The following is a 69,918-nucleotide window of genomic DNA, read 5'->3' on the forward strand; positions in this document are numbered from 1 at the left end:
TGATTTAATGTATGGTATTGCATTTTGTTTCTTTCTTTCAATTTATTGAACCGCTTAATCTTATGCCGAAAAAAGAGTACTAATAAAATATTAAAAATTTAAACGTATAAGATATTAAAAGTTTGTTAAATAATTATTAATTTATAAATATGATATGATAGATTCAGTCATTCAGATTGAATATAAATTATGGGTTACATTCACATATTTTCCGCCTACATTCCGTTGAAAAATATAATTTTGTGCCAAAATCTTCGAGATTTACACTCACCAAATCGTCACAATACTTGTTCGAAAGAGTAGTTGGCTCATGAGCCGATCATTGTATGAAACTCTACCCGGTTTCATTTTTAAGCTAAAAATATTGCTATATAAACCTCAGTTGATGGAAACCACAGACTGATAGTTAAACTGCATGTATTTGTTTGCTTCATTTTATGTATTCAGATATAGGAGGAAACTTGTACCTCAGCAGAAGTATTATGTCATTTTATGTATTCAGATATAAGAGGAAACTTGTGCGTGTTGGTTCACCAGAAGTATTATGCCCCTGTTTTACAAAATCTAAACATGTTTACCATCAATACGAGAAACAAGTTAGTATTAAACTATGAGTTCATTATCAGGATAAACACGGTAGTATTAGACAATGGGTTCATCAAACAATGTTTCCCAATTAACAAACTTTATTCACTATGTTGAAAAAAATATTGTAAGAAACTTATCATTACAAAGCTACAAATAATAATGCAGAAGACTCTAGCTGTTAAAGCTCCAGCATTTCTTCCAAATTAATCCATCTCTCTTTGTTCTTAATCTAGAAATTAACTATTATTATGAAAGTGAGTTTTCACCTTTGAGTGTTTGACATAAAAAATCTACTTTCTTTAAATCAAAGGCACAATAAAGAAATGCTGTCACCTTCCAAGTCATACCATCTCCTCATGGGCCTCACCTATTTTAATTACCAAAATACCAAACCCCCACCGACACTTCCATTCCACCAATATTTGTATTCATTCAATAAAATTAATATTTACATAAAGCACCCCCATTCCCATTTCTCCATACATTACAAAACACCAGACATGTAGATTATAATGTGTGCAAATGACTCACAATGCACAGACAATTGTTTATCAAAAAAGCAAAAAGAACACACAAATTATGTTCTTTGAGTATTTTTATATTTGTGCAGGCAAAACAAACTTAAATACAGCAAAAAATGAAAAAGTAATTACAGTATATATGACCAGAGAAAGTTGTGTTTCAGCTAAGGTTTACTTGAATGCAAGCAAATCTGACCCTTTATTACTACTCAACCAGGGTCTTTCTACAACTGCGATATAACATTCCAGAACAAGAACACTGAGCCTGAGAAACAGAGGCAGCGTACGACGACGTTTAGTATCGGGAATTCGATGCATATAGTTACCTTGCTGCATTGTTGTGCTTGATTATTGTTGCTTTGAGGGTTTTTACTTGAGTCTGAATTATGAGTGGCAGCTAGTGAAACGATGATCCTGTCGTAATGCCCCCAGCATACTACATGTGACTTCCATCAACTTGCCTGTTGAAAGCACATACAACAAAAACGTTGCTGTTAGTCGGTCAGCCAGGATAAATTATTAGTCACAAGAATCAGCAGTCTGTGTAATAATAAAGCAATAATCGCTTTACTAATTGATACGGCCAAAATAATTTATTCTTTCAAGTAAACTTCAAATTGAGCAAAGACAAAGAGTCTGTATATAATAATATCCAGCTATGATAAGTGAATCAAGAATCACTACCGAATTTTTACCCAGGTATGACGTTAGCGAATGACAGCTGAGCTCACCAGGCTCAATAGGAAAACTGATCAGCTTAAACAAACAGATGGTGTCCAAGAAGGGAATTCTTTGTGAAAATGTTCTTAATAAAGAAAAGGACTATTCTACGAGTGAAACGTTTGCAAAAAAGATGCTTAAGTTTAAGTTTTGAGGACCGAAAGAGGCTACATGAATCACACACTGGCCTTATCTGGACCAGCTGTATTTCCCCCCATGAAACTATTATCTAAATGCAGGAAATTCCTAAGAGCTCCTATTGTAGTTTGAGCAAAATCCGTGAATGTGACTTAACCAGAGGGACTATCTTGCTGGTTTTGATCACGGTACGTGACTTAACCAAACCGAGTGTCAAAACAAAATCAAACATTTTGAGTATATTCCGCTCAGACCATAAGCGGACCTTAAACAGCAGAGGGACTATGTCTACTGTGCAAGTATGGCCTAATCAAAGATCAATTCCCAGCCCTACAAATCAATCAGCATGCATAGAATTGGTCCAGCCTATAATCCTTGGATACTAAACTAAAACAAAGTCAAACATGCAAAAAAGAACTCTAATAAAACAATCAATAGAAACAAGCCACCCAACGCACAGATAACCTTAGTTTTCCACAACATGTGTGATAAGCAAGATTTGATTGGCTTTTACCCTTAACAAATAATCATGTACAACCAGGCAAAGCTAGTGTTTATATGCAAAGTAATACTAAAATCAAGTGGTAGGAATTGAATGCACTGTGCACAACTTCATTCAACTTAATATAGTCCCACTTGACCCATCACCTATATCTTTCAACATCACATCTGCTGCAACCCAGCTATGACTCTTAAATCGGATCACCGACACTTTTTTTTGCCAAGATTTCCCCCCGAGAACTTGTCCTAAAAATGTCGATTTTGTCACAATATTCACCAGAAATAAGGTCAATTCCCCTCCACAATTCCTAACAAATTTGTAGTTTATCGTTTTTCCTAAAACCATAAATTGATAGCATATAAAACTAAACGGATCACAATAAATGACAAAATCATGTACAATTCATCAATATTTATGTAATACCATAACAAAATTGCAATTTACTGAAACAAACCTCTTCTTGATTTAGCAGCAACTTTACTTGCAGCAGGCACAATTTTCTTAACCGGCTTCGTCTCCTCTTCCGCTGGAAACAAAACCCCGTCAATCCCCTGAACCGAAATTCTTCCATCAGTATATATATCCGGATCAAACAAATAAGCCGAACCCTCCCCCTGTCCGAATTTAACCGAGCCATCAGCCTCCTCAGCAACAACCTTATGAGGCAATCTCAAAGTATCATAATTCACTTTCCCGAATCTCCTGACAGAGCCATACATACTTTCCTCCGTTTGATACTCCGGTATCAAATGATAATACATTATCTGTTCGGGCGCGCCAGGCTCACTCAGCTGATCAGTAGTCAATTTCGCCATCGCCTCATCATTCGGCGCCAACACTGTCAACACATAACCCTCAGAGACCAATCTTCCCATTTCCGAAGCTAATGATGTTAAATTCACCAGAATATCTGCCAATTCATTGTATCCACCGTAATGCAGCAGTGTCTGAATAAAATCCTTCACTTGACTCTCGCCGTCAAAATGATGCTTCGGGCCACCAGGCCCGGGCGCTGGCGCCGGGGCTATAGACGGTCCCGGCGCCAGAGCATCATAAACCGGTAAAACCGGGGGAGCTCCCACGGGAACCGGAACAGGCTTTTTGAGCCTGTTCGTCCTCGGGTCAACTTCCGGAGCTCCCTCGGGTAAAACCGCGGAGATCGATCTTAAACTTCTCCGAGCATTAAATTCTTCTTCTACCGATTTAGGAATGAGCAGCCGCTCAATCCCGTGTATGACCCCGTCGGGTCGGGTTATGTCATCGGGTCGGGTCACTTTCGCCTCACCGACAAAATGTTCACTCTTTAAATGATTATATTTCAGGTTCAAATGAGGACCCGAGAGCGTTGCATGCTTTGCATGAAGCCAATGATACGACTCTATCCTCTTCGGAATAATATGAAACAACAGAAGACTCTGCAGAGACTTGAGATTTCTCGGCTCCAGAAGAAACCGCTTAAACTCGGCATCAATATTTTGCTGCAGAGCCTCATTCTGCGGCGCAAAAATAGTAATATTATGCCTCGTCACCGCCTGTTCTAAAGTCTGCAGAAGTAACGCTTTCTCGATAAGCTCCGAGAGCTCGGTGAAGCGCGAGTCCAGCAGTGCAACCAGCACGGAATTTGAGTTGATCTGAGACGAAGTTGCGGGCAATGCATAAGCGGAGAGGAAGAGAAGAGAGAGAACAAGGAGAGAGAGATCACGCGTGGCGCCATAGATATGAGAATCCATGGCGCTGAGGCTGGAGAGATTTGAGGAGAGACTTGGAGATGAGGAGAGGAACAAGTTGTTGTTGTGTTGTTGTGATGCCTTGATTAGTAGTACTGCTGTTTTTTTCGCTCTCTGTGTTGTTGTTGTGTGAGTTTCTCTCACTACATGTGAATAAAATGAGTAATAATAAATAGAGTCCAACAAACTACACAGAGTTTCTGATTCACTTGTTTTCACTTTATATCTATTTTTCTAACTTTTTGAATTTTGTTTGTTAATTGTAAAATGTATTTGTTGTATGTACTACTTTCTCAGCTGTCCATATTTGGAAGGGAGAGCCCGATACGTAAATTAAAATTTTTATAAAAATAATTTTGTAAAATAATTTAAATTTTTATTTAGAATCAAAATATTTAAAAATAAAATATAAAATTATAATCTAAAATATAGATTAAAAAATCATATATAATTGAGGGGGAATAAATGTATTTTATACTCCCTCCGTTTCATAATACATGTCCACTTTTAAACAAATTACGCATATTAAGAAATACTAACTTTTGTAGAAATTTTTCATTTATTATTGTATTTATTGCATTGACCAAGTATAATATGTGGCATATATTTGATCTAGGAAATATAATTTAGTAAGGTGTGGTATAAAACTCATATTAGAAATACAAAAATTGATTACACTTCATTGAGAGTTGAAATGAACAAATAATTTGAAACAATTTTTTGTTCCCAACAATGGATATGTAATATGAAACAAAGTGAGTAATATATATAAATATTTTATACTTAAGGTGCTGTTTGGGTGTTACATTTGAGTTCGGTTTTAAGTTGGCTGTGGGTCCGGTTTAGTTACCAAGGGTTCGAGTCGGCTTGGTTTTAGACAGCGTCCTCCTTTAGCTGCAAGCTGCTACAAGTGAACCTCGACCAGATGGCTTAGCTTTGAATGCACCTGAGTCTTCCTGCGTGGACAAGTGTACATCTTTGCTTTTAAATTTGGAACCATTATTCCTTAAATGTTTTTATCTTTTTACCGTGGTTGTTCGGAGCAACGTTGTGATTGTCACCTTTTACTGTGTGCATAACTTTTACTCTTGAAATTATCACCCGTATAACAAAATGTAATGACACTGTTGAGGGAATTAATTCCATTAGTGCTCTTTTGTTCTTATGAAACAACACATATTTTGAGCTTTACTGTTGCCCAAATAGAAAAATTGTTTCATACATGATAACTTTTGCTTCACAAGAATTTAGGTGTAATTTACATATTTTATGTATTGTTTTAAAGTCAATATTAATCATCAATTAATTCATACTCCCTCCGTCCCCTCAATTGTTTACATTGGAGGGGGACACGGAGACCAAGACAAAGTATGAAAAATGAGTAAAGTTAGATGAAAAGTGGGTAAAATGGTGGGACCTACCATTATTTAATAATAAATTTGAGATAGTGGAGGAAAGTAGTGGGTGTAATAGTAGTTTTTATTGTTAAATATGAAATAGTAGGGGAAGATAGTGGGGGTAATGGTAAGAAAAACTTACTATTTATAATAACGTAAAGAAATGATAGGGACATCCCAAAATAGTAACCGTAAAGAAATGAAAGGGACAGATGAAGTATTTCGTAATTTACTGATTAAATTTTGAATTATTCAGTTAATCATCTGATCAATATCCGATTAATCAATTAATCTTGTTCCGTTTTGTCTTTATCCATTCGGTCCGACTTCCGCTTTTTATCGAGGCCGATTCCATGCGATAAAAATCCAAATCTAACATTCCTTAATATGTTTATAATTATTTATCATTATACATACCACCTTGAGAACGTGTTTTAACTTTTGGACAAAAAGTACACGAATTAATTACGACTCAAGGCAACGCACAAAATAAATCAGAAAGCAAAACGTAAAAAAGAAAAATCGAAATATTGAGACTGTCGGCAAGCTAAGCTGAAGAATCAAGTCAATATAAGAACAATTTGTTCCATCTCAATTATATTTGTTCCATCTCAATTATACTAGCACGACTACTATTTGACTCCTTTAAAGTGGATCTCGATTAATCTAAAGCAAATGCTAATAATTCATCAATAATCTTGCTTCGCATTTGCCTCCAGCAATGCTCATTTGCCACACCGCTACACATTTTCTTTTACACAGGTCTTAACTACTCGGTTGAAAATTGCTTCAAATGAAAATCACTGATACGAATAATATAAAATACTATTAAGTTAATCCTGCGGCAAAGGCAAGCAAGTGCAAGGCTGTAAAACAACCTATCTAAACAAAGAACTTATTATAAATTTTTTCAATAAATAGAAGATTTTGAGTCGAATCAGAGAGTATAATTCGACTCTTTGATCCGAGTATCCAACTCAAAAATCTCCTATTTATTGAAAAAATTTATAGTAAATTTTCTAAATCATGAAGTCAATCAATTAATTCCGATTTATGAATTTTAATTATAATTCACGGGAGTACTTTTAAAAATCTGTACTGATATGACAATACAAGTAAGCATTACCACAAGCATAGTAGTATATGATGGGAGCCGGACAGCTAACTCTTAAAGGACCTGTTAACAACCTTGCGACTTGCGAGCCATTGTTTAAACCAAGCCCAACGTGTGCATTACACAACAAGTATCTTCAAGTTTGTATTTTGTGCGAAAGATACATGTAGGAGCATATAGTTGAACTGGACCCATGTGTTAATTGAAAAGTAAAGGCATATCAAAGTGGTTGGAAGACAGTGAAGGAGCCGCGAGCGGCAAGGAAGCTTCGGTAAATATATGCTTGGAAGCATCACACACCAAACACAAAGTTGACATTCTTAGAGCAAGTCCAACAGCTGCCTCAAATGATGTCCTAAGTCATAATTTGAGGCATTTGATTGAAAACATTGCTCCAACAGTGTCCTAGTGATGCCTTAAATCACTAGGACAACTTACTTCAGCCCTATTTTTAGGGCTCACCTACTTGTGCCTCATTTCACTTTTAATAATAAAATATTATCATTCTCTCTCTCCCCACTACTTTTCCCTCTACTTTTTCATTCAAAATATTAATATTTTAATAATAGGGCTTGTGGATAAGGCTTTTTGTTGGAGTGAATTTATAAAAGTGATGTCCTAAACTACTAGGACATTATATTTTATTATTTATATAGGGCATCCTCTAAGACACTCTTGGACTTGCTCTTAGAGTACTATAATACTATCAATGTATGGGGCAAGTTAACAATAGGGTGTGTTGGGGAGGTTAGGGAGTAACTCTCGTATTTATGTACGTATTAAAACGACAATTACCATAATAAAAATAACTTTTCTTAAGAAATTCAAACATTTTAAGAGCATCTTCAACGGCGTTATCCATAATCGTTGGCTAAATTGGACCTGTAACACATTATGCAAAATTTGCTAAACCTATAAGACATTGTACCTCAATGGTATTGGCTAAATTGGTTGGCTATAATTTAAAAATAGTATGTTATTAATATTTTAGATTGTTAAAATAGAATATATCAGTTCAATATGGTAATAAATGATGTGCAATCTTCTTACAGATTTCTTACAGACCTGTAGAAGTTCGATAAATTTAGCCATGCATAGATTCATGTGGTTGGAGTGTGAATTTTTTAAGAGGTTGGCTAAATTTTTTATATATAATATGCCAACTCACTTTTTACCTAAAGGTTTTGTACGGTTGGAGATGCTCTAAGTTGATGTGTTGTTGAGGTTAGGAGTAGCATACTACTGTATTTGTAAATTTCCTTTTGTAGTGATTTTTTATTTTATTTTTTTACGATTGTGTATACGAAAGACTCATATATCATAAAATCACTGATTTTATATTTCAATTACAAGTATTTTTTTTTCACTAAATATATGTAACTGATACTTAAGTATTCTATGTTCACAGTCTACCTAATTATTTACTCCATATGCTCCCAACTAGTTTACATTGGGGATCGAGTATGACACACATTTAAAATTTGTATAAAATATAATTTTATAATTATTAAAAAATTCCTAAATAAAAATTTAAGTTTACATAATTATAAAAAATATTAAAATTAAATTATGAAACAATTTTTATGTATATCTTAAAATACATGTCAAACAGACCGTAAAAGAGAGGGAAGGAGCGAGTACATATTTGCACAATCTCCACATTTTACCTTCAAAATTGTAGATTTTTTTTTAATATATTTTTTATTTCTATCGCAATCCTGAATTATGTATCTTTTCTCGGAATATTGAAAGCACAATCTCTGGATCCTACAAATGTTTAAGAAACTAGCTGAGAAGCCGCGCGTTGCGACGGTTTATAAAAATTATATTAATGATTCAATATTAATATTTGTAGAGTACGATAATTTTGTGACTATCTATAAAAAGTATATTAATGATTAAAAATTAATATTTGTAGGATAAAATAAATTTTATATTATAAAAATCTTGATATAATACCAATACTAATATATAAAATTGTAAAATTGGACTATAATTCATGGTGAAAAAATGAAAATAAATTTCTACACGCAATTAACAATTTAAAGGACGACGAATCTTAATTTTATATGTGTGTTTTTTTTTTAAAGTAATAATGTTCTTACATCATCACCTTCCTCCAATTTTTCTGAATTGATTGTGCACAAAAACATCTAAATTAAATCCGTGAGATAGCGGTCTATAGCTACCCTTGCGTGTAACAACCTTTATTTTTTAATACTGTATAAACAGCCTTCACTTAAAAGTTGCTTGAACGGAGCAAACAGATAATGCGTGAATAATATTTTCCTGTATACAAAGTAAATCATATAAAAATTAACAATAACAAACATGTCCGATAAACAAAACAAATATTATAAAAAGAATAACCAACAAATATACATCACTAATAGTTAATTTATTGATATCAACCAAGATTATATTTTTCTCCCGTGTTTGGATTTCTCGACTCCCACATAGCGGTTTATAACTACCTTTGCACGCCTTCACTTATCGTTGTAGAAAAACGACACCATCGAGTTAGAAATCGAGTAATAGAACTATCACCAGATAGAGAGAGGTAGGGTTGTGGTATTGAGAGAGAGTAGGTTGCGACCTATAGGGGTATTTATAGGTGTAGAAAGACCTGTGTGCTACTCTTTCCCATAATTAAATAATCTGAAACAAAATCAGATTAAAACTTTCAACATGCTATATTCCATAAATAATCTGAAACTAAATCAGATTCTGAAACTTACTTATAATATATCTGAAACTAAAAAAGGTAGTTCTAATTTGTGATATTTTTCATCCAAAAATTCCAGAAAATTAGAAAAATAGAACGTAGCGATGTGAGAGGCGCCACCTACACGACCCTCGCTTCTCCTTTATATAAGTATATTGATGATACTAGTACTTAACTAATAATGCTCTCTCAACAAGAACAAGCTAGGGAAGATTTGATATGTTATCTTAACCACGGAAAGATGCATTTCATCTTTCAGATTAAGAGTCATTGATTTGCACTAAAACGTCTTTCTGTTTAAAACATACTAGCCTTTAACCCGTGCAAAGCACGGGCGCTTATATAACTCGTAATTTATTAATTATAATTTAAATCTTAACACCATTTTATTAGTATTTTAGTATTAATAATTTGGATTTTAGTTAAATTATATTAACCACTGATTATATCTTCTAACGAAAATTTAACTTTCACAATTTATTATCTATCTATAATTATTTTCTGATATTAATATGTGATAGTTTATTATTCAATTAATTTTAAATCAAAATTTTCATATTTCATATATCTTCATATTTTACGTAATGGTTCGTGTTTGTAATGAAATAGAACACGTCAGAGTTAAATTTCGAGTAGAATACGTTATGATTAAAAAGTAGCGTCTCTAATTATTTATATGTATTTTAGACAAAAGATATTCAAAATTGTATATTTATAATTAGTTATACATTTATCTATAAATTTTTTTTAATATTAATATATGTTATTAACAGTAGTTTCATCTTTTTCAACTAATTATAAACTATATTTAAAAAGATATTAATATACATAAGGAGTGTTTTTAGTATATGAAACTGTTTAATAGCTATCTACATGTTGTAGACTTTTAGTTTTAGAGGAGAGTACCAAACCAAAATTTTGTACGACTACAAATTATACCTATGTTGGCTTTTTATAGTATAGTATAGAATAGCTATCTACATGTTGTAGACTTTTAGTTTTAGAGGAGAGTACCAAACCAAAATTTTGTACGACTACAAATTATACCTATGTTGGCTTTTTATAGTATAGTATAGATTGTCGGGCCGAATAATTAATTAGAAAGTGAGTTGGAATTAATTATACGACTGAATCAGAAATAGAATCCGTACAAATCTTAAATGGTCAATAATAAGCTATTGTTGAAGTGTCGCATTTATTGTTTATTAATTTAATTATTGCGTGCATATATTATTCATGCATTCATACATCTGAACAGTGTTACAGAAATCGGGAATCGGACTTAATCGGTTGAGTTACCGATTCGGGGATTAATTGGAAATCGGGGATTAATCGAAAGGATTAATCGGAATGAAAATCGGATTTATTTTAATATTAAAAAATTATTTAATATTTAATTATTATTATATTAGCTATTTAGTAACTAATATATTTAATATATTCATAAACTCTATAATTGTTCATATTTAAAGTAATATAGTATTTTAATTTTAATAATTTATCATATATACTTCGATTATAAAAGATATATATAACGATTAATCGGATTTCAAAAATCGGATCGATGGCCGACCTTGCAGGGGATTAATCGGGGATTAATCGGTTAAATCGGAGATTTTTAGAACACTGCATCTGAATCTCAAATTATAATTATTTCTTTATATACCCCTGTGTTTATATTTTATTATATACTTAGTTAAAACAATTTTTTCCTGAAATAAAATCAAAAAAAATACTTCGATTATTCTTGCTCATGTTTATTCTCTTATTTTTGTGAAACGAATAATATTACAAGACTAATGGGTGCATTTTTCACGGGTGACAACTGACAATTACAGTCTTATAAACTAAGGGGAACGTGTTACAGAATATTTTAACCGACTTGACTAACTTATTTTATTTTTTAAATTCTCTTACAAGTTGCAAGATGTTATTTAATCAGATTTAGTAAAATATTCTGATATTAGAAACAGGTAATATGGAACTCTACAATTATTAAAAAACAAAAAAAACTCTACAATTAATCAAATCCCATGCATTCTCAGATTTTTTAATTGTATGTTGATAATATAACAACTATTTCACTTGCCTAATTACAATCATATATTTCCTGCTGTATAAAATAAATTACTTGAAAATTTTGAAATTCTTGAGATATCCTATATCACTTTTATATACCAGATGGGATCGTAAGGTTTCTTTGTTTAGTATATTTTTATTTAGGTTTTAAAAAATTTGGAAAATCATTTAAAAATGTGACTTTTACAAAAAAAATATTTAAAATAAACAATTCTAAAAACAGAGGCCAGACGCGGCTTTGCAAGCTTGATATTGAGAAGCCGAGCCGAGGAGTGATGTGGGCATTGATATTGACAGCCGGAAGACGAGCTGTGTTTGTCACACGGATAGTTACCTCCTCAGGTATTTTACTGACGCTAGGTGAAATGGTAAGCGCTGAGCTGGTGACCAATTTCATGTCCCGCCAATTTTCAATACAATTTCGGTATAAATTTAATATTCTCTGCAGCGTTGTTTTTATTTTTTATACGTAATTTAATATTACAAAATATATTTTTATGTTTTATTTTAATTTTTTTTTCTGAAAAATATAGTACATGATAAATTTTATTCATTAATTTTTTCATATATATTGTTTACATCTTAAATTACGTGTAAAAAAATAGAATAATCATATTTTGGTCACATTTTTGGACATAGGGAGTTTAATTTTTAATTGATCGATTGAAAAAAAATTATCCCAAAATTTTAGGTAAAAAATTATCACATTCATTTTATTATTATTTTATATTTTTAATTGTATATTATATAATTTGAATTACTTCTACGGGCCTAAAAACATATACGACCTTATTTATACCGGTAATAAAGAGACAAATATGTCAAATTTTAACTACCAATGGGGACCATATGTCCATCTTTAGGGCAACACAGGTGAATTAAAAACCTAAAACACAATATCTCCATTGTTGTAAATGGGAGATATTCCTCCAACCACAAAATGTTAAGAACACCTCGTTGTTAGCAGTGTTCAAAAGTGAGGGCTATAAATGGTTATGAAATTTCCAGGCCCGGTAAGAACACATTGACGTATCAATTTTTTTGTTTTTTCTTAAATGAGAATTAGAATTGTACATATCATACTAAAACTAGATTGAAATTGTTATTTGAGATATTATTTTTTGCGCATAAATGTTTTTTAACAAGAAGAAGCTGCAATTGATCCAAGAGCGACGTAAAACCACGTTGAAGTCCATCAAGGTACAAGAATCCTTCACCAGTCACCAGTATCTAATTATGAGATAGGGGGAAGTTAAACATTTTTGCAATAAGAAGAGAGGTAATTATCCTCGAGAGTCGAGACCAAACCCACGGCTCCGAATAGTTTTAGAGTAGTGCTAGGTGCACATAATTGTGTACAGAAAATTTGTACATAATGATGTGGCAAGTGATGTGGTGGGTTTTAATTGGGGTGGTTGGTGTTTGGTGTAAATGCAAGGGGACCATCCAATTAAAATCTGTCACATATCATTATGTACATGTTTTTGTACACAATTATGTGCACCAAACATTTTTCAGAACTCGGTAACAATATGAACTGACAACAAGAAATAATATGGAGGGTGGGGGTGGGCTTGTTTCTGTCGGTGCTAGACTCATTGTTACCTGTTTGTTCACAAGCCTAATGTAAGTCTATGTGAGAGCGTTTTCGACTGTGAATGATTGCTAAAATGATACTATTTTCGTTTTTCTTAATCGTTTACATTCTTTTCATATTTTTTAAATATATATTTTAAGATGTATATAAAATATAATTTTATAATTTATTTTTTTAAATTTTCTTACAAATATTGATTTCTTAAAACAATTCTAATTTTCTTGCGGCCATAATTTTTTTTATGGCCACAAGGACCTTCCCGACATTCATTTAATCCGGGGGTCTTTAATTTGTTTCGGGAGTCGTATACAAAAATAGACTTCATTTTTTGTTTTTGGACTAGTGTAATGAACTATGCTACATCATTTCTGAGACGACTTCATCTTAAATTTATTAGTTACTTGGCAGACCTATTCGGGCCAAAAACCTTTTTTTCTCCTTTCTTAAATTTTTAGGCCCGGCCCAAACTGGGTTCGGGTAATCCAAATTTCAACCTGAGTTTTGTCTGAGTAATTCGATTCAAGGTGGAGTTTGATCATTCAAGTACAAATGGAAATATTTGCAATCTTTTAAAACTTAAATTCTAAGACCAGAAATTGATGAAAATCGATGTGAGCACAATCATAATTGTATCATAACACATCAGTTTGATGAAGTGTATAATATCGCAAGTGTACTTGGAATGTTATCGTAATAAACACAGGAAGAATAGAGAGACGAAAATATATTTAATTTCTGAGTTTATTGCGTTTTGCATCCCACTGGTTTTGACCAAAATCACTTTATTACCTATACTTTCTATAATTGCACTATGCATCCCTTTACTATTTATGGCGCATCACTTTGCACCCTTTCCGTTAAAAATTCAGGGGTAGTTTGGGCAATATAAAAAAAATTAATTATAGATAGATTTTTATTTAATTTTTTTGACCCTCTAAACGATATTTTTTGAAAATTCTTAAAGAACGAAAAGTTCTTTTTAAAACAATAAAATTCAAAATTATTGAAATTTTTTTTGTAATTTTTTAATAGATTACAAAAACTAGAGATCTTGTAAAAATTCGTAATAAATTCAATGAATTTCGGATTTCAATGATTTTTGATGATTCGGAAAACACTTTCAATCGGCTATAACTTTCGTTCATGTTGTATCCTCATATCATGATCCGAAATATTTTTGAAAATTGAATTTTAAACTAAAAAAATGAGTGGTAAATACTTTTTATTATTTCAAAAATATTTCGAAACATGATGTGAGGAGACAACATGAACGAAAGTTATAAGCAATTGAAAGTGTTTTCCGAATCATCCAAAATCATCGAAATCTGAAATTAATTGAATTCATTACGAATTTTTACAAGATCTTTATTTTTTGTAATCTATTAAAAAATTACAAAAAAGATTTCAATAATTTTGAATTTTATTGTTTGAAGAGACTCTTTTCGTTCTCTACAACTTTCGTTCTTTAAGAAATTTCAAAAAATATCGTTTAGAGGGTAAAAAAAATTAAATAAAGGTCTATCTATCATTAATTTTTTAATATTGCCCAAACTACCCCTGAACTTTTAACGGAAAAAGTGCAAAGTGATGCGCCAAAAATAATAAAGGGATGCATAGTGCAATTATAGAAAGTATAGGTAATAAAGTGATTTTGGCCAAAACCAGTGGGGTGCAAAATGCAATAAACTCTTAATTTCTCTATAAAAAGTTCATACAACTGCCTAGTCTATATGTACATCTCAGTCTATTTGTAACTGCAATATACAACTATAAATCGAACCCTTTCCTTCTACAATTCTTCGATAATTTCTTGCTATTCATTGAGCATTTTTGCTGCATATATCAGACTCAATACATAACTCTACTTGGTTAGATTTTTCCTTTCTGTGTTTGATGTTCTATATTTAGCCTGCCATTGAATATGCCTGATGCAAACCACTAAATCAGTAACAATCTGCCAGCAGCTACATATCTAATAGATGTGCCACGCAATGCCGCAAATCAAGTACAACTCTTGAATGCATCTTTTAACGCAATGCTTGCACTGGTCTAGAGCGCCTTCTTGTCAAATTCAGTGTTTAGCATAATGGCAACGAATTCATTACAATCAACGCGCCCAGCCTGATTAAGATGTCTTGAAGGCATCCTTAAACGCAGTGCTAGAACTGCTTTGGAGTGCCTTCTTGCTAAATTCAGTGTTTTGCATCATGGCCACGAATTCATTGTAATCAATGCGCCCATCCTGATTAAGATGTCCCAAAACAACAGTCAATATTTTATCTTGGTAAAAATATTGGCATGAATGTGAGATATTAAAGATATGGCATTTGTAAGGGATAATGATTACCCTGTCCTGATCAACTTCGTTCATAATTTCTTCCAGATGTACATCTCCAAATCCAAACTGCTCGCAGACCTGTTGAAGCTCATCCGGAGTGATGTATCCACTTCCATCTTTGTCAAAATATGAGAAAGCAGCAAAGATATGATCCTCCTTCAGGGTTTTGCTTTGATTTAGCATTGCAGCAACAAATTCGGTATAATCAATTGTACCACTATTGTCCAAATCTGCCTGCAGAGCCCATTTACACAACGTCAAATAAACATATCTAAATTACTAAAAACATATCTGAGGAGGCAGACGAGCAACATAATGAACACACAGAGGGCAGACTTCATGCAGACACAATGTTAGATGCAGCATCACATACTCAACAACACATAATCACGCTTAGGCAAGTTTATACACAAACTGGATGGATCCCAAACAAGACATAATCAAGTGAACATATTATCTAATTATCTGGTGAGTTGGGATGAATATAGGATTTAGCCAACATGACAGAACAATACCACATCATTCACAATGACTAACGGAGAATTGCAGGTCAAAACTATATATTTTATTTTATATGTGTCGGTAGCTTCACAGTGGCTGATTGCTTATTCTTATCTAAAATAAGGTCTCAACATCAATAAATATATACATATAGTCATAATATCTCTCAAGTTATTATTAGACCCTTTAACCTTTATAATTTATTTTTAATGGTTGTGGTCTTAAATTTTCTTGTCTAGGATATCTTCATCAATCAGTGGTCACAAATTTGTACTAAAGTTTTTCTTAAAAGTTGGAACTGCTAGTTCACCTGATCAATTGAGTTCCTATAATTCCACTAATCACAGACAAATTTGGTCAGTGCAATCAACATAAAAATTTGGTCAGTTGAGACAGATCACCAGAACAAAATACAGTGTGTTCTGAAAAGGAATATCAAGAAACAAATTTTTTTAATGGATAACACTAAGATTTTGTTTGTCATTCTGTGTTTTATTCTGAAAGACTACAAAAATATTTTATACACTAACCTAAGAGGTCAAGTATTCAAGTCTCAGTAGAGGCTCAGGGGTTCAGGGTAACTGCCCATGTCACAACCCTGCTTGGTTTCCAAATTAAAACTATAATAGACATACTATCTGAATGTAACTTTACCATGCTATGCTATCTACATATGAGGATTAACAATAATATTTAGCCAGCACTTACAGCTTTCATTAATTGTTTGATCTCTGACTCCATTAGATTGGCACCGACTCTTTCCAAACCAGTCGTCAGTTCTTCAAGAGTGATATGTCCACTATTATCAACATCTATCATTTTAAACATTTCTTTCAGTCCTGCAATTTCATCTTCAGACATTTGCTCAGCAATTATCTGTAAACAACAAAGATATGCATGTTGGAAAATAATTTTAAGAAATATAAATATATAACTGTAAATAAAAATTTGACTCCTACACGACTTCATGAAAAGCTCATGCTAAGTATAGGCATTCACATTAATCTTTAATACTTAAATGGACAAGATGTTTTACCAATTTATCTTCTCTGGCTGTTTGTTACATAACAAAAAAAGTGAGTCCATATTACAAGGGTATGGACACTCCGACATTTGATACTCGGACATGGGTATGGACACTCCGACATTTATTTTAGGCCAAAACAAGTAAAATTTTTAATATAGTTTCAAGCACTCAGATGCATATCCATGTTGGATACTTTTAGCCGAGTCCAGGTAACATAGATCTTCCCTGATACATATCACCGTTAAAATACACGTGGTTGAATTATACAATATCCAAACTTAAGAGTTAAACCCTATATTCATTTCCTTAAATGGTCAATATGTTGATAACCATGCCCTTGCAATATCATGAAAATGAAAACCCTGAATAGTTCACTTGTCCAAAACTAAAAATTGCTCCAGATATACATGACTAAAGGGGTGATTTTGGATTTTTGAATGACTGCTAGACCCTCATTTCTCTACTTTGTAGTAAGATAGAGTAAGTATTATAAATAAACTTACCTTCACGAATCAAGAGAATTAAATTTAGATAATAAATGATAATAGTGATATCATTTAAATGCCAGCATCCCTACAATAGAAGTTAAAATTTGACAGGTCATGTTTATCCTTACTCTGATGGCTATCTTCTTGAGCTTATGCATTGCAGAGAATTGCTTCAAACGACTTAAAACAGCGGAATCAAGAGGTTTGTCTGGAGCAACGCCATGAACCTTCACCCAAGGATGGCCTGGAAGGGACAAAGATATAATTGGATAGCACGATGTAAGTAATTGAAGCACTTCAACATGAAGAGTTTTTCACTATAAATTATTAGTTGTTAATTAGCCAAAGATTTCAGGAAAGTCAGAAGAAATTACTTTAAAGATAACATGTTTATCGAGGAAGGATAATGCAGTTTGACATATTAAAATTTTACTATATCATAGTTGTGAAGAACATTAGATGTTGCATCTTACATTATTTAGCCATATTTGCTGTATAAAAGGTAATAAAAATGCCAACTGAAGTGATTACTAATTGCTAATATATACAAATAGTTGATATATATAATGCAGCACATATACTTACTAAGAACCTCAGGAGCTGTCAATCGCTTTTTAGGATCTCTTACAAGCATTCGTTTTACCAAATCCTTAGCATCTTCCGATATATCAGGCCATGGTTCTGATTCCAAATCAAGTTCACCTCTCAAAACCTGCTCAAATATTCCATGCTCATTTTCTGAACCAAGCATACCAAAACAACATGGTTAGACAATAAGTTAATGATAGTATCAAACAACAGATCCAGAAAGCAGGAGAATGTTAAGTTCCTCACCATCCCAAAATGGAGGGACTCCACAAAGCAATATATAAATAATAACTCCGGCACTCCAAACATCACATTCTTGACCATAAAACTTCCGCAACACCTCTGGGGCCACATAATAAGGGCTCCCAACCACATCGGTAAATGTATCACCTGAAAAGGTGACATTGGCTCTAGATCATATCGCAATCTTAAAAAACAAAGCATTTAAAAACTTTGTATACCCACAACTCAAAGAAATCATTTCCAAAAGTTTTTGGTTTCAAGTTATCACATTAATATAGCCTAATCCATTCAGCGATGCTCTATAACATGATACAGAGCATGTAAGCTCGTAATATCTGCAAGAAATACCTGGCTTAAAGAAAACTGAGAGTCCGAAATCAATTGTTTTCAGTGGAGCATCCTCTTCCTCATTGACAAAAAGAAAATTCTCAGGCTTTAAATCTCGATGCATAACCCCTAAGGAGTGACAAGCTTCTACAACCCCCACAATTACCCTAGTAAGTTCAGCTGCCTTCCGCTCTGAGTAATGCCCTCTCTGTACAATCCTATCGAAAAGTTCCCCACCTGCACAAAGCTCCATAACCATATATACCGCAACAGCATCCTCATAAGCAGCTACAATAGATATAACATTTGGATGTCCGGCTAAATGGTGCATTATCTGAATTTCCCTTCTGACATCCTCAACATCTTCCCTTGTAATCAACTTCCTCTTTGCAATAGATTTGCAAGCAACCTCTTTTCCTGTCTTTTTATCTAAACAAAAATGTGTTGTCCCAAACTGCCCTTCTCCTAGTTTCCTCCCTATAGTATAATCATCCTTCAAATTACCGGATTTCCTCTGTAAAACTGAATCCACTTGAAGCCCCATACTAGATAATCGCCTCATATGTTTCTTACTCTTTGAATGCCCTGCTGCAGCAGGCTTACTCTCCTCTTGTTTAGCATCTATCTTAACTTGCTTAACCTCGCCCTCTGGCTTGCGAGGCTTACTTTCCTCATGTTTATCCTCCGGCTTAGCAGGCTTACTTTCCTCATGCCTAACCTCTGACTTGGCATTCTTACTTTCCTCTTGCCCAGACTCCGGCTTGGCAGGCTTACTTTCTTCTTGCTTAACCTCCGGCTTGGCAGCCTTAGGAATACTGTCCCCTTTCTTAACCTCTGGTTTAGCAGGTTTACTTTCCTCAAACCTAACCTCCCCCTTACTAGGCTTACTTTCCTCATGCTTAACCTCCGTCTTAGCAGGCTTACTTTCCTCTTGCTTAACACCGGCCTTAGCAGCCTTATTTTCCTCTGGCTTACTATCCTCATGCTTAACCTTTGCCTTATCTGTCTTAATTTCTTCATGCTTAACCTCCGGCTTAGGAGACTTACTTTCCTCCTGCTTAACCTTCGTCTTACCACGTTCTTTCGTAGACTCCCCATCTTCTATTTTAACTTGCGGAGGGGGTGCAGTTTGTACTGAATCATCCGGCTCCAAAGCCTTATCTTTTGTCGATTTTCTCCTAAACCTGAATATATTAGGCGAATTCCCCGGCTTTGGCGATTTCTCAGGATTGCTACCACTACTACTATTCTCCGGCTTTGGCGATTTCGCATCAGAATTATTCCCATCTGAATGCGGCGGAGGAAGAGTCTTTGTTCCAAAAATCACATTTGAAACAGATTGCATAAATCCATTCTGGCCCGCAATACAAGAATTCCCCATCAAGTAAAAATCTCAAACGCACCCAAATCAGGCTTACACCTTTTCATCACGTTGATATCAAATTAAATATGAGGCATGCAATTAAAATTTGATCATACAACAACAAACCCTGTTCTAAAATTTTATTCTCACTCAAAAGATTATGGCTGTTCAACAGATTGACGATATCATCACATATATTAATACCCAATATGATGATACTCATAAATCTCAGAGCAAAAAATGGTGATCAAGAAAAACCTGATTTTGGGCAACCAAGAAGCTGAAGGGACACGACAGCGAGAAAAAATGTGCCAGTTTATTAATGCATTACAATTTATTGGGTCTTTTTATTTATTTTAAATTGTTTATTTATTTATAGTTATAATATTTTCTGTTTATTTTAGATTAAGAAATGTTTTATATTATTTTAAAGTTATTAAAAATATGAAATATATAATAATTAAAGAATATCAAAAAATAAAATATGTATAAGTATCATTTAGCATATGAGCGACGTTGTTCGCCTGCTTATTATTAATATTTTAGATTGTTACAATAGAATATATCAGTTCAATATGATAACAAATGATGTGTAATCTTTCAACAGATTTCTTATTATAGGCATGTAGAGGTTCAACAAATATAATCATTTGGCTAGGGTGGGGGGAGTGTGATTTTTTCAAGAGATTAAATATATTTTTCATTTTTGGTATGACAACTCACTTTTTAGCAGGATTTTCTATAGTTGGAGATGTTTTAAGAACCATTACATTAGATTCATTGAAAACTCATATTAGTTTGTAATTTATAATTTAGGTCTTTTTTAAAAGTTAGAGGTTTTGAGTAAAATTAGAGGTTTGAGGTGTTTTAGAGGTTTGATGAATAGAATCCCTTAATATTAGTGTTTGGTAGTTAGCGGATTGAAATAGAGATTTGGATTTAAAAAGCTAATTTTCAAAAGCTACTTTTAGAAAATTTTAGGTTAGAGATTTTGGCTTGTGTCAAAAAGAGCTAATCATTCCATTATTTATCAAACAGTTTTATAAAAAACTGTTAATTTAATCCACTAATCAAAACATCTACTTCGGTTCACTAACAACTAACCGCTAATTCCAAAATAGAACCTTAGTCTAGGTTTGTATTTGAACACTTATCTATATATGTATAACTATGATATCATATAACACAAATTTAGGAGATGTAGATAGCTGAGTGATTAGAATGTCGTCTCCACCTACATTAAGTCAAGTCAAGTTATAAGTCATAATTTTAAATTTTTAGCTTATTACATGAGGTTACATTAAGTAATAACTCATCATAATTTTAAATAATTTTAAGATGAGTCAAACGGGCTCTTGTTGCACAACATAACATGATTCTTTTCAACTTTTATCATTCCTTTGAGACAGATTCGATGTCAATCAATGTAACTTATGACTCATAATCAAATTTACCGTAAACATGAAATTACACGATATGAAAAACATTCGAAATTACAACAAAAATATAAGGAATATTATAAATGGTCTTGATCCAGTTGAGGGACTAATTTTTACATGCAAATGCAGTACAAAGAAAAATGATACAACATGCGGCGGCGGCAGCAGCACCGCAAGCAGTGTGAGCAGTTGTATTAGCAAAATTAAGATGCTGAAGAAAAAGCAAACTAAGAGGCTGTTTGGGTTAGCTTAAAAGAAGTAAATAAGTTAAAAAGTGTTTGAAAAAGAAGTAGAAACTCTGAGAGAATGATAGTATTCTCAACTTCTTAAAAATACTTCTACTTATTTACATAAACGGGCCAGGAAAAGTAGAAGCAGAAGTTGCTTCTACAAACCAAACAGGCCCTAAATACAAGGCGTGGATAGCTTCCTGTACTGCAACATTCCTTTGTACAAAGCCTGCCAATTCCTAGGCATTGAACCCTCCTCCATGAGCCCATGCTTACTATAATCCTTCACCACCCTTGAGCCACCACAGCTACTACACGACACCGTTTTCGCGTTCTTTATCTGGTAAAATTCTCCCTTTCTGTTCTTCATCTGCAGGGGGGAAGTGCTTACCCTCTTCTTTGTTTCATCTTTTCCAGACCCTGCAAAAAAAAAAATCAAAAATATTTCGTTACACAGAAAGTTTAAGATAGTTCTCGTTAGAGCCAAATGATAAAATACAATATGATCTTAATAAGCTTTCCTCTCAATATCTTGAGGTTTTGGGAGCACAGATCACTTAACATGATATCAGAGCGGTTTAGGGAGAACTCTGCACGTAACATAAATAACGAACCTAGTTCAAATTCAATCTTGTGCATGAAGTCAGAGAGGAGGCGTTTATGAACTTGAAGAGAGAGAAAAACTATGCTTCCAGAGACTGCAATAACAGCCATCAATCCAGCTCCCATAGAATCATCCATCTCTCTCTCTTCCCTTTCAAATCTCTCACTCTGTCTTTCCTTATTACTTGTATTTATTTATTTCTGCGAATATTAATGTATGGTCTGATCAAAAATTCTTAAGGTGAACATCTTATTAAGGTCTGAAGATGATCACAACAGCGACATCAAATTAAAGAACGGGATGAGAAAAGCTGTTGTTTCAAGAATGATTCATGTCAGGATATAATGCGATATTCTAATTGGTTTGTATTTCTCACAACTGAGGTTTTGGCGGGGACTCCAATCATATTGTTCTCTGTTTTTGTATACAGATACCATCAATCTTATCCGTTTGACTTTCTTATTGACCTCAGATTCCTGGCTAATACATATATACACAATTACACATGGAGTATCAAAACTAGAAATAGCATTTAAAATAAAAATCGATGACCATTAATTTTTTATGATGCTATATAAAGATTGTGATCAATATTTTCGTAAATATAGGATATAAATTTATGAAACACTAGATAATGCACTTTTTTATAATGTTAGAGCATCTCCAATAACGTGGATATAATCTTTGACTAAATTGGACCTGTAAAACATCGTGTAAAAGTTGTTATTAATATTTTAGATTGTTAAAATAGAATATATCAAGTCAATACGATAATAAATGACGTGCAATTTTTCTACAAATTTCTTGCACTAAAAATTTGACAAATGTTGACTAATATATATGATTGGAGTGTGTGTTTTTCAAAAGACCAGCTATATTTTTTATTTTTAATATAACAACTCACATTTTAGCTAAGGGATTTCTATTGTTGGAGATGCTCTTATACAAAGAGCATGTCATCAATTTTTTTAATAACTCATATTTACAAGTTCATTTAATTATAGTTAATTCATATTAAAACATTAAAATTAAGAAAAAAAAACTATACCTATTTATTTTTAAAAGAAATTATATAAATTAAATCGAGTGTAACTAAATGTGTGTAAAGATTGAAATGAAATAAATTATTATCGGTGATTCAGTGAAATAATTGTGTTGGCCGATAATTAACCTTAATTATTTCTTTAATTCCATGATATAAATTTAACTTATATGGCTATTTCGAGTTAACAGTCACCTATAAAATAAAAAAAAGGGGTTTTTTCTTAAATATATAGGAAAAAGTAAATTTTTGCAAATTTACTTTTCTCAAGAATAGCTATTTGCAGTTTTACTACACTAAGTTTCTAAATTGCAAAAATACTACCCCTCCATTCTGCAACTGAATGCAACCACATGCAACTGAATGCCTGATTTCAAGTTCCAGTTCTCGAATGTCATTTTCGACCTCATCCTTGGAATCCATATATATATATATATATATATATATATATATATATATATATATATATATATATATATAGGGTTGCACTCCACACAGAACACCTTAACAAAAGAACAACACAGAACATTATCATAACACTTCATTTTTCATAAAAAAATGATTTGTTAAGGTTATAATTACATAGAGTTAAGTTCTATGGAGTACATAAAAACATTGGAGTATTGGAGTACAAATCATATTTTTTTAGTTTGATCCTATATAATATCTTTGATCATCCAAATTTTGATATAATCTATCATTTATAAGTTGTCTTGCACATAATTGTCAATTAATCATTAATATCTTTCAACCTTAACAAGTATTAAGATTATTGTTCTGCTTATTAGTTATATTGCAGAACATAGAGTCCTATGATTTATAAAAGTAATTATTCTACCATTTGATCACGATGTTTATGTTGCAGAACATATAATGTGCAGGTTGTCAAATATTTACAAATATTATTGGACAAAAAAAATTGAAATTTAGATGACTAGATTACATTTTATCAAACTTTGTACTCCAATACTCCAATTTTTTTTGTACTCCATAGAACTTAACTCTAATTACATATTTAATTAGTAATTAAACTTGATATATGAATTCTAACATCCAAACTCATCCAAATTATTAATATGAAATATTATAGAATCCAGATTAGAATCAAGAATAGAATCCAGAATAGAATCATATAGATATATCTTTTGCACGATTATTTTACATAGAATCATGTTATTTTTAATTTATATTTATTGTTAAACATGATGGATACTGTTTTTATTCATAATAAAACGTTAATCACCTTAAAATTTGAATTTAATTCAAGTTTTTAATGAGATTCTAAAGTGTTCTGTGTTGTTCTTTTTTTAAGAGTGTTCTGTTTTGAGCAATGGCCTATATATATATATATATATATATATATATATATATATATATATATATAGATTCCAAGGATGAGATCGAAAATGACATTCGAGAACTGGAACTTGAAATCAGGAGTTGCAGTTGCATATGAGGTTGCGTATGGTTGAATGCAATCTCATATGCAACTGAAAACTGTAAGTTATAATTGATGTATGGGTGCCCCTGGCGGGGCCATTAGATCAAAATAGAATCAACTGAATGCAACCTCATGAGCAACTGAATTTTTTTAGGGTGTGGTGATAATGTGGTGGATTTGGGTTGCAGGCCCCGCAGGGGCAATATTCAACTGAATATGCAATCTCATAAGCAAAATGCAACTGAAAACTGTAAATTACAACTGATGTATGGGTGCCCCTGGCGGGGCCATTAGATCAAAATAGAATCAACTGAATGCAACCAAATGCAACTAAATGCCTGATTTCAAGTTCCAGTCTCCAAATGTCATTTTCGACCAGATTTTCAGAATCTATATATATATATATATATATATATATATATATATATATATATATATATATATTCGAAGGATGAGGTCGAAAATAACATTTGAAAAGTGGAACTTGAAATCAGGCATTCAGTTGCATATGAGGTTGCATTTAGTTGCAGGGGGAGGGGTAGTATATTTGCAATTTAGAAACTTAGTTTAGTAAATATGCAATTAATTTAGGAAGATGGTATTTTTGCAAATAAAATCCTAAAAAATAGTATATTTGATAAATTCCCTAAAAAAAACATGCCTATTTGTTTATAAATAACTAAAAAGTTAGAATTAATAAAACATTCACATTTTAAACGGTCAGAAAAAACTCCCTCCATCTCAGTGTCCTGTTATAACTATTAAGAGATCAATCTGACCAATCTTTGATCACTAATAAAGAATATTTATTAATTATTTTAAAAATCTGAAAAATGGATATAGAAGGGGATTAGATATATTTTCTAATAAAATATTTTTTCTAATCTTTTTAAATTGAATAGTATATGTAATTTGTGATCAAAATTAGTTAACTTGACTTTTCAATAATCAAAATAAGACCCATAACATGATGAGTCAGATGGAGGAGTTAATTATCCGACAGTTTGTAGCCAGAAAAAAGTAACTCAAATGCCACATCCACAATTTTCTTTTTCTCCAGAAATCCACAATACGTTCGTGCGGCGTGTTACTTTATAATCCCCTTATTTTTACGTTTTTTCTTCTTCACATGATATTGAAAATCTCTGCACCATTCTTTTTCATATCTTTGTTTTCTTCCAAGCTTTTCCCAGGTATTATATATTTGCTCGTGAGTGTTCTTTTGCTGTAATAATATTCACTGATGTTTAACAAGTTTCTTACAAAGATTTTTTTTTATATATACAGGGGTTCCTAGCACAGGCTGTCATGCATTATGCAAACAATAATAATGTGTTAGTTTGTTATGTTATGTGAGTTCAGTTAAGCTTGATTAATCAGTTTATGTTTGCTATTTGCACTATGGATGAGTGTTGTGATTGTCAGTGTACTTGTTCTACAATGGACATGTCTGAATCAGGGCAGTTTCATCAGGAGTTTGAGTTTGAGAAGCCTGTTCTTGATGTTGCCGAGGTTGAACTTGAGAATGAATGTGTTATGCTTCGTCAAATGGTTACTAGCCAACAACAGAGGATTGATGAGATTTTAGTGGAACTGGAGGAGGAGAGGAATGCGTCAGCATCGGCTGCCAGTGAGGCGATGTCGATGATTGTGAGGTTACAGAGAGAGAAGGCTGAGGTTCAGATGGAGTTTCGTCAGTATAAACGTTTGGCGGAGGAGAAGATTGTGCATGATGGCGAAGAGATTTTGGCCTTGGAGGACTTGTTGTGTAATAGGGAGCAAGTTATTGAATCACTCACATGTGAGATGAGTTATGGGCTTAAGGAAGTTGAGGCTGAGGGAGAAAAGTTACTTATAAGCCAAAGTTATGACAATGATGTCTGTGAGGTCCAACAGGACATTGATGCTCATAATTGCCCTTCTGTTGGTGCTTCTCCGAGGCAGTATTGGCATGTTAGAGGATATTCTGATGAGAGTTCAAGTTCAATTTACACAGCAATTAAAGATACAAGTCTGGATGTTTCAACTGATGATCTTGGCAGCACTAGGAAGAAGGAATGTGTACATATATATGTAGATAAAAATCCTAATTTGCAAAAGTTTGATACTAGCTCGGAAGCTGAAGATGAGATGAGTAGTGTCACCAAGCCAATGGCTTTTACTGGAGTTGGTGAAGATTATAAGACCACACAGAATGAGCCCCTGTACATGGGAGATTTAGGGAATCCGGATTTCAAGAAGTTGTATATGAGGCTTCAGGCACTCGAGGCTGACAGAGAGTATATGCGGCAGGCACTGATATCTCTAGGTAATGAAAAGGCCAAACTGTTAATATTGAAGGAAATAGCTCAACGACGGTGTCTGGATATGTTACTTGCAAAGACACTGCCGGTGAAGAAGACATCTGTCAGGCGGAGCTTCTCTATCTTCTCATTGTTCAAGGTAACTGTCTTCCGTTTCTGAAACCTTTGACATCAAATCTTTCTTTCCCTTTCAAATCCATTGCCACTTACTTAAACTAGTATTTCCTTATTCCCGTCTTCATAGGTAATACTACTCTACAGGTTATCATATACGTAAAATCTTATTTCTGAAGAAGTCAGATGCTATCAAATTCTAGTTAAAAAAACAAGTTATGTAACCAAGTCTCATGTTAGGGGAAGAGTCTCTTACAACTCTTTCTATTTTGCGTTCAGTGGATCGTGTCATTTTTCTTCTGGAGAAAGAAAGCATGCCAATGCAGGTAAGTAGAATACGTTCTTAGATTACAAATATCTAATGTTAACTACAATAGTTGCCATTGATTCTAAGTTTCTCCCTCCCACATTAGTTCGCAATTGAAGCAACTTCTCTGTCAGATAACCTGTGACCTGAACCTGCTTCGTGTGATGCTGAAGTAATATGTTTGCCTTACTTTCAGGTGTATGTTTGGGATGTCGGCACAGAACATTGGACTGCTGGCGCTCTTAGGCAAGGGACCTCGGTAAGGCAGTGGAGTTCTACTTTAAGTATAGAAGCTTGATACTGTAACAATGACAAGTGCAGTCTGTCGTCGTCTTCTAGACTGTCTGTTCAGATAGTTTTGTGCTTTGTTATCCTTTTATACCATGGATGTGGTCTGCAAACCTTTAGTATTGTATATGACGCGCGGATTATGTAGTGTTCTGAATTATGATTTCCTCTCCTCATAGTCTTGTATACTGATACAGTTTTATGTATGATGGATGAAAACAAGACAATTACATGATTCTTAGTTTTCCCTGACTTCTTTGTCTCGGTCAGATTGCTAGATATTGTAAAGAGAAAAAAGTGATGGAAAATACGAGTTACAATATTATTGAGACAAAATGATGGAAAATACGAGTCACAAAATTGCAGAAGAAAAATGATGGAAAATACGAGTTACAATATTGTAGAGAAAAAATGATGGAAAATATGAGTTACAATATTATTAAGATAAAATGATGGAAAATATGAGTCACAATATTATTGAGATAAAATGATGGAAAATACGAGTCACAGATTCTCCCTTATCATATCAATATCAGAGAGTAAATCGTATCGGAGCTTTCCATTCTTATTCAGGTTACTTGTCCAGAAGTTTGTCTCTTGCCGTGTATAACTGCTTAACAGCAGCAGTTATATTCATGCGTTCTCTTGGCATTTCAAGTGAGCATAATATCCCGACTTCAAATATTAATGCCAGGCATACTTCCAGGGTAGCCCTTTTCTGTGACTGATTTGCAGTCGAGCCATGATCCTCTTGATCCAGTATGATCCGTGGGTCAGCGATGTCTGTCACTCTTTCAGGGAGTGCTTTCCTCACATAGTCATGAAGATTATTAACATTGTCCGTGACTATGCTGCTACATGTAGGCCGTTTTCCTGAGAACATTTCAAGTAGAAAAATTCCGTAGCTATACACATCTCCCTCTGTAGATATCTCTCCACCCATTCCATACTCTGCATAGACAATGAACGAAATGATAAAATATTTCTGAAGAAATTACCCGGAATCAAAGATCTTTAAGTATTTGTGCAACTTAATGCTATAGAGTAGTACCAAACAATGATTAAAATAGACCCCATTGTCGATAATTACCTGGAGGAACATATCCGACTGTTCCTTGCACACCAGTTGAACTTGTTTGGGTCTGATTTATGTCACTTGCATTAGATAACGAGAACCTTGCCAAACCAAAATCACCGACATGAGCAACAAATTCCTCATCCAGAAGGATATTGCTTGGCTTTATGTCGCGATGAATGATTTTTGTGTGGCTATGATTATGCAGGTAATCGACTCCCAATGCAACATCAATGGAAATATTGACTCTCTGGAGTAGTGTCAAGTTTCTTTCGCTCCCTTGAGAAGGACTTGGATGTAACCACTTGTCCACACTCTCATTCGTCTTGAACTCAAAAACCAACGCCTTGAAGTCATTTCCCTTATAATCGATGCTAGAACATGCTGTGATGATTTTGATGAGATTTCTGTGACGAATATTTCTCAATGTTTCACATTCTGCTAAAAAACTCTTCTTAGCTCCACGTACTTCAACTTTCAGTACCTTCACAGCAACAACCTGATCCGTTGTTTGGAGAACTCCTTTATAAACCGAACCATAACTTCCTTCGCCTAACAAATTATCCGGAGAGAACTCATTTGTAGCTAGTAGAAGATCTTGGTACGAGACCCTGGGGTATTGATCGTCTCTCAGTACCGAGACAGGGATATTTGTCAGCTTGAACTTTTGTCGTCGATAAAACCAGAAAGCAAGACATGCAAACAACATAGCAAGGGGAAGCAGGACTAGAATGAGTACTATTCTCTTAGTAAATGTCTTTTTCTTATTCCTTGTGATAATTGGAGGTGGAGGGCAGCTGGGTAATTGTAATGAATGAATACCTCCACAAAGCCACAAATTTCCAGTGACCGAAAAAGCACTGACATTCGAAAACAGACCTTCTTTAGGCACTTCTCCTCCAAGCTTATTGTGTGATAGATTGAGGAACTCAATCAGACGAAACTCGGTGAAAAAACTTGGAATACTCCCTGACATGTTATTGCTCGAAAGATCTAGAAATGCAAGATTTTTCAACGCTCTAAAAATAGATGGAATTTTACCTTCAAAATGGTTTTCTGCCAAATCTAGATCCTCCAACATCACACAATTCCCCAGAGTAGCAGGTATATCTCCGGTTAGTTTGTTGTTGGAAACGTATAGATGAGCCAGTTGTTTCAAGCTTCCAATGCTGGATGGTAATGCCCCTGTGAATCGATTAAAACTAAAAGAAAGGGAAACACAATGCGCAGAAACTCCAACAATTTGCTCAGGAATCACACCTCTGAGGACATTGCTAGCAAGGTACAGTTCACTTAAAGTTGTGATGTTAAACAATTCAGTAGGTATGATTCCTTCGAGCATATTGCTTTCTAAGATGATAGTCACTAATCGAGTACTGTTGCCAATCGAAGTTGGAATTACTCCAGAAATTTGATTTTCACCCAAGTCTAGAAATCCCAACTGTGATAATTCACCGACTGAATCTGGAATAGGCCCTGTTAATAAATTCTCTTTCAAAACTATTTGCATTATATTCACCAGCTTTCCAATTTCACGGGGTATGCTTCCGTATATGTAGTTTACGGACATATCTAGAATCTCTATAGTGGTGGATAGATTCACAACAGATTCAGGGAGCTTCCCTTTTAAACCACTACCCCCCAAGGCCAATTCCTTTAGATTGGTGCAGTTGACCAGAGACTCGAAGAAGCTCAAGTCATCGGGTGGCTGATTGTATCCGAGTGAGTTGGAAGCCAAATTTAGCCATACAAGACTATGAAGGCTTCCAAAATTCATTGGTACAGGGCCAGCAATATTGTTCTCTCCTACATCCAAGTCGACAAGATTGGATGCATTAGTTATTGACTGTGGAAGTGGACCTGAAAAACTGTTATCGCTGGTGTAGAACCATGTCAGCCCGGGAAGGGTGAAGGCCAGATCTTTTGGGAATGTTCCTTTCAACTCATTAGTGGTGACATCAATAGTATAAAGAGATGAAATGTTGTAAAGTGGCGTGGGAAACATACCCTTCAATTTGTTCTCTGACAATACAAGAACCTTTAATTTTGTATGATGAGAAACTTCCAAAGGTATGCTCCCAGTTAATCTGTTCTGTTCTAGACTGAGCACATGAATAGATGATATATTTCCTATCGAAGGTGGAATTGATCCTGTAAAATGGTTATTTCCGAGATCAAATTCATAAAGCCTAGGCCAAGAAGCAAATTTAGTTGGTAACTCTCCTTCAAGATTGTTGTCATTTATATTGATTCTTCTGATATTTACACATTGACTCAAATTGGCTGGGAATTCTCCTTGAAAAAAATTTGACAACAATGAAAGAGACTGCAGGCGAAACAGTCGGCCAATTTCATTTGGAATTGAGCCACGGAAGTCATTTTGGCTGAGTGTAATGTTTCTTAGAAATGACAGGTTTCCAATATGAGGAGACAATGTACCCGCTAAGTGTTGCGAAGAGAGGTTTAAGGATGTTACCCTCTGCCGCGTGGGACTGCATGTAACGCCTTTCCAGTGACAAAAGTGGATGGAATTGTTCCATGAGCTCAGCACACCCAATGGATCAGATGTTATTGAATCTTTGATGAAAAGCAAAGCTTGTTGATCAGTAAAGTTCGAACCTGAGTACACAAATCTTGAAGTTGCTAATAACAAGATTAAGAGGATGATGTATCGAGCAGAGGTGAAAATCATCATGGTTGTAAGGATGCTGAAAGCATGCAGAGATGAAGTATTATGGGATGGGAAAATGCAAGTTGAGTAGTCTCAAGTCTGTTATTACAAGCTTCAGAGCAGTGTTTTAGGAACATGTTTCGTGCATAAAATTGGATACAAAATCTTTCACGGACATTTGTTAAGTTTTGATCGGAAAGGATCCTCGTATTCACATATCATGTTATTTTGTACAAAATTTTATACCCAATTTTGTGCATGTAACAGTAGTTAGTGTTTAAACTTTACTCTGTCGAGTGACTTGACTTGGTCTGGGGCCAGAACTAATTTTTAGGTCAAGCAAATAAGGTATATTTAATCCAAAGGTGATTTGAATTCTATTGTTTAGAAAATTATGAGTGGTATTCTCACTACAGGTAAAAAGTCTCTTTCTAAGGATCAGACAGCCAATGAGCTGGTAATTGTGTAGTCATTTGGCCAAAAGTGGCAAGTAATTTATTTTAAATTTTGGCCGAAAGTGAGACCAAGAATAGTAATCAAAGTCTTCGGTCTCATTTGCATTATAATTTGAGTTTAAATTCAAAATTTCAAGTATTAAATTCTGGCTGTTGTTTCACTGACATATTTATTTACAATAAGACCTTAAGACACTGCCAAAACTTAAACACATGAGAAGAACTTATTTTTTTTTTTTTTTGACAAAATGCAAATTCACTCCATTAAATTAAAACAAGTCTAGTCGGGATAGATCCCCAACTGACAATGCAATCAGGTTAATAAACAATAAAACGAGCTAAACAAATAGCCGCATTGTTTCCAGACTGCTTAACACAATGAATCCAATGATTTTTGAAACTGAAAATGAATACAAAGGATTCTCGAGTAATCCAGCCTACATCAATCCCGAAAATGGTAGCTTCACAATTGACCTTCACAATAGTTCTATGGCTGTTTCGGTGTTCAGGCGACTCAGTTGTAAAAACTAAGCAATGAGGAACAAGAATCCTCTATTAATGAACAACTATCATTTGTGAAAAGTGAGCACATGCGATCACCATCGTTCCAAGTATACCCCAGCTATCTACATGCCGGGAGCCAGCTATAGACATGCTGAAAGTATTAATGATGCGATAAACCAGATCTCCCAAAACTCCATCCCAATCATTCTCATTGATAACGCAGGAAGACATAACAAACCACAAATATAACACCCAAAAATTGGGTACTAATCAACACACGCCAAAAGGCGAGACAGAAAAACACAATCGGACCTTTGATTTCAAAAGATCTGATTTATTCAGAAAACAATCAAGTCCACGCTCAAATCCGAAACAGATCTGAAAATAAAACTCGATTGGAATCTTCGAGATTTAAGCAACACTCGATTTTATTGAAAAACAAAAAACTAGTAAATAATGGAGAAGATGGGAGATCGAAAATGATTTGGTGGATGTAGAAGATGAAGGTGAAGAATGGAGAAGTTACGGCTAATTTTGGGAGTCGACTCTCAAAACTCTAATTTGAGAGAGAACGGGGCTTGGAAGCTTAGGAATGGCCTTCTTACATGAGAAGAACTTATTAAACACATGAGAAATAAAATTAAGAGTGAAACTCACCTCATCCGCTCGCAGTCTACAATTAGTACAAATTAGCCATCGCAGGAACTGCAAAGTACTTGAGTAGATCAGTTAAAATACAACAAAATCGATAATAATCCCTACTACCTAGCAGTTCTTAACAGTTGAAATTTTATCATTTTCAATCCCCACGTCCTCCCTTCCATAAGGATGTTTCAAGAGTGAGAGAGCAATACCACTGGGACAAAGGCCACGCTGTAAAGTGAAGAACATTACGCGGTTTAAAGATCACACAAATTCAAGCACTCATAGTTGCAGATAGAAATCTTCATCATAGGGGGCTGGAGAGAGATTTAGAGCCTGTTTGGGACACTGTTTCCAACTTTAAGCTTTGTGTAATAAGTCGGCTTTAAGTCAGAAGCCGACTAAAAATACAGAAGTTAGTTTGAGGTATTTTTTCTACAGACTTAATTTTTTTGAATTTTTTTTTAAAAAGATTACCTATAAGTCATAATTCACTCATAAAACACTTTTATTTTTATTATTATATTTTTAATAACCCATAAGCTGTTAATAAGTCAAAATTATCCAAACAAACATTTTAAACTTTAGTCACGTTAAGTCATAAGTCACGTTAAGCCGTAAATCATAAGCTCAGCCAAATGGCCTCTTAATTTGAATACAAAATAAACTAAGCAAAGGTAAACAGTAATAAAGAAAATATAGGATATTATGATATATATGAAAAGCATAGGACAAAGCAAAGGCATTCGAACAAGAGAATTATTATAAATCAAACACACTGATGATGTTTATGATGTTCGAAGATTCATTATCAGTTTGTTCTGCCGCGTGATTCTGATTTTTTCGGGTTTGATCTCGATCTGCTTTCTTACCCTTCAATTAGCTCCGGTTCTGTGGAGGATTGCCCTCAATTAGATCCGATCATGCATCACGATAATGGAACGGGAAGAGGAGTGCTGGTGATTCTTTCCCAACAAATAAAATACACACGTATTCTAATCGTCTCGTTAGAGCTCATCTACGGATTTACATGTCAAGATTCCGACATTCAAAAACAAAGGTGTACTTTTTCCGATTCTTAATTTACATGTTTACGTGACTATTTGTTTTCTTAGTATGTTCAATACTTTATGTTTTAAAAGTTTTGATGTGATATTCGGATTTTCTCTTTAAGTTTGTTTTTGTGCGAAATTATTAAATATTGTAGGTGTTGTTTTATGTCATAATTTTGTCTTTTTTGATTTATCTGGTAGATGAGAATGTTGGTGAACTGTAGTCAAGCTTATTATGTATATTAGGTGCTTAATATGTTGTCTTATCAATTTTTTGAATCACAAGAGTTTTATTTGCAATTGTGTTTTATGATCTTCTAAGGTTAGAATTTGTTCATCCTTGTTATCAGTGACAAGACGAGATATGGTGATGGTTGGTGATGATAAGATGGTAGTATCAATTAGCGTGATTTTGAAAATATTTTCATTGATTTTATTGCATGATTAAAGGCTTTGCTTTGTAAAATTGGTAAGGTGTTTGCCCTCTTTTATTAAAATAAATTGTCTTTAAAAGTAGTTATTGTTGTCTTTAAAAGTAGTTATTGCAGTTTAAATTTTAGTTTTTAAATGGTAAGTTGACTCACTTAATTGGTGTTAATCTATGAATTTTATTTTTTCTCGAATAATTGCTTGTATATATATGCTCTAAATGCTTTAATTCTTATTGATTAAAGTTTAATGCATTATGTTAACTGGTGTATATTGACTTGCAGTCTTGATTTGTACCATTTATGGGTGGCCATGATTGATGGCGTATATTCTTGGCCTAATAAACGGCAATTCAGTGCCATTTGGTTGGCTTGTTTATTACATTTTATTTAATTTGTTACTTAAAATTTTAGATATTTTTTGAAGATTGCAGTTTTATATATTAATACTTTTATCATTAATTATTCTTAGTAATTTTTTATCTTGTTATATATCTAGCCAAAGGGTCTCCCTTTGGTTAGATATATTTTTTTTTCTGTTTTCTTTCTTATATTATCTTTTTTCTTGTCAAATTATTTTTATATTTATCATTTCATTCACTTTTACCTTATTTTGATTTGATAAACTATACTGATTTTAATTATTAAATTTATTATATTTTTTTGTTATTAATGTATTGTATTTGTTTCAGGTAGCGTGGTCTTACAAGCTGGGACATTTTCTTTTCGGACATTAAAGTCTTATTGTCTAAACTTCCGGAGACATTTTCATGTCTTTCGGTTAGATGATAAACTTTTTTGAATGAAAGAAACTCCTCGGAGTATTGGCGTTTTATCGATACGAGCAAGTGTATTTTCTGTCAAAAAAAAAAAAAAGTTCTAAAAATTATTTGGTTTCTAAATAATTTAAATAGAAACCAGAAATTCAGTTTGAAATATTTTGTATTTCTCTCAAAGAGGTTATCAATTAAATTAATGATCAAATATTTGTTGTGATGCAAATTGTAGTCTATAGTGTATTTATCGTGTATATTACTAATTTTAATTACAACATTTTATAAATAATTTATTAAATTTATAAAAACTACAATTTATATCATTTTTATATAGGCAAACAATGATTATCATAAAATACAAATCTCATCAAAAAATCGTATTGATCACTAAATAAAAAGAACAGTCCACGAAATGACTAATTAGTGATTAGAGCATCTCCAACAGAGTCCTAAAATGTTCTCTAAATATATAATAAAATATGCATTTTTTAAGGGATTACTACATTTTATTGAATGGGAAGTCCAACAACATTCCCTATTTCTATTCCCTATTATTATTATAATATTATATTCAACTTGTAAGTAGGAGAGAGAAAGGAGGGAAAGAGTGGGAAAAAGGAGAAAAATGAATATTTTATTCTTAAAAATAATATGAGGAATGGTTCCACAATCCTTAAAAATGAGGAATGAAGTGGGCATCCTAACTTTTTAAGGAATGGTCAAGAAACATACTATTTTGCTGAATTACGATATTTATTTATTCCACATTTCCACAGCATTAATAAAGACAGATGACAGTTCTTGGCCAAAAAGATCGTCATTTTGTTTCTTGTCTTACTTTAATCTGACAATAAAGAAAGAATCACACAGAAATCTGATAATTGACTGAAACTAAGATTTTATTTCAGATTCAAAAAGATGATCTTTCTGCAGATATCAGAACATGCAGCCCATTGAGTTCTCAGAGGAAAAGGCCTGGCAATCAATACTCAAAAGTTTCCACGAAGCAGAGCCCATCCCGTTTCTATTACTTGTCTCTTTCTCTATTTAAGGTTGTTCTCATTTTTGCAACAAAGCCTTTTTAATAGCATTACCCCCATTCTTAGTAAAGGAGAATAGCCAAAGCCTCACTAGTTTTAGCCCGAGGCTAGACCTTTTCTTGCTGCTTGAGCTGTCTACTTCTAGGTTTCACAGCACATAATAAATCACGATTCGGTTCGATTACGAAACAGAACTCGAATATAACACGTAAAACACTTCGAATATAGTACGATTCAAATACGGCATGAAAACGTGCAATTATAAGTGACAAATTCTCTCAAAATCTCAATATATGTTGGAAGGACGACTTGCCATGAATATATTATATTTTAATATTCTTACTCAATCGAAAACTCATTATGGAGTCGAGAATGGATCATGAACATCCATCTTTGGAGCATAACTTTGTCTCTCAGGTCTGAACCATGTTATATAATCAATTTTCTAACAACCTCGAAATCATCGAAGGAGGCTTGCCATGATTATATTGTAGAATTCCGGATATAACACAGTTTAAAACTCAAATTCTCATGTAGTTCAATTTTACAACATTTATGTGACAAATTACAAATATACACAAGGACTTGCCTATACAAAAGGCAAACTTACAAAAAATGGCCATTTCTTCCCTTTCCACTAGATTAGCCAGTCTGTCACACAATTACAATGTTCCATTAAAGTCAAATAACACTGTGAAAGAAATGCTTGTGGGATTGAAAATATGTCTTACAAAAGTTGGTTGATAAAGGCCTTGCTTCACACTCATGGCCTACTCGGAAACCATCAATTTTCCACTATAAAACAACTTTTGTACAATAGTAGTAGCTATAATAATAATATTACCAATGTATTCCACATCATCACTACTTTTTTACATAGTTCTTACCAACAAATTTCAGCCTTAATTCCCCTTTATCTGAACCAACCCAAACTTTCTTTCTTAATGAGTCAGTCAATGTGTAACAACACTTCCCTTTCTTGGTGTCCAAGTCATTCCTTTTGCCTATATATGTAAAACAAACACAAGGGGACTTGTTATTTTCATCACACAAGTCACAAACCATGTCACCCCAGAACCATGAAGCTCTATGTGTAGAGATTCATGAAACAAACCATTTTATGGAAGGTTTAGCTAGTCGAACGCAGCTCGAATGTCGTAAAATCGGAGAAAAATACAAGGAAATGTATGGGGAGGAGTTGGTGCATTTGCTTGAGAACAGAACAAGAAGCCACAAAGATGAGACCAGGATTTCAGGTGAGGCTTGTGCAGGGCTGTGTATGTTGGTGGTGAACCCACATGAGAGGGATGCTATCACTGCTAAAGAGGCACTTGATCAGCAAAGTGGGGTCAACTACAAGGCCTTGATTGAGGTTTTTGTTGGTAGAAAGTCTAGTCATATTGTTTTAATTCAACAGGCTTACCAGAAAAAGTTCAAGAGGCAGTTGGACCATGATATTATCAGTATTGAACCTTCTCATCCATACAAAAGAGTAAGCCTTTCTTGCCAAAAACCCAAGAATAAATTCTTGTTTTTCGATATAAATTTCGATGTAATTCTTCCTAACTCTGTGGCAGATACTGATGGCATTGGCTGCATCACACAAATCTCACCATGCAGATGTGAGTCAACACATTGCAAAGTGTGATGCACAGAGACTTTACCAAACAGGGGAAGGAAGACTAGGAGCCCTGGATGAAGCTGTTGTGCTAGAGATACTAAGCAAAAGAAGTATTGCTCAATTCAAGCTTGCATTTTCTAGCTACAAGAAAATCTATGGGCATGACTATGCAAAGGTAGTTCTAACAACATCTTTGTGCAGTTTTAAGTCATTATTTTTTAGCCTAGTTGGTAATAATCGTCGAATTCCGCAGTCACTCAAGAATGAAAACCCTGGTGGATTCGAGGATGCATTCAAAGAAGTTGTGAGCCATATATGCAATCCATCCAAGTACTATGCCAAGGTAATATAACTTTCTCTTGCAATTTTTCTTCTGTCAAATTTGTTTTTCTTCTGTCAAATTTGTTTACTTTTTAAGCTCTTGGACATGTGAATTCCAAAGTGTGGCCACTATCAATAGACCTAGATAAGATTATGGGGGTGTTTGGTTTTCAGAAGCAGAAGCTGCTTCTAGCTTCTGCTTCTTTTGATCCGTTTGTGTAAATAAGTAGAAGCACTTTTAAGAAGCTGAGAATGCTAGCTTCTCTCTCACAGCTTCTGCTTCTTTTCCAAACACTTTATTAACTTTTTTACTTCTCACTTCTAATCCACTTCTTCACTTTAAGCACGGAATCACTTTTTTTAAGCTTGGCCAAACGGCCCCTATATATACTGAGTTCTCACAAAACATTTGTGAAAAAGGCGTATTACAGAACATCCTAAGGCGACTAGCTTCATAGCCAACACAGCTATGTAAATTGGACTTACCCGGTGGGTGGGAGTTCTCACAACACTTTGTGTATCTGAGTGTTGGAAAGCGTTGGAAAGAGATTGATTTAAACATATTAACTTTAGAGCATAACAAAGTATATTTAATTCTTCTTATCCAATTGATACCTATTTTTTCTGCTATGTTTTTCTTTTTTTTTCCCCAGACATCAAGTACATACAATCTTGTAGCTGTAGGAATAACTCTTTTACTTTTGAACATTATTGGTTTCAGGCATTGTATGCAAGCACACAAGGCACAAGTATGGACACAAGGGCCCTGGCTAGAGTTATGGTGAGCAGGGCTGAGATTGACTTGGATCAGATTCAGAGCATTTTTAAACAGAAATATGGAATGAAACTTAAGGATGCCATATCTGAGAGCACTCTAGCAGAAGATTACAAAGTGTTTCTGATTGCATTGGCCAACAAGACAGACACAGACACTTCTTGCAAATGACAACTCTCAAAAAGTTGTAATGCAAAGTTGTTGTTTTATATATTTCAAAACCTTTATTAGCTAGTGAAGCAAAGTGTAAGAATTTAATATATGACATTTAGGCTATAATTGCCATGTCCTGTTATCTTGCATTTAACATAAAAACTGGCATCCCTAATGGGCAAATGAAAGTAAATATAAAATGAAATAAAGAAGCAACTTTATAAAGAAAATGAATGTACTTGAAAAGTGCAGAGAAAGGACTGGGGCAAGAGGATTAACCTTTTTGGGGGAATCTTCTTTGAAAAGTTAAAGAGAAGGAAAAGAGGGTCTTTCTTGCTTTGTAAATTGTAGTAACGCATGTTAATATTCCTGGATGGTTCTTGCATGATTTTCTGTTCTCACAACTCACAAGTTTTTATTAGAAGTTGTTCTACATCGGTTGTGGGAGTAGCTGATAGCTGGTAGAATATAAGTGAGTTAGAACAACTCCAAAGCTGTGGGACTATCTGTCCCTCCCACTAATTTCAGTACAATAAATCCTGTAAATCATTCTTGATTCTTCATTGAATTTGCAAAGAATCCCAGGGAAATCTTGGAGAATCATATTGTACCACGTACATGACATGCCGTCAGTCTTTCATCAAAGAGCTCATCAGTCATCAGTAACCATTTGAATGGACAAATTTTAAGTCATGGTGTCCCTGAAAATTAAAGTTATTAATCTAAGTCCCGGTTAATCTTGAATAATCACTAAAATTTATTACCCTCATTTGAGTCCCAAATATTTTCGATTCCTGCTATTCTTGGTGTTATAGAATAGAAAACAAAGGGGTGAGCGATTCGTGCTTTGGACTGGTCTCGGTGCGAGATGCCTACGTATCTTCTGCGTGGAGAAGAATCAAGTCCAAAACGTAGTTCTAGTTATGAGGGGTAGAGCCCTTTATATAGGCGCTTCGGAGTCAGAAGCTGGACGGAAGTGCAATTCCGCGTATCAGACTCCTTATCGAAGTATGCCTCGAAGCAAGAGATAAGATAGGACTCTTATTCTCTTGTTGTTGACGTTTATCCGAACTTCTGAATACTTATCTGATAGAGTCAGATGTACCATAGAATTCAGACTTGTTACTGGTCCTCTGACTGGGCCCTTACTAATTAATCACGAAATTATCTAATAAATAGAGACTCAGGCCCTTTTTAACTGGGCTTTAGTGTTCTCGGGCTTTTAATATCTAATAATAATTAAATATTACTTCTGACCTATATCATTTGCCCCCCAACTTTCGACAAGTTTTGTAAAAACTTTTCAAAAGTTGCTGAGTTCTTTTTGGCTTTCTGAGCCCCTGATTCGCATATCATGCGAGAAAGCTAACTTCTGTAAATTCTCATCGTCCAAGGTCTGAAGTTCCATAAATAGCGCAAGGATCTCACCGATCTCCATAAATAGCGCAAGGATCTCACTGATCTTGACTACTTTGAAACAATTCGAGAGATGACTTGAATTGACTGTAGAGTAAAGATAGTTCTGTTTCGTATCCTTCGGGATCGTACTTCATTTTCGATTGGAGTACCGGAAGACACGGGTCTTTCTTTTGACCTTTCGGGTCGTTCCCACGATATTACGAATCAACAAGTATTACGTTTGTAATGGTACTTTTGAGTACTTTCGTATTTTTCCAGGGCTAAATTCAAATTGGAATTTTTATGATTGAATTTCAATCTTCTAGAATTTTTCGAGCCTTTTGAAATCAAAATCTCAATTTTATGATTTTCTCTGAATTTTCAGGGTTTTTACCATATATATATATTTTTTTTTTTGATTTTGGTGAATGCACACTAGTCAAGCGGCTCCCTTGGCGTTGGTAATCCACGCCAAGGAGGCATCATCATATCCACGCCAAGGAGGCTTTGCTTCCTAGGCGTGGCTGGTTTCACAAGAATCAACAAAGGAATGCTCCCTTGGCGTTGGTACACCACGCCAAGGAGACATTAATGGATCCACGCCAAGGAGACCATGCTTCCTAGGCGTGGCTGGTCTCACAAGACTCAATTAGAGAGATGCTCCCTTGGCGTTGGTGTGCCACGCCAAGGAGACATATGTATATGCACGCCAAGGAGACAATGCTTCCAAGGCGTGGCTGGTCATTCATGACTTATCAAGGAAATGCTTCCTTGGCGTTGGTGGTCCACGCCAAGGAGATATATATACATACGCGCCATGGAAGTTATGCTTCCTAGGCGTGGTTTGTTGCTAACTTGATTTTGCCGGATCCTGTGGGCCAAGGTCTATTTCTGGCAGGCCTATATAGCTTAATTTTCCTTTTCTTTTTATTTAGACATCTCTAGGTCCTTCCAGAATGATCGAGGCACTTCTGAAAAGTTTGAATTTCATGGGCTTCCCGCCTGGACAAAGCCCATTCACCGGCTAAGGAGCCCATTTGACCGCAAACAGACGGTAACCCTAGAGTTTACCGGTTGTTGAACCGGTTAGATCTCCCTATATATTAGAGTGACTTGGGAGTTCATTTCCCTCATTCACCAAAATTTTCAACTCTCGGAGCCCAAACACTCTCCCAAGTTCTCTCAACTTTCCATAGTTTTTAGGCGAGTTTTCCGGCAATCTTCAAGAAGATCCCAGTTTCCGGCCGATATTCAAGCAACTCTCCAGTTTCCGATCAATTTCATCTTTTCTCCATCATTTTCTGGGTTAGAAGCATTCATCCGAAGAACATCAATGGCGGACTCCAGCTCTTCCCAGCAATCTCAACTTTCCCAGCCCTCAACCGCTCATCCTCGCGCGAACCGAGGTAAAAAGAAATCTCTAGTCCATGCTAGTGTTTTTTCACTTAGAGATTTACTTTCTGAATTTGGGGAAGCTTTCCCTAATTTGTTGCACTTAGAAGCATATAAGTTTCCTTCGAAATATGATCAAGAGGCCGTAGATACTATAGCTGTAGCCTTTGGGATAAATGGGCCATACAGGGCTGAGGCTCCAGGCCCAAATGACAGGTCTTGTTATCCAAAGCCCGGGGCCCTTAGGATTTATAAGGAAACTCTTTATGCTGGTTTTAGGTTTCCTCCGCCCATGTTTGTCTGTAGGCTCCTAGCTGAGGCCCGTATTTGTCCTACTCAACTTCAGCCCAACGGGTGGAAGTTTATTTACTGTTTTCTAGTCCAATGTAGAAAGCATAATTTGGAGCCCAGTGTAGCTGTTTTTAGGTATTTTTTCAAATTTGTAAACGCACCCAATGATGAGGGCTGGGTTAAAATTCAAAATAGAAATGTGGCCCGTAGCATTTTTGTTCCTGACACGGCCCCTGACTCCCTTCCAAATTGGAAAAAACAATGGTTTTATGTTTATATGGAGGGGGCCAGTTGGGAGGATTGCTTCTTTTCCAACTTTAGTAAGGCCGAAGACGGGCCCGTTAGGTCCCTCAAGTTGGGCTTAGAAGAAGAGGCCGCGATCCGCATCTTGATGGGAGACAACCTTCACCACTGCTCTCTCCTACTTTCCGAGGCCTCACTTCAAGCACATGGGCTTAGCGATTTAGGCCCAAAGGGTATCCCCTTTAATCCTTATTATTATTATTTTTTACGAAATTGATTATGGGCCGTAACTTATTTGCTCCTTTTTATTTGCAGCTCTTGCCACTTTGGGCAACATTTTCAAGAAAAGGGAAACGGCCGCTTCGAAGACCGTTCCAGTGGAGAGGGTCCGCACTAAGCGGCCCAGGAAGGAGGGCGGTTCTCCCATTGTGGAGAAAGTTCCGGCCTTTATGGCCGAGAGGCCCATTGCCATCGATGAGGATCCAAATCCTTACGTGGTCCAATGGGGCCTTTTGAACAAAGACACCATTGTGGGCGACACTCGGGCCGCCGCAGAGTGGTCGAGGAATGTTGTGACCCCGAGGGACAAGGCCCACGTGGTCGAGTCCTCGGACGACTTGCAGATTGAGCTTCTAGGAGCTCAGGCCGTGGCGTCGGTAAGACATTCTAAGCCTTTTATGTATCTTGTAATACTTTGTCTTTGTTTATTTCTCTTAACGTCTTTCTTGTTTTTGTAATCTCGTAGGTCAATACCTACCTTCAGGCCGCCCTCCACAACTTGAGGGAGGTGAGGACCGAGAAGACGATCGCCGAGCGCGATCGTGATAGGTACCTTGAGTCCTCCTCAGCCAACTTCGAACGCTTCCGTGAGGTGGAAAAGGAGTTGGCGGCCGAGAAGGAGAAGGTTCGGACTTTGGAAGCAGAGCTGGATCGAGTCCGTACTGAAGCAATTGAGGACTTCAAAAAGTCCAAAGAATACGAGGACCTGTTAGCGGCGGAATACGACGCCTCCTTCCCGGCCACTTTCAAGAATTGCTGGGAGGCCATTATCGAGGAGCTGGGCTCCAAGATCGAAGGAGTCACTCTGGAGAAGTTCCCCGTCCCCCCGATCCCGGGGAAAACCTCAGAATCCTCGGAGGACCTCGAGGAAACGGAGTTCGGGGACTCCCATCCACTCGAGACCCAGGAGGAGGAAGCGCAAGACGGGGTTGACTCCCCCATGGCTGAGGATGTGGAGAAAGAAGAGGAGGTCCCCGAGGAGGAGGGGAAGGCCAAGGAAGGGGACGACCTCTTTGATGATGGTCTACTCTAGATTAGGTGTTTTCAGCCCTGCGTGGCTTTAATTTGTATATTTATTCGGATATTTATGTCAACCCTTCGGGGTTTAACTCCTTTATTTATTTGTCAACTTATCTATCGAGTTAACTTCTTTTATATCATGCTTTTAGCTTCGAGCTTTACTTAGCACTTTTCAACTTCGAGCTTTTATCCATATTGATTCATACTTAGGATTTCATATCTTTAAACATGTAAGTTCAGTTTAGAACTTGTGAACCTTTCATCAAAGACAGCTCAAGTACAAATAAAAAATAACTTGGGCAAACAAGTTAGATAATCCTCAGGACTTTATTATTATAGTAAATGAAATAACTATCCTTGGAAATCGACTACATGGCAGTGGTCAACATGACCTTATTTTTGTGGTAACTACTAACTTCTGTTATCACAGAGTAGTCATCAAATATAATATATCTTTAAGTTGGTTGCATGCCAACTTCTAGGGACTTCAATTCCTTCCAAGGTTTGAAGCTTGTATGAGCCATGGCCTGTGACAGTCTTAACTTGGTAGGGGCCTTCCCAATTTGGAGCCATCTTGCCTTTGGGACCTACCCCTGAAGCCTCAATTTTTCTAAGTACCAGATCTCCTTCCCTGAAATATCGCTCCTTAACTCGTAGGTTATAGTAATAGGAAGCTCGTTTCTGGTTTTCCACAATCTTAGCATGAGCTTCGTCACGAATCTCATCGATCATATCAAGCGCGAGTCTCATACCTTCTTCATTGGCTCCTGGCTCATACTGCTGGACCCTGGGGGATGTATGAGTGATCTCAAGTGGCACCACTGCCTCGGCTCCATAAGCCAGCTGAAAGGGGGTTGCCCCAGTTGAAACCTTGCAAGTTGTTCGATACGCCCATAGTATGGGGAGTATCTCATCGGCCCACGATCCCTGGGCTTTCTCAACTCTTTTCTTCAGTCCATCAAGAATTATCCTATTGGCCACCTCAGCTTGTCCATTAGCTTGAGGATGGGCAACTGAAGTGAAGCGTAACTCAATCGAGTAATCCTCACAATATCCTCTAAACTCAGCATTATTGAACTGAGTCCCATTGTCGGTAACCATGACTCGAGGTATTCCGTACCTGCAGATAATGTTCTCCCACACGAATTGAGCAACTTGCTTGGTGGTTATCTTGGCCAGCGGCTTGGCTTCAATCCACTTAGTGAAATAATCAATTGCAACCAAGAGGAACTTTCTCTGTGCACTAGCAAGTGGAAACGGTCCAAGAATATCCATTCCCCACATTGCAAAGGGGATAGGAGTATTGATAGATGTCAGCATCTCAGGTGGCTGTCGTATAACAGGTGCGAACCTTTGACAGCGGTCACACTTCTTCACGTAATCCTGAGCATGTTTCAGCATATCAGGCCAATAAAATCCAAGACGAGTGACTTTATGAGCCAAAGCCCTTCCTCCAAGGTGTTGGCCACATACACCTTCATGTACCTCCCTCAGGGCTTCTTGAGCCTCATCAGGCCTCAGACATCTCAAGTAAGGGATCACAAACGATTTTCTATATAAGATTCCCTCAATGAGTACATATTTAAGGGCCCTTACCTGTAACTTTCGTGCTTCATCAGCATTAGGAGGCAGATGACCACTTTGTAAATACAACTTAATCTCATCCATCCAAGTGGCCCCTGTGTCAATGGGGGCAACTAACTTTGCTTCGATACTAGGGGTTCTCAAAACCTGATAATAAACGCTTCCTGAGCATACCTCATCATCGGAGGATGCAAATTGCGATAAGGCATCAGCCTTGGTATTCTCCTCCCTTGGCACATATTCTACCAAGCATTCTTCGAATAGTGCCATCTGGGTCTTTACAATCCTTAGATATTTCAGCATAGTCTCCTCACGAGCTTCAAACTCACCATTCACTTGGAAGACTACAAGCTTTGAGTCACCACAGACCTTCAAATTCTTTACCCTCAAGGTTCTAGCTAGACCAAGTCCAGCTATCAACGCTTCATACTCTGCTTCGTTATTGGTGGTCGGAAAGTCTAACTTTATAGCATATTCCACAGTAAAGCCATCAGGGCTTTGGAGCACAAGTCCTGCACCACTACCTTTTGTTTTTGAAGCTCCGTCAAAAAATAGTAGCCAATACTCTTTAGGTTTTTCTTCCTTAGTAGGTTCTTCTACCTTGTCTCCTTGCCCCCCGACTTCCTGGTTGCTAATGGTGCATTCAACTAGGAAGTCAGCTAAGGCCTGAGCTTTAATCGCCGTTCGAGGTTTGTATCGGATATCAAATTCTCCAAGCTCAATGGCCCACTTGATCAATCTTCCACTAGCCTTAGGGCTGTGTATAACATTCCGGAGAGGTTGGTCTGTCAGGACTTCTATCTTATGAGACTGAAAGTAAGGTCTCAACTTCCTCGAGGCCGTAATCATGGCCAAAGCAAATTTTTCGATCACTGAGTAATTGAGCTCCGCTCCATGCAGAACCTTGCTCACATAGTATACTGGTTTCTGGACTTTGGATTCCTCCCGAACCAATACGGCACTTAGCGCTTGTTCCGAGACAGCTAAGTATACATACAAGGTTTCACCATTAATGGGTTTCGATAGAAGAGGTGGCTCTGCCATATACTTCTTCAGTTCCTCAAAAGCTATCTGGCTCTCTTCTGTCCACTCGAAATTCTTAACTTTTTTCAAGGCTTTGAAGAAAGGCAAACACTTGTCTCCTGATTTGGATACAAACCTTCCCAAAGCTGCAATTCTTCCCGTCAGTTTCTGAACATCCCTTACACTCTTTGGGGGTTCCATATCTAGGATAGCTTTTATCTTGTCGGGATTGGCTTCAATACCACGCTTTGAGACCATTAAACCCAGGAACTTCCCAGAACCGACCCCAAAGGCACACTTAGCTGGGTTTAACATCATTTTATGCGTCCTCAGGACTTCAAAGGCCTCTTTAAGGTGTTCAAGGTGATCCGCTTTGTTCAAGCTTTTCACCAACATATCGTCTACATATACCTCCATAGTCTTTCCAATCAGATGTTTAAACATCTTGTTTGCAAGGCGTTGATACGTTGCTCCTGCATTCTTAAGTCCAAAGGCCATAACCAAATAACAAAATACACCAAAGTCGGTGATAAACGATACCTTGGGTACATCGTCCTTGTCCATCCGGATCTGATTATATCCGCTGAAGCCATCCATGAAGCTCAGCATCTCATGTCCAGCGGTGGCATCTATTAACGTGTCTATCCTTGGAAGAGGGAAACAATCCTTGGGACAAGCATCATTCAGATCAGTGAAGTCTACACACATCCTCCACTTTCCATTGGCCTTCTTGACCATAACAGGGTTCGCCAACCATTCTGGAAATTGTATCTCTTCGATAAAACCTGCTTCCAACAACTTATCGACCTCCTGTTTAATGGCTTCTTGCCTTTCAGGGGCGAAGTTCCTTTTCTTCTGTTTAATAGGCTTCCTCTCGGGGTTCACATTCAACTTATGTGTTATGAATGAGGGGTCGATACCTGGCATATCAGCCGCTGTCCAAGCGAAAACATCACGGTTGTTCCTTAAGAACCTCACAAACTCTTGTTTCAAATCTTCCTGGAGTAATGCTCCGACATAGGTGACCTTTTCAGGTTCTTCTGTATACAATTGGATAGGAACCAAATCTTCGGCAGGCTTGCCTCTCCTTTCTTCCTCTTCTCGGACATCAAGGTCCTCTATAGGTAATACTTGCCCCCCGGCTCCTCCAGATCTTAATGCCCCAATATAACAGCTTCGGGCCATTTTCTGATCTCCTAACTCTTCCCCAATTCCGTTCCTAGTCGGGAATTTGATCTTCATGTGGTAGGTAGATGGGATTGCTTTAAAAGCATGTATTCCGGTCCTCCCAAGGATGGCGTTATAGGTTGATGAGGCTTTAACGACCAAGAAATTTACCATACACGTGGCTTGTCTGGGTTCGGTACCCATAGTTACCGGAAGTTGGATCATGCCTTCAATTTTGGTTTCCACGTTGTTGAAGCCATATATAGGCATGTCTGAGGGTGTTAACTGAGTATCAGAATACCCCATCTTTTCATAAGCATCATAGAACAAGATATCCACCGAGGCTCCATTATCAACGAGCACTCTCTTTACTGACGAGTTTCCAATCACTGGGGTAATTACTAAAGGGTCATCATGAGGAAATTTCACCTTTTCAAGGTCGATATTGTCGAATGCTAGAGCATAATCAATTTTTGCCCGCTTCGGAGGTTCTCCAACTATATTCATCACTTCCCTGGCATAAGCCTTTCTTGAATTGCTTGAAGTGCCTGCAGCCGTGGGTCCCCCGGAGATTACATTAATAACAGGCCCTCGAGGCTGAGTTCTTTTGTCATCGTTGTCTCTTCCACGGTTATCACTGTCTCGATGATTCTTGTCTCCATCTTTGGTAAATTTGGACAACTTGCCTCTTCGGATCAAGAATTCAATCTCATCCTTCAACTGCCGGCAATCATCGGTCTTATGCCCTGTGTCTTTGTGGAATCGACAATATAAATCTTTGTTACGTTTCTCGGGATCAGTCCTTATAGGCTTCGGCCATCTAACACTTTCGTCCTTCTCAATCTCCAACAGGATTTGACTCCTCGGGGCGTTAAGCCTGGCATACTCAGTAAACCTCGGCCCCAGCTTCTTTTTAGCAGGCGACTTTTCCTCTTCTTCCTTCCGGGAGTACTTATTCTCAGCATTATACTCCGTGTCATTCCCACGTTTCTTGAAATTGGTATTCGGTCCCTGATTGTTCTGGGATTTTCTCAAGCTTTCCTCCGCCTTTATATACTTTCCGGCTCTCTCTTGTAGATCGTTCATATTGTCTGGAGCCCTCTTGGCTAGAGATCGGCGAAAATTGTCATCGGTGGTGCCTTGTTGGAGTGCGATCATGGCTACCTTCTGATCAAGGTCTGGGACCTTCAAGGCTTCTTTGGTAAAACGATTCATATATTCCCTGAGTGATTCGTTCTTTCCTTGATGCAAATTCATTAGAGAGGCAGAGCTCTTGGCATGTGTCTTGCTTCCAACAAATTGTCCTATGAAAGCCCTGCTCAAGTCAGCAAAACAAGAGATAGAATTAGGGGGTAGGCGACTATACCAGTGTTGGGCCATCCCACTCAAGGTTTGGGGAAAGGCACGGCACTTGATTGCTTCAGTGACGGGCTGGAGTAACAAAGCGTTCATGAAGGTCCGAACATGATTAGCGGGATCACCCGTGCCATCGTAAGCTTTTATGGTTGGGAGCTTGAATTTTCGGGAAATCCTTGCACCCATGATTTCTTGCGTAAAAGGGGGAACCGGGTTATCAGGATCGCCTGCTGGTAACAAGTGAATTTGATTCATCACGGTTTGACGAGGGTTTTCATCCCTAGATTCCGGGGGTTGCATCCTTGCCTGGTCTCTTTTTAACCGTGCGATTTCCTCTTCATAGGCCCGGATCCTTTCCTCATAAGTTATTGGCCCCCGGGGCTCATTAGCTTCTTGCCTATGGCGGCGTCGACGGTGTCGATCAGCATCTCTCCTCCTTCGAGGGGGTGTATCATGCTCCTGCTCCGATTCGGAAGAGTCGTAGTCAGTTACATGCACATAGTCATCTCTTGTGCCTCCACGGGTGGTTGTAGTGACCGTTGAATAATGTGTGCCGGTGTCGGTGACGGTTGCGATTACTCGGGTCAGAGGGGGCAACGAACCAAAAGTCAGGGGAGTAGTAGTTTGAGCAATGGTCGTACCGAGCGGGAGGGTGGTAGTTATAGGGGTTGATTCAGTCGAGACCCCGGTGGTGGTTCGACTGCGTGGAACATGGATTTCAGAACGTGGTCCGGTTGGGTTTGTCATGGTTATTGTTGTTTTCCCACAGACGGCGCCAAATGTTATAGAATAGAAAACAAAGGGGTGAGCGATTCGTGCTTTGGACTGGTCTCGGTGCGAGATGCCTACGTATCTTCTGCGTGGAGAAGAATCAAGTCCAAAACGTAGTTCTAGTTATGAGGGGTAGAGCCCTTTATATAGGCGCTTCGGAGTCAGAAGCTGGACGGAAGTGCAATTCCGCGTATCAGACTCCTTATCGAAGTATGCCTCGAAGCAAGAGATAAGATAGGACTCTTATTCTCTTGTTGTTGACGTTTATCCGAACTTCTGAATACTTATCTGATAGAGTCAGATGTACCATAGAATTCAGACTTGTTACTGGTCCTCTGACTGGGCCCTTACTAATTAATCACGAAATTATCTAATAAATAGAGACTCAGGCCCTTTTTAACTGGGCTTTAGTGTTCTCGGGCTTTTAATATCTAATAATAATTAAATATTACTTCTGACCTATATCACTTGGCCTACGAAAAAGGTTCTTTCTTTGCCCATAGAGAAAGGAAATCATAAAAATGTACTATGGGATTGCCCTAGACAAAATTAAAACAAAGCCTACAGTATAAGTAACCCATAGCAAGAATTATTCTTTGTCTGTAGATGATCCAAAAGAAACCTCTTAGACACCCTCCAATTTATTTGTATATAACGTGACATGAATAGGTATCCTCATTGCAATTCAGTTCATTAATACATCTTGTTTCAGTATCAGCATCTTCTGAAGAAATCAACTTTGCGGTAAAATGGATTCTAAGATTGCAGCTAATTATGAGGAATTTGAACCCCTTTGCAAATGGCAACGCGAGGAAGGCCGTGACACTCTTGTGCTCCATCTCCAAGGTATAGTAATGTATTAGCAGTTCTTTGGTTCTCATTTGAACACGACCCTATATTTGATCATTTATGCATTATTGGACTTGAACCAGGAAACAGACTATTACTACTAAAATTTACTAATTTTATTGTCTTTTCACGTTTGATCTCTGATTCAAGACTTCAAAAAGGAACAGCTCAAAGTGCAAATTAGCAATCTAAGAGTGCTAAAAATATCAGGAGAACGGCCTCTCAGTGCAACAAAAAGAAGCCGATTTTACAAGGAAATCAAGGTGGGAAAGGAGTATAATGCAAATGACATTCGTGCAAAGTTTGTGAACGGACTACTTCATGTTGTAATGCCTAAGACAACAACTGCAGTACCGGAAAAAGAAGAAGCTCCCTCAGCCGATCAACAAGTCCAAGCAGAAGCTAATAAGCAACCGAGCACTATTACTAGGCCAGATGACACTGCAACTAAAAAGCAGGATTCTGCTGAAGAGAAGACGATTCCGTCTCCACAACAAAGTTATGCCCCAATACCAAGTTATTCAAATTTGGGAACAAAACTTGCCTTGGTGATAACTTTGGCTTCCGCGATAGGGGTTTTTATATTTTACAAGTACAAGACTCTATTTGATGATGGAGAGTTTGATCATGCCTTCTGTAAGGCGTTCAATATGTGCAAAACATGAGGTGCAGAGTGTGCACTAATTTAAATGTGATGTTTGGTTGTAATTTCTTTCTCAGATGAATATCAAATGTATGAAATATCTTGATCTTGTATGTTACTGCAATATTTAAGGATTTCTCTTTCTTTCTTTCATTAGAAATTGTCATTTTTTAAAAACCAGAGTACAGACCAATGCATGGAGATGCCCGAGTATTTTAAGTGTTAGAATTATGACATAAGATCCGTTTGGGACCTTCCTCTAAAACTTTTAGGATTTTAGATGGACCGGTTCTCAACAATCAACATGATATCAGAGCCAAGTAAGAGTGAAGACACGGTGATCTGATTCTTGCCTGAATCAAAGGGCAACCCTACTTTCTTTTTATTAGGCATCAGCAGGAATGTATGACTAGAAAATCTCTTAAAAACTCGAAACCTATTCAATGATATTTAATCGAGTTCTTGTTCTCAAGAATCCCTAAAGAATAAATTTACTCATGACGCAATCTATGAGAAAAAGGGCTGCAAGAATTTATATGCAGTTCAGACTGTTTAGAGGACAAGAGGGAAGAGGCTATTTCTTAAGTAATGACAAGAGTCTACAATCCACAAGTTTTACATCTGTGTCGGATTCACTGTTTGTTAAAAGCTCTTTTGGCTCACTTATGACTTATAAGTCAAAATCAGATTATTCATTATATTTGTGTAATTCTAACTTATAAGCCAGAATATAAAAAGTTGAAAATGCTAATTTTATTTATTGACTTTTTTTTATGAAATTTGACTTTATAAAAATGTGTATGAACATTTTAAAAAATATTTATAATATGCTATAATTATATTAATAATGTTAATACCTAATAACTTGTAAATATCAAAAAAAAATTATCCAGATACATAAATTTAAAGTTGGTTCTTCACTTATGGCTTTTATTCTTGTAGCCTATTATGGTCTGGGAAGGGTTTATAGTCCGAGAAACAACGAAGATGTTTTGACGAAAACTCCACAACATACAAGTAAGTATTTGTTCTAACAAATTCGATGACATAGATTCGCTCTTAACGACCTGAGATATCCAACCTGCTCACAAAGGCTTTTTGGTTAAAACTTCATAGTAGAGAGATTGTTTCCCCAAAACAAAATCTCAACAAAATCTTATGAACTAGACAATCTTTTGATAGATCTTAATAACGCATTAAAACTATATATTTAATTTTTATGCATTGCTTAAACAAAGTGCCCATCTAGTATTTCACCATGTCTAGAGGAGTACTATACAAAACCAAATGGGAAAGGAAATCAAAAATTATAAGCATGTGGAATGAGATTGCCGAAGACAAAATTAAAACAAAGCCTCAAGTTGAAGAAACCACATCAAGAAATATTCTGTCCGAGGAAATCCAGAAGACACCTCTTAGTCCTGTGACACCCTGCAGTTTACTTGTATATAAAGTGACATAGAGGCAGGTCTCAACATCGCAATTTAGTTCATTAATACATCTTGATCAATATCCATATCCTTCTGAAAGAATCAATTTAGCTAAAAAAGAAAAATGGATTCCAAGTTTGCAGCCAAATACGATGAATTCGAGCCACTTTGCAACTGGCAACGCGAGGAAGGCCGCGACACTCTTGTGCTTCATCTCCCAGGTACAATTACACATCCTATGTTACACTCATGCCCGCACATGTATTTCTTTTCAAATTAAATTCTTCACGTTTGAGAACTTGAATTTCATTTAAAATTCTAAATTTGATAAAGTGACATGTTTGGATACATAAAAAAATAGTTGGATTTGTATTTCATTAGTAAAGTCCAGAACATTCAAATACTAGTGTACGTAAAGTTAAAAATTTGAAATGACGACTCAAATCATGTTATTTGAAATGAAATACATGTTCTCAGACGTAATCTAAATTTATTCCGGGAACAAAATATTTTAATTTATACTATCTGATTCTCCTCAATTTTGGTCCACATTGTAAGAATTCAAGAAGGAGCAGCTGAAAGTGCAAATTAGCAATTTAAGAGTTCTGAAAATATCAGGGGAAAGGCCTCTGAGTGCAGAGAAACAGAGTCGATTTTACAAGGAAGTAAAGGTGGCAAAGGAGTGCAATGCAAATGACATCCGTGCAAAGTTTGTTAATGGGCTTCTCTATGTTGTAATGCCCAAGACAATACCTGTAGTCCAAGAGCAGGAAGAAGCTCCATTGGGCCATGAACAAGTCCATGCTAATAAACAGCCCAATGGAGGAACTGGCCCAGATGATCACCATCCATCTGCTGAAGAAAAGATATTGCCATCTCAACAAGGATGTTGTATTCCTTCTCCAAGTTATTCTAGTATGAGAACGAAGCTTGCATTGGTGATAACTGTGGCTTGTGCTGTGGGGGGTTATTTGTTTTATAGATACAACATTTTAAGTGACGGAGAGTTGGGGAATGCTATATGAATGTGTTCAATTGGTATCCATATTGAGGCGTCCTAATTAAATTTCGAGAGACGGAACTAAATTCTCCGCACTGCTCGATGTGGAAACTGGAATGTTACAATATGAGTATACATTCAAGATGAGCGTTCATTTGATTTGATCCTTGTGGAGAGAGTGGAGTTATGTCATTGTTAATAAGATAAGCATTTATTCTCTTTCGAATAAGCGATTGAGTTTTGTTGTTTTTCTAAAGTATGAACATTTAATATCATCCATAAATCACTGAATATTTGAACAGTTTAACTTCACTCGTCTCTAGGAATCAATGCTGTTGAGTTAAAGAGCTGTGACAGATCACACTGTTTTTGAAAAAATGCAAGTAATTATGCCAAACAAATCATAAACCAGGAGCACCTTTTAAAAAATTTAAAACGTGTTTTCAAACAAAAGGGGCGTTTACCTTAACTTATAAATAAATATTTAATATTTGGTTTCAAAAAAAAAAATATATTTAATATTTATAAATGAGAAATTATTTATAAGTAAGAGTGATTTTATATTATATATTAGGATAGAATTAATATCATAATAAATTATTTTTTAAAATGGATTTTTATATTTTTGTGAAAAATTTCAATTTCTCAGAATCGGATGTTAAGTTATAAATATTTTACAAAACGGTATGGATAAATTTGTTTTTAACTTAAAAATCCAACCAAACAGCAAAATTTATTGATTTTACGCAAATTCATCTCAAATCTAAGATGTCTTGATTTTACACAAGTTTGTTAATATTATTGATCTCATCTCCTTGAATTTATTTATTTTTCAGTTTTTCATAAATAAAACTTATAATATATACATATAATAGAAAAATGATTAACAAAATTATATATTCAGCCCACAAGGGTTGGTTCAGCTGGTTAAAAGAGGGGATTTGTATCCTCTTGGTCACAGATTCGACTCCGATGAGAGCAGAATTGTGATTATGCCTCTTGGACTAGAGCATGTCGCTTAATTGCGCTTTATTTGGTTAAAAGAGGGGATTTGTATCCTCTTGGTCACAGATTCGACTCCGAAGAGAACAGAGTTGTGATTATGCCTCTTCGACTAGAGTATGTCGCTTAATTGCGCTTTACTTGGATCACGTAGTTTGCAGATTATTAAGTGAGCTCGTAAGTTTGCCCTATAAGCATTCGAAAGATAGTGGCTGCCGGTTCCTACCTAAAAAAAAAATTATATATTCAGTATACACATGCATTTCGTTTACTTGTTTAAAATCAATTAAACTATTTAATTTAGAAGTAATAAATTATTTTTTCTTTTTTTACCCGGAATAAATTATTTTTCTAAATGACCGATTTCTTGGACACTTGGCTTCCTCCTTCCCCGTCTTGTTTTACTCTTCCTCGTCACAGTTTACTCCCCGTAATTAGGGGTGTCAGTGGATCGGATCAGGCATGATCCATATCCTGATCCGTTTAATTTTACCGGATTCGGATCGGATTTCAACCGGATTTTTTAGAACACGATCTATATCCTAATCCGTAGGATCACGGATTTTCGAATCGGAGCTCCGCTCCGTTTATATTTAAACAAAAAAAAATTCTTCTTATAAAAATTTGTTGGAATCACTTATAATAATACTCCCTCCATCCCAAATTAGATGGCTCCGTTGACTTTGTGCACACAATTTAAGGTTCATTGACCGCATAGATACGTGACTTATTTTTAAAATTTTATTTTTGCAAATAAAAATTAAAATATGAAATTTTCATTTATAAAAGAAAAAATAAAAAAATAAATTTCGGAAGTAGACGGTCAATGCACCTAAAGTTACGTGCCCAAAGTCAACGGGGACATATAATTTGGGATGGAGGTAGTAATTTATAAATTCAAAATAGTGTTTTAAAATACAAAAACACACTTGTTCAAATATTACAAGTCTTTAATAAATTCTGGAAGTTTAGGATTGAGAAACACTACGTTAATTTATATATATTACAAATCTTCTAATAAAATATGAGAAACTTAAAATTTAAATAGGTTGTACTAAAGCTCAAAACTCTCAAACAAAATGTTTAATAAGTTCAATTATCCAAGTTCAAATGCTATCTAATTTTATTTATTTATTTACATATGTAATATCTTAATAGAGTATATATATACACAGATATATAAATATAAATATATATATATATATATATATATATATATATATAAAAGTCGGATCGGATTTTTTTCGGATCGGATCATATTAAATCCATATCCTATACATATCGGATCGGATATTTTCCGGATCGGATTTTTTTCGGATCGGATATTATTTTAGGTGATCCATATCCGCTCCGTTAGCTCCTGGATCGGACCGGGTCGGACCGGATATCCGCTCCATTGACACCCCTACCCGTAATGTTTAATAAAATAGTCCTATTCGAAAGAATAGATATCCAATATTTTCCGAAAATATGGAGTCATTAAATAAACATTTAACTCTAGTAACCTCACCCGTATAATCATCACAAATTGACACATCACCGGAACATTTTTGAGAAAATAATTTGGATACCTAACGTTGTCTTTATATAAAATCTTGAATACTACCAAATTTTGTAACATAATTTAAAATCTTAATTAAATAGTTCAGGATTGTGATATAATTGTTAAAATCCGCATTGAATACTCTCAAAATTTATGAATGATTTTTTTTTAAATCTCAATTTAGTACTAACTCCTAATCTGTACAGTTGGATCACTTACTACTTAATAACACCTCTCGTCAACATGAATCACCCAATTAAAAATTATGACACGTTATTCCATAAAATTATTATTAAATACATAAGAAAACTTTTTGAATCATAAGAAATCGCATAATTATTATTAAATACATAGAAATATGTATTCAAAAGATATTTTTTGAAAAAATATTCAAAAAAATCATCAATATACTTATATAAGTATATTGATGATTTTTTGAATATATTTCCAAAAAATATCTTTTGAATACATGTTTCTATATTTAACTATCACATATATATATACACAAATCAATTTAATTTAATACATTTATAAGGGGTTAAGAAGAAAATCAATTATACTCAACCAATTTTTTGTTTTTGAAATACAGTATTTAATTTTAAGAAGAACATGTAAAAGGGCGTGTGAATAACATTTTTGTGTATATTCTTATTCTCCCTCTAATAATGTGCAGAAGCTCCCCCTTCAAATTGGTCACCGGAGAAAAAGGAAAACCCCGGAGAATCCCACAAACAAGAATATACTATCTGCTTTTATAATACAATCCTTCTACCTTTTTTCCTCTCATTGTCTTTGCACATACCCAAAGAACATTTGAATTTCACACAAATAAACATTTTACTTGATCAATGTACAAATCAAAGCTTCAGGTACTCTGCCAGAAGAACTCATGGAAGCTACCGCTTTACGATACGGTGCGAGACGGTCCTGACCACGGGGCTCGCTTCACAGCCACTGTCACCGTTAATGGCGCTACCTTTGAGTCTCCGGGACAGTTCACTAGCTCCAAACTAGCTCAAAATGGGGCTGCTGAGGTTGCGTTTAATCATTTCTCCGCGCTCTCTGTCGGTCCTCGGCAACCCATTTCGCCGATCGGTGTTGTGCAAAAATCTGCTTCTCCGGGTAATTATTGTATGTGTGGGTTTTTGTTTTTGTGTTGTGTGCAATGTTGTAGAATGCTGGTAATAGTTGTGGAGATGTTTGGTGTGTGGTGTTGATTGAGTGTGTATTTTTAACAAATTTGTGTACTGATGTGTGTCCATGTTGAAGATTGTTTGAAATGTTTGTGTTGATTTGGAGTTGTTTGATGATGCACATAAGTTGCATGTTAAAATTACTCTTAGAGTTGTTTGATAATCATCCCCAACCATGTAGAACCATTATTATTAGTGTGAGCAGAACCAATCACACATTGTCAGCTAGATTTGGGGGAAAAAATTTGGGAACACTTTTTAGGGTATCTAGCGTTTTTCATAAAGAATATAAAGATTATGTCAAAAAAAACTTAACTCCAATGAAGCATTCCCCTTGTCTATGATTTTAGCCAACCTTCTTGGCTATATTTGTCAAAACTCTAAAGACATGTAAAAAGATTTCACATCATTTATTACTATATTCAAGTGATCGTATTTTATTTTTAACAACTAAAATAATATTAACATACTATATTAATATAGCCGATCAATGTAGCGAGTACCATCGAAGCATAATGTCTTACGAGTTCAACAAATATTTTTTCTATTATTTTATCCAACCACATTGGAGATATTCTTAGTATTTCTGAAGACTGTATAAGATATATTGGCAACAAAAGATGATTCATAGGGTCAGAGTGAGACATGGCGGAGATGATATGATATTGGACCGTAGATATGGATATAAAAACCAACAATGTTTTCACCAGGTTTGTGATTATTGTAGGTTCCTCGGCTTCCACTACCAATTTGGATGCAGGAGCTACTAAAATTGGAGAAGGGGAGCAAAGCAGACAAAATGGTGTTGTACCTTCTGAACTTCCAACAAGAACCGCAGAAGGTACATGTCATATAATTTCAGGAAATATACTGTATCGTTGTTACTTTTTTCCTCTTTTGGTTTTCTAGATATCCAGTGAATAATTCCTGGGCACATAATTGAACAATTTGTGTTTTATATTTTCATCGTATCACTTTTCACTACCAACTTGCAAGAAAAAAATGCTGCTAGTATTAGATAGATGGGTATTAATAAATTACTAATCACCATTATATAAACCGGATTCTTCTACAACATCAATTCAATATCACACACATTTCGAGTGTGTGTCGTTGCAATTTGAATAAAAATACGAATATTATATTTTTTACATTCACTTTGACATGCTGTTTTTTCATTTTGTGTTTAGGGAATTTTTAATATACTTATAAGTTTAATACGGATATTGACTCAGGATATGTAGCGAAAAGAAAAAAAGACTCGGGATCCCTTTGGCTTGCTTTTATAAAGATCTTTGTTATATTTTATTAATAATCAAGTTACAAGTAAAAGTAACTTTTTTTAATGTCACCAGAAATTAAAAAAATCTGTCCCAATATCTTTTCAAATTTTTATTCTAATTTACTAAACTTTAATTGATTGTTTAACTCTTTTAAGTTTGTAGAAAGAAGAAAATTTATGTGTTTGGATAGTTTTGGTCGATGGTTTGTTTTTACTTTCTGAAAATAATTATATATAAAAAAAAAAAGGCAAGCACATTAAAAGTTATGTGGTGATGATTATATTATTATTTGTTGAAATAACAAACTAGAAAAATAAGTAAATTATCTTTACTTTCTTGTAATTCAATTTAAGCCACAAGTTCTATTTACACAAATGGACCAATCAAGTTAATCTGGACATACAAGTTGGTTTTGCACTTATTAATCGCCTCACTAAACAGGGCTTAAGGTAATAATAATATAAACCGGTAGATTTGAGTAGTTTGGTACTCCAAAAATAAATGCTTAGATTTGAGTAGTTGTCGCTATACTAGTACCAAAGATGTAGATGTATGGTTGTCACTATACTATAACTGAGGGAGGTGACTAATTTTTTGTGTTACAAACAATATGTAGATGTATGGTTGTCAGTTGCCACCATACAATAACTAGTCATTGCATATGGATATCGATATGTTGCTAAGATATACTTGAGTAGAGAACTTGATTCCGTAAATGCACACAGTTTGAATCTGGATGTAGCAAGTCTTGTCTCTTTATATTGAATGTCTTTTGCCTTGCTCATGGATTCTGAAAACATGTCGTAGATGAGTGTTTCTATATCTGATGTTAAAAAAAAAAACTTGTCTAACTAATACTCTTCTTAAGATTTACTACATACATACAAGAAACGGCTACAAATTTATGCTCAAAAGAGGAACCTTATTCTGCCTGAATATTCGTGTGAAATTGTTGGACCTCCACACCAACGTCTTTACAAGTCCAAGGTCACAGTTGATGGGAAGTCTTTTGAGACTCCAAACTTTTTCTCCACGTTAAAGGATGCTGAACATGGAGCTGCAAAAGTAGCATTGGAGTCTCTGTCAGTCCACCTAGAGGCAAGATTCTTGAGTAATATTGTTTGGTTTTGTTTGTTTCCATATTATAGTTTACATAAGTTCGTGATCTGTGGCATAATATATTGCTTGTTATAATCAGGATGAGGTTGTGTATAAGACCTTATTACAAGAGCATGCTCAAAGAACAAGACACCGCTTGCCAACATATGACACACAGAAATCTGGACCACCTCACATGCCAATATTTGTATCAACTGTGGAAATTGGAGGCAAGAGTTTTCAAGGACAAGGGGCAAAAACCAAAAAGGTGGCAGAGATGAATGCCGCGAAGGCTGCATATATTTGTCTTGCAAATTGTGAGTAACTTATTCCCTAGATGTTTATGTGTTCACCATAGAGAGAGATGCATTGCCTGTTTTGTGTTTTATAACATTCCTCTAGTTTTTAGTGGAATGACTATTCGTGATGGAACATTCCTCTAGTTTTTAGTGGAATGACTATGCATTGCCTGTCAAGCTGAAGTGAGCATCGCTAATAAAATGGAACATAGCAAAATAGAAAGTCCTCCTCCTGACAAACAAGTTACCTAAAGACCTTGAAAATATGTTTGGATTGTTATGCAACTGACTGGTTGGAACACAGAGTGGCAGAGTGGCAGACGACTATAGTTGACTTTTCTCAATTACATGATCACCTTTTTTATTGTGATAGGAGTTTGTGAATTGGGATTTTCTGGTTAAGTTTGTAGTCCCAATTCCAGGAGCTAGTTTCCTTTGGCGTTTTCTTGTTATTTGTTTCAGCTAGTATATAAATATAGCATCTTTTCTTTGTAATTTTTCGTTATTAGTATTATCATAAGAAAGACCTACTGTTGTCAATTGTGTCCATAGGTAATATCATAAATATATGTGCAACATGAGGTATATCTAACTAATGATCTGGCTTACCAAGTAATTTTCACAACGATAGATGTAATATATGTTTTGTTCATCTATATGGTTCCCATTTACAATCTTTGATGTATATAATTCTGTTGTAGTCGTTATTCGAACAGTTTATGATTTGATAAGAGGTTTTGTGTTTCGCTTAGGTCAAGAAACCCAGTGTCCCAGTCCCTCCTCTGTTGGTGAAACTTCAGGTATCCCATCCTTCAACTTGCAACCCGATGTTACAGAAAAAGTGGAAGAAGATGTTGCAAGAAACAGAAACATTTCAATCAATGAAGCTCAGGATTTCCAAGGTTATTACATGAATGTCTGTCTTATTGTTATAGCATTTTTGACTGCCTCTAGTTAAGATTTATACTTCTTTGGAAGTAGTTGTCTAAAATTGTTTGCTACTATGAACAAGGCTTATCGTTCATAGTTGGTGTCTAATATCGGTAATTATATAGTTCAGCTTTATTTTGAAACACATGCATCAGTTGCTAGTGTAATTAGATTAAAAAATAAGGATCAACCCTAGTTACTCATTTCAAACCTCTGGGTGCAGATAATAATGGTGAAAGGCACATAAACTCTACAACATCTGAAGATGCACATGCTCGAGAGGGAAATTCATCTACAACCAGAAGTCCACCCCAAGATCTTAAAGATGGTGCAGGTTCACCTACTCTTGAAATAGTCATACCACCTGCACAAAACTCAATAAAAAAGATTATGATTATTCCGAGCACGTCAGACATGATTATCCCTGAGGGTGCTACTGTCTTACCATATGAGAACGACGAGTATGTAGCTATTACTATGCATGTGCCATCAGAAGAATACGAACAATTCAATGACTAGAGTTTAGGTGGTTGTTCCTATACCTGCCCATCTTATTGCGTGACCTTAGATCTGTGTGGCCTCATGTTGAGGAGTTTTCATATAATACAGTAGACTTGTAGCATATGTAACTTAAATAGTTGCCTTGGTAATTTCCTACCGTGCAACTCTTTCTTTGAACCATCTTCGGATGTTAAATTGGTTTCCATTACCATCGATATCTATCTAGTCATATAGTTCCTAGTTCTTAGATGCTGGGTACATCAACATTTGCTGGAAGTTCATTCTGACTAATGCAATTTCTAAAGATGCTTGAGCTTGCAAATCTTCGTGAATTATTTGTACTTCCATCTATATGTATTCCTGTGTGGCTTTGGCCTTTGTGTACATAATCTATATTCTAGTGCTAATCTTCTTTTTTTAGTGAAAATTCTGGTACTATCTAATTTATAACACTATTTTAAAAAAATTGCCAACATTTTTTGGAGACCTAATTTAATTTAGACTTGCAAGGAAGGTAGATGGGGACATAAAAATAGACGGAGATATCGTTATGATTTTATTTTATGTTAAAATAGTACAATGTCTCTTAAGCTCGATTTCATTTATAATTATATTTTTATAAATTTAACCAATTTTTTATTGATAGACCATGATCGTGTCAATCAGAACCGATCGGGAGAATCAGAACTAGTCAGTTAAGTTATCTTCAGATTTTTTAGTTAAATCAAGTGTAATCAGTAAATCAGTGAAATACTTGAAAATCGAGGAGTATAATAAATCTGGAATTTTCAAAACACTAATTATAGTTTCAGTATGTCCATACATTTTTAACTTTATTTATCTTGTTTTTACATTTTATTGATCGGATGGCACCAAATTTTGGCCCTAAATTTCACTATTTCGCAGAAAAAGACTTTTATAGTTACTTTCCGAACAAATGTTCTAAAATGTCATTTCAAAACGCAACTTCATATATCATGTTTAGAATGTCATACAAAAATGCAACTTTAAGTTGAAATTTATTATTGAATACGCAACTTTAAGTTGTGATTTTAGCTGAAAATGCAAAACACTAACTTTAAATCGTATTTTCCCATAAAATTAAAATACTAACACTTGCTTTTTGAAAGAACAGTTAGACCATTTTTCTATCTCATTTTTCCACAAACAACATTGAGACTCATTTGTTTTAAAATAGTGACTCTTTGAGGCCTATTTGCACAATGCTCAACATTATTACAGCATTGGCCATGCTCTGAAATATAAACATGGACTAATATTCGTATGACCAACGAATTCATCATATTGGCGCAGATAACTTTCACAAACTGTTGATATCATTTCTTATAAATTTGATTCTCAAGGTAAACTTAAAAGTTTGTAGCCTTTCCTGAAAGAAGGCAAAACCCCCAAAGAATACAAAGTGATAATATTTTTCCGAAAATTAAAACAGTAACCAAAATTAATAAAAACCAAAACCTACTAACTGTGATTTAATCACCAGAATCAACAACATTAAAGAAAATTTTAAGGGCGGAATGATGGACATTCTTCTCGTCCTTTAGACCAACTGCCTTCACTTGGCACTTGCGAGCTTGGTGCGGAGGGATTTGGCAGCGTCAACCATGGCCTTGAGGGCTGGGTTCACTTCAGCGTACTTGCGAGTCTTGAGTCCACAATCAGGGTTGACCCACAAGATGTTGGTTTCAAGAACTGCAAGCATCTTGTTGATTCTGTCAGCAATCTCTTCAGTTGATGGTATTCTAGGAGAGTGGATATCATAGACACCGGGACCAATACCAGCACCGTACTTAACTCCCTCACGGAACACTGACAGGAGCTTCTCGTCGGATCGGGAGTTCTCAATGGTGATGACATCAGCATCCATGTCAATAATCGAGTGGATGATGTCATTAAAGTTGGAGTAGCACATGTGAGTGTGGATCTGTTGAAGTTTAATATTAAATTAATTGAAAAAGAAAAAAAGGCAACGGAAAATGATACAACTGCAACAGGTATAGGGTACGATGCTAACCTGGGTGGTGTCTTGAACCCCAACGTTGGTGATCCTGAAGGAATGGACAGCCCAGTCCAGATAGAAAGCATGCTCTGACTTCCTTAAAGGCAATCCCTCTCTCAAAGCCGCCTCATCGATTTGAATGACAGTGATGCCTGCCTTCTCAAGATCCTCCACTTCATCCTTAATGGACAAAGCAATCTGGTAGCAAGTCTCAAATCTGGAAATACAGTATAATAATTTCTTCAGAATGATTAGAAACACTGAAACATTCATCATTGTTTCTTGTATATATTATATACAAGATTGCAATCAATTAGTTACCTGGGCTGGTCATTGCGGACAAAGGACCAGTTGAGAATGGTAACAGGTCCTGTAAGCATTCCCTTCATTGGGCGCTTGGTCATGCTTTGGGCCATAGAAGACCAGAACACGGTCATTGGCTTGGGGCGGCTCACATCACCATAGATAATTGGTGGCTTCACACATCGAGATCCATAAGATTGGACCCATCCGTTAGCAGTGAAGGCAAAACCAGACAACTGCTCTCCAAAGTACTCAACCATATCGTTCCTCTGATAATATAAGACATTAGAAATCACATCACATTTCCTTTAAATGCAAAAAATATGGATCAGAAGCAAGGGAATTTCGTGTCTGCACACTAGGGCGTAGACAGATTGACCTACCTCTGGCTCTCCATGAACTAGGACGTCAATGTCAAGCTCTTCCTGTAGTTTGACAACTTTGCTGATCTCCTCCTTCATTGAAGAGACATAGTCGTCCTCAGAAATCCTAGTGACAGAATGTTATTACTTCAATAAAAAGGAAAGAGGATATTGAAGCAAAGATAAGAATTAATATAAAGCACTCACTTCTTGGCCTTGAATTCTCGGCGAACTCTTCGGAGCTCAACTGTTTGAGGGAAAGAACCAATGGTAGTTGTGGGAAGAATGGGAAGGTTAAGTTTCTTTTGCTGAGCATCTAGTCTGGAACTGACATTGGTAGCACGGCGATGATCAGAACCCTTCAAAGCGGAAGCCTAAGAAACAAAAAGTTGGGTAAGTAAAGTCCATTCAGTATCAGACTGCCTAATAGCTGACATAGAAGAAAATTATTCACTCACAGCCTTCTGAACAGCCTCATTGGTCACTCTTGGAGAGGATTTTCTTGAAGCCTGAGCTGAAGCATTAGCAGAGAAAAAAGCCTGGAAAATAAACCATTGAAGTTGACAATCCAGTTAGGTTTGTTTACGCGCAAAGACAAATGGATGGATGGTCAAACTATAAAGGCTAATAAAATTACCTCATCCTTGGAACCACAGAGAGCCTTGGCCAAGGCATTCACCTCAACAATTTTCTGTGCAGCAAATGCAAGCCACGATTTCATTTCATCGTCCAGTTTGGTCTCATTAACAAGGTCAACAGCCGTGTGAAGAAGTGAGCAAGAGGTAGAAACAACAAGCTTGTCTGCACAGTGGTAGGAAAGGATTTACTAATTAATGAAAGAGCTAGAAATTAAAGCTAATAGTAGCTTGAACAATTTATACCTTTTCCCACAATTTTCTCAAGAGACTCCAAGGTAGTGAGAGACGAAGCAAGATCATTGGCCCAGATGTTCCTTCCATCAACAACACCAGCAAATAGGTATTTTCCAGAAGGGAAACTACTCTTAATCAACTCAAGAGTCTTCTCTCCACGAACCAAATCAAAACCAAAAGCTGTGACACCCTTTAGAGAAGTGAGGGTCTTGAAAGCATCAGCTGGAACATCAGCAAAGTAGGTCTCAAAGAGGACATTAAGACCAGAAAGGGATGACTCTAGCTGAGAGTAGGCCTTAGTGAAGGCTTCCAATTGATGTGCTTCAAGATCCTTTACAAGAGTGGGCTCATCAAACTGAATCCATGAAGCACCAGCAGCCTTCAGCTCAGACACGACTTCCCTGGTGTTTTACATATGTCAGTGAACTAATATGCAAAATTACACCAAAAGCAAGAGAGAGCTCATTTCCTTACTTGTAGATTGGAAGGATGCTATCGAGAAGAGAAAGAAGATTGAAGGTTTTGTCAACACCCTTTGCAGGTTTAGATAGCAACAAGTAGCTGACTGGTCCGACAAGGATTGGCACGGTATCAATACCGAGCTGAAAAAACAAAAACAAAAAAATCAGTATGTTTTAAATATTTCAGAAAATTGACACACTCTGTCTAAATAATCACAGATGACTCTTATTCTCTGTTTTATTTCTATCATATACTGTGAGAAACAAATCGCCAAGTTTTGAATATTTAATCCTTTAGAAGACAATGATATAATCATAAAAATTAGAACATATATGAATGAATTGATCATAGATTTAGGATATATTACCGCCTTGGCCTCCTTGTACTCAGTTACTGCTTTGTGTGAGGCATATGAGAACTTCACCTCTGGTCCCAACTCAGGAACAATGTAATGGCTGAATCATCACATCACACGATGCATTAGTACAAACAGATACAAACAATATATTTCAAAAAAAGAATATTGAAGGGATGAGGACTTACTAGTTGGTGTCAAACCACTTGGTCATTTCCATAGCTGGAACGGTGGCATTACCTCTGGCCATGGAGAAGTATGTGTCAAAACCGATCTCACCACCATTCCAGTTGTATCTTGCTGGGACAGCTCCAAGCATTGCAGTTGTGTCAAGAACCTGGTCATAATATGCAAAGGTGTTGCTGGGGATGTACTTGATACCAGCACTGGACATCTGCTTCCAGATGTCAGATCTAAGGTCAGCAGCCACCTTTTGCAAATCTTCAGCTGAGCTCTTCTTATCCCAGAAAGATTCAAGTGCAAACTTGAGCTCTCTCTTGGGGCCCATGCGAGGGTATCCAACAATATGAGAAGCCATTGATCTGATTATATACAAAACCATAAGTTAATTTTCCCAAATTCATCATATTACAAAATGAAGAAAGCAAATTTATTTATCAATGGCAGATTGCATGGTTCAGGTATGAGATTTACAAATCTAAAAGAACTACAGAAGATCTAAAACAAGCATCCTTAATGGATACATCATGATTCAGGTTAATGACAAATTGAGAAACTTAAAATGCAATAAATAAGAATTTCTAATGAATGCTCACTATAAGGTAAAAAAATATTTCAGATCCAGCATTAATAATTAAGAAATCAGATCCATTAATAACAAAAAAATATATCTGCACAAGGCCGACACAATACTAGACCAAAATCCAACTTTTGTACTGTTTTTATCGTTAAGCTATTATATCTTCATTAAATTGTACTGTGAATAACAAAATGACATGCCATGCCAGTACTCTATCATTGTCAATATGTAACAAAGTACTACAAATGACACTGCACAACAGATCTACAACCAACTAAATTTCAGTAATAATAAAGACTAGATCTACCATTCACCAATTCCCTAAGCTGCCATGACTACCTATACATCATCAAACATATACTTAGTCCCACATTAATCATCAGATCCCATAACCTCATGAATAAACACACATTACTCCCCACATAAAATGAACAAACATGTATACGTACATGATTCTTTTGCGTACAAATGATATCTTTGAGATGTATTACCAGCAGATCTAAACAGACAATAACAACAACAATACCCCACCAATCAAGAACCCAAATTTTATTGATAATTAATCAAGAAACCCAAATGGGCCGGTATAAATTCACTTAAAAAATGAAAAAATGAAACTTTGGATCAAACACGTATAGATACATGAGACACCTATACACACGTGATTCTTTTGTGTAAAAATGAAATCTTTGAGATAAATTACCAGCAGATCTAAACAGACAATAACAACAACAATCAAGAACTCAATTTTCTCCAATATTAATCCAAGAAACCAAAATGGGCCAGCAATAATTCACTTAAAAATGAAAAAAGATTGAATCTTTGGATCATAGAAGCAAAGAAATGAAATGGGCAGTGAAGCTAAAGATAAACAAAGACCATTTTAAGCAGCACAAGATTAGGAGGGGTTGAGAGAGTGATTAGGCGCACCTTTAGGAGCAAGAACAGGAAAGTGAAAGACTAGTTCTTGGATTAGTATGTAATTACTAATCCTAATTCAGTTCTTAATCCCAATCCAATAGAGAGGAGATAGATGAGTTGAGGCACGAATTGTGAAGGCTGTGTGGGGGCCTATTTATAGATGGAGCTGCAGCTTTTGGTGGTGGGTGGGGGTTTTTTTAGGTAGATCCGCAAGTGTGAAAATTCATTTTATTTACTTGGGTTAAATTTAGATTATAGGAGTAAAACATAAATAGCTATTAATTATATATGTTTTATTAAGAAAATTCAGCAAGATATCACAGAGATTTTATGTACAATAAAATCGTAGATAGTCTGAGTGTGATTTTATTAAATGGTATCGGATAGTAGATATATTTTTAGAAATATTATATCAAGAAATTTTTATTTTTATTCATCGTGTCATTCCCATTTTCATTGGTCCTTTATTTATTTGAATAGATATTAGTCTAGAAAAATATTCATCAACTTATTCAAAAATGATATTAAGTAATAAAGTAAACTTGTATTATATTTAATATTTAATTATTTTCTGTTCTGCTGTTATACAAGTTACTGAAAAGTTTACATGATATTGGGCATGTTTGTTTACCAGAAGCAGCTTCTGCTTTTGGCTTCTGCTTTTCTTCACCCGTTTGTGTGCTTCTGCTTTTCTTCACCCGTTTGTGTAAAGAAGCAGAAGCACCTGCTCCACTTCTCTAATTTAAGCAAGAAGTCACTTCTTTTAAACTTGCCCAAACAGCCCCATTGTTTCTCTAATTTAAGCAAGAAATCACTTCTTTTAAACTTGCCCAAACAGCCCCATTGTATTGTGATTTGTGTCATTAAATATAAATAGATGTAGAAGAAAAATGTGCATGCATGTGAATAAAAAAATAAGAAATCAACAAAGTCCAAGTTGCTCGACTGATCTGGACTGGGACTATCTGACGCGACCCATTCTGAGTGTTACCCAGTTCATCTCATTGGTACTTTGTGTAATTATTTTTTATCATCATTTTTCACTCGAAAATATGGGAAAAATATTAAGTGGGTTAGAGTTATTATCCAATTTAATTTTCAGATAATCAGGTTAATATTCAAATGTTAACTATGGATTTTCGGTATGGAATCAAGTCCAATTTTTAGAATTACAATCAATATTCTGTCAGCCCGTTAATTAGCATATGTTTGGTTCTATTAATTGTTATAACTGTTGTTCAAATAAAATTATTTTTTTTGAAACTAAATAAAAATTAGTATTTAATCTTTTATTCAAAAACGAAATTTTTTAAATTGAGTAATAAAATCATATTTCATAAAATCTTAAAATACATGTCAAGTAATATCAAAAATGTATAAAAATAAACGAAAATGAGAGAGCATTAATTTGGTATATCATTTTGAAGGAAAAACAGTGTATCTTTAGGATTTTCTTACCTGTACTTTTGAAAATAATGCATGAATGATGAAACCACTTAATAATGTCGTCACGCGCTTGAACATGAGAGTTGAATTCTAATTTAATAAAATGTTCAAGCACAATTGCAGAAATGGCACCGGGAAAACAAGGTTGGTAGGTAAGGTTGTTGGGCAATTACTTTTATAATATTAATTCGGTTTTTCTATGGTGTGCCCAAGGGCACACACTAAGCACTAAATTTTATGAGTTTGGTACATTCTTATTGGTCATGTAATCATAAATATGGATGGCCCCCCTGCATTTACACCAAACTCCACCAATCAAAATCCACTAAACCCATCAAATTTAGTGCTTAATGTGTGCCCTTGGGCACACACTAGAAAGACCCATATTAATTATTTGACTAATATGATTTTTATGTATAGCATTTCATCCATATTTCTCATATAATTACTATTTTAATGCGTTAAAATATTTGTTTTATTTATTAAATTGTCTTCAAACGCAAGTATCCTCTGCTTTGTTAAAAAATAGAGGATGAAATTGCTTGCATAGTAATATGATGTTCTAATATTTATATAATTTTTATAATGAAATATCTTTATTAATTTATGCTCGAACTTTTTATCAAATATGTATGAATATGATAAATTTATTCAGTTTCGTAATTTATAATTTGGAATAATTGATGTTACTGGATTTTAATTCTAAAACTAGCATAAAAGCCCGTGCGAGGCACGGGGCTCTAGTTTTTGCTGTATTTTAAATAATATTCATATGTCATTATATTGTTCTTGTACGGACCTTGAGTTTGTATTATGTTTTAAATAATATCCGTGTGTCATCATATTGTTTCGAGCGTA

At 35.5% G+C, this 69,918-nt stretch overlaps 9 protein-coding genes across 11 annotated transcripts; 5 read left to right on the forward strand and 4 right to left on the reverse strand.

Annotated features, from left to right (window-relative positions):
• Positions 1-1,072: 1,072 nt before the first annotated feature.
• Positions 1,073-4,381, reverse strand: LOC108215108 (fasciclin-like arabinogalactan protein 15). Its single transcript, XM_017387455.2, has 2 exons — positions 2,924-4,381; positions 1,073-1,570 (listed from the first exon to the last, which is right to left on the reverse strand). Exons 1-2 carry the CDS (start codon positions 4,197-4,199, stop codon positions 1,494-1,496), a joined length of 1,353 nt encoding a protein of 450 aa, XP_017242944.1. The 5' UTR covers positions 4,200-4,381; the 3' UTR covers positions 1,073-1,493.
• A 10,402-nt stretch (positions 4,382-14,783) lies between these two features.
• On the reverse strand, positions 14,784-20,202 carry LOC108211229 (calcium-dependent protein kinase 20). The gene is made up of 7 exons (XM_017382769.2): positions 18,642-20,202; positions 18,297-18,440; positions 18,048-18,200; positions 17,591-17,706; positions 16,656-16,823; positions 15,456-15,680; positions 14,784-15,350 (listed from the first exon to the last, which is right to left on the reverse strand). Exons 1-7 carry the CDS (start codon positions 19,999-20,001, stop codon positions 15,234-15,236), a joined length of 2,283 nt encoding a protein of 760 aa, XP_017238258.2. The 5' UTR covers positions 20,002-20,202; the 3' UTR covers positions 14,784-15,233.
• A 5,660-nt stretch (positions 20,203-25,862) lies between these two features.
• LOC108211228 (myosin-binding protein 7) lies at positions 25,863-27,935 on the forward strand. 2 transcript variants are annotated; one of them, XM_017382767.2, is made up of 4 exons: positions 25,863-25,932; positions 26,027-27,181; positions 27,436-27,482; positions 27,660-27,935. In XM_017382767.2, exons 2-4 carry the CDS (start codon positions 26,123-26,125, stop codon positions 27,724-27,726), a joined length of 1,173 nt encoding a protein of 390 aa, XP_017238256.1. In that variant the 5' UTR covers positions 25,863-25,932; positions 26,027-26,122; the 3' UTR covers positions 27,727-27,935. The 2 variants fall into 2 exon arrangements, with proteins under 2 accessions (XP_017238256.1, XP_063947034.1); XM_064090964.1 differs by lacking the exon at positions 25,863-25,932 and having other exon boundaries at positions 25,969-27,181.
• Positions 27,936-28,129: 194 nt separating this feature from the next.
• Positions 28,130-31,688, reverse strand: LOC108213433 (probable LRR receptor-like serine/threonine-protein kinase At3g47570). 2 transcript variants are annotated; one of them, XM_064090963.1, is made up of 3 exons: positions 31,303-31,505; positions 28,842-30,977; positions 28,130-28,702 (listed from the first exon to the last, which is right to left on the reverse strand). In XM_064090963.1, the coding sequence occupies exons 1-3, from the start codon at positions 31,364-31,366 to the stop codon at positions 28,326-28,328; spliced, it is 2,577 nt and encodes an 858-aa protein (XP_063947033.1). In that variant the 5' UTR covers positions 31,367-31,505; the 3' UTR covers positions 28,130-28,325. The 2 variants fall into 2 exon arrangements, with proteins under 2 accessions (XP_063947033.1, XP_017240713.1); XM_017385224.2 differs by having other exon boundaries at positions 28,842-31,688.
• A 5,639-nt stretch (positions 31,689-37,327) lies between these two features.
• On the forward strand, positions 37,328-39,382 carry LOC108213395 (uncharacterized). The gene is made up of 4 exons (XM_017385185.2): positions 37,328-37,886; positions 37,972-38,190; positions 38,269-38,358; positions 39,058-39,382. Exons 1-4 carry the CDS (start codon positions 37,458-37,460, stop codon positions 39,280-39,282), a joined length of 963 nt encoding a protein of 320 aa, XP_017240674.1. The 5' UTR covers positions 37,328-37,457; the 3' UTR covers positions 39,283-39,382.
• An 11,062-nt stretch (positions 39,383-50,444) lies between these two features.
• On the forward strand, positions 50,445-51,433 carry LOC108213552 (inactive protein RESTRICTED TEV MOVEMENT 2). The gene is made up of 2 exons (XM_017385355.2): positions 50,445-50,634; positions 50,788-51,433. Exons 1-2 carry the CDS (start codon positions 50,538-50,540, stop codon positions 51,300-51,302), a joined length of 612 nt encoding a protein of 203 aa, XP_017240844.1. The 5' UTR covers positions 50,445-50,537; the 3' UTR covers positions 51,303-51,433.
• A 1,300-nt stretch (positions 51,434-52,733) lies between these two features.
• On the forward strand, positions 52,734-53,934 carry LOC108213849 (uncharacterized). Its single transcript, XM_017385639.2, has 2 exons — positions 52,734-52,931; positions 53,269-53,934. Exons 1-2 carry the CDS (start codon positions 52,835-52,837, stop codon positions 53,733-53,735), a joined length of 564 nt encoding a protein of 187 aa, XP_017241128.1. The 5' UTR covers positions 52,734-52,834; the 3' UTR covers positions 53,736-53,934.
• A 3,014-nt stretch (positions 53,935-56,948) lies between these two features.
• LOC108211491 (double-stranded RNA-binding protein 1) lies at positions 56,949-61,881 on the forward strand. Its single transcript, XM_017383100.2, has 6 exons — positions 56,949-57,377; positions 58,176-58,289; positions 59,600-59,829; positions 59,930-60,146; positions 60,881-61,030; positions 61,282-61,881. The coding sequence occupies exons 1-6, from the start codon at positions 57,104-57,106 to the stop codon at positions 61,575-61,577; spliced, it is 1,281 nt and encodes a 426-aa protein (XP_017238589.1). The 5' UTR covers positions 56,949-57,103; the 3' UTR covers positions 61,578-61,881.
• Positions 61,882-62,878: 997 nt separating this feature from the next.
• LOC108214346 (5-methyltetrahydropteroyltriglutamate--homocysteine methyltransferase) lies at positions 62,879-67,838 on the reverse strand. Its single transcript, XM_017386298.2, has 12 exons — positions 67,624-67,838; positions 66,122-66,475; positions 65,946-66,033; positions 65,591-65,718; positions 65,126-65,517; positions 64,882-65,045; positions 64,703-64,783; positions 64,452-64,618; positions 64,266-64,371; positions 63,901-64,151; positions 63,595-63,796; positions 62,879-63,504 (listed from the first exon to the last, which is right to left on the reverse strand). The coding sequence occupies exons 2-12, from the start codon at positions 66,469-66,471 to the stop codon at positions 63,136-63,138; spliced, it is 2,298 nt and encodes a 765-aa protein (XP_017241787.1). The 5' UTR covers positions 66,472-66,475; positions 67,624-67,838; the 3' UTR covers positions 62,879-63,135.
• Positions 67,839-69,918: the final 2,080 nt, after the last annotated feature.

Source organism: Daucus carota, chromosome 3 (assembly GCF_001625215.2).
Source record: "Daucus carota subsp. sativus chromosome 3, DH1 v3.0, whole genome shotgun sequence".
Classification (NCBI taxonomy): Eukaryota; Viridiplantae; Streptophyta; class Magnoliopsida; order Apiales; family Apiaceae; genus Daucus; species Daucus carota.

Bases quoted from the DNA above. Each gene is read 5' to 3' on its own strand.
- LOC108215108 (XM_017387455.2), bottom strand. From the start codon at position 4,199: ATGGATTCTCATATCTATGGCGCCACGCGTGATCTCTCTCTCCTTGTT. The intron at 1,571-2,923 runs GTTTGTTTCAGT...TGCTTTCAACAG, and splicing joins TGCTGCTAAATCAAGAAGAG to GCAAGTTGATGGAAGTCACA.
- LOC108211229 (XM_017382769.2), bottom strand. From the start codon at position 20,001: ATGGGGAATTCTTGTATTGCGGGCCAGAATGGATTTATGCAATCTGTT. The intron at 18,201-18,296 runs GTGAGGAACTTA...TGCTTGGTTCAG, and splicing joins AGTCCCTCCATTTTGGGATG to AAAATGAGCATGGAATATTT. The intron at 15,351-15,455 runs GTAATCATTATC...CATCTTAATCAG, and splicing joins ACGAAGTTGATCAGGACAGG to GATGGGCGCATTGATTACAA.
- LOC108211228 (XM_017382767.2), top strand. From the start codon at position 26,123: ATGTTTGCTATTTGCACTATGGATGAGTGTTGTGATTGTCAGTGTACT. The intron at 27,182-27,435 runs GTAACTGTCTTC...TTTTGCGTTCAG, and splicing joins CTATCTTCTCATTGTTCAAG to TGGATCGTGTCATTTTTCTT. The intron at 27,483-27,659 runs GTAAGTAGAATA...CCTTACTTTCAG, and splicing joins AAGAAAGCATGCCAATGCAG to GTGTATGTTTGGGATGTCGG.
- LOC108213433 (XM_017385224.2), bottom strand. From the start codon at position 31,521: ATGATGATTTTCACCTCTGCTCGATACATCATCCTCTTAATCTTGTTA. The intron at 28,703-28,841 runs GTAATTATCGAC...TTGTCTATGCAG, and splicing joins AGTCGGATATGTTCCTCCAG to AGTATGGAATGGGTGGAGAG.
- LOC108213395 (XM_017385185.2), top strand. From the start codon at position 37,458: ATGTCACCCCAGAACCATGAAGCTCTATGTGTAGAGATTCATGAAACA. The intron at 37,887-37,971 runs GTAAGCCTTTCT...ACTCTGTGGCAG, and splicing joins CTTCTCATCCATACAAAAGA to ATACTGATGGCATTGGCTGC. The intron at 38,359-39,057 runs GTAATATAACTT...TATTGGTTTCAG, and splicing joins CATCCAAGTACTATGCCAAG to GCATTGTATGCAAGCACACA.
- LOC108213552 (XM_017385355.2), top strand. From the start codon at position 50,538: ATGGATTCTAAGATTGCAGCTAATTATGAGGAATTTGAACCCCTTTGC. The intron at 50,635-50,787 runs GTATAGTAATGT...CTCTGATTCAAG, and splicing joins TCTTGTGCTCCATCTCCAAG to ACTTCAAAAAGGAACAGCTC.
- LOC108213849 (XM_017385639.2), top strand. From the start codon at position 52,835: ATGGATTCCAAGTTTGCAGCCAAATACGATGAATTCGAGCCACTTTGC. The intron at 52,932-53,268 runs GTACAATTACAC...CCACATTGTAAG, and splicing joins TCTTGTGCTTCATCTCCCAG to AATTCAAGAAGGAGCAGCTG.
- LOC108211491 (XM_017383100.2), top strand. From the start codon at position 57,104: ATGTACAAATCAAAGCTTCAGGTACTCTGCCAGAAGAACTCATGGAAG. The intron at 57,378-58,175 runs GTAATTATTGTA...TGATTATTGTAG, and splicing joins GCAAAAATCTGCTTCTCCGG to GTTCCTCGGCTTCCACTACC. The intron at 59,830-59,929 runs GCAAGATTCTTG...TGTTATAATCAG, and splicing joins CTCTGTCAGTCCACCTAGAG to GATGAGGTTGTGTATAAGAC.
- LOC108214346 (XM_017386298.2), bottom strand. From the start codon at position 66,471: ATGGCTTCTCATATTGTTGGATACCCTCGCATGGGCCCCAAGAGAGAG. The intron at 66,034-66,121 runs GTAAGTCCTCAT...GTGATGATTCAG, and splicing joins AAGTGGTTTGACACCAACTA to CCATTACATTGTTCCTGAGT. The intron at 64,152-64,265 runs GTAGGTCAATCT...TTATATTATCAG, and splicing joins TAGTTCATGGAGAGCCAGAG to AGGAACGATATGGTTGAGTA.